This window comes from Pelobates fuscus, chromosome 1, assembly GCF_036172605.1.
Source record: "Pelobates fuscus isolate aPelFus1 chromosome 1, aPelFus1.pri, whole genome shotgun sequence".
In the NCBI taxonomy this organism is placed as follows: domain Eukaryota; kingdom Metazoa; phylum Chordata; class Amphibia; order Anura; family Pelobatidae; genus Pelobates; species Pelobates fuscus.
This window is the reverse complement of record NC_086317.1, coordinates 67,022,328-67,094,416: the sequence shown is the minus strand read 5'-3', so window position 1 is coordinate 67,094,416 and position 72,089 is coordinate 67,022,328. Positions and strand designations below refer to the sequence as shown.

Genomic DNA, 72,089 nt, shown 5'->3' with positions numbered 1-72,089 from the left:
CAGAAGCCTGTGATCTTTATAATTATGAGTAGAGGACAAAATAGAAACACCCAAGGCCTGTCCTCTAGAGAAACTTAGGTGCGAGCGTTTCCCGAGCGATTAGGACAATTCAGGCGTAAGTGACCTCTGACTCCACAATACATGCATAATCCCTCTCTTCTCCTGTACTGTCTCTCTTCTTCTGAGAGGGGAGTATTGCCTATCTGCATAGGTTCAGGAAACAGTGAGGTAGTGGAATCAGGGCTTTGAAATGCGGGAGCTAATTTAAAGGAAGGTCTAAGGTTCCTCTCTCGAGTGTTTTGTCTCTCTCTTAAACGCTCATCAATACGAGAAATGAACGAAATTAAATCCTCCAAATTTTCAGGGAGTTCTCTAGTAGCAACCTCATCAAGGATTACGTCTGATAGCCCGTTCAAAAATACATCTATATAAGCCTGCTCATTCCACTTAACTTCTGACGCCAGAGACCTGAACTCTAGTGCATAATCCACAAGTGTTCGGTTCTCCTGTCTCAGGCGCAACAGTAATCTGGCTGCATTGACCTTTCTACCAGGGGGGTCAAAAGTTCTTCTAAAGGCAGCTACAAAGGCATTATAATTATATACTAACGGGTTATCGTTCTCCCATAGTGGGTTGGCCCATCGCAGAGCTTTCTCAATGAGTAAGGTGATAATAAATCCAACCTTTGCCCTATCTGTAGGATAGGAACGAGGTTGCAACTCAAAGTGGATACTAATCTGGTTTAAAAAACCACGACACTTCTCAGGTGAACCACCATAACGTACTTGTGGGGTAATGCGGGAGGAGGCACCTACAGTGGCTACCTCTAGGCCAGAACTTACAGGGGAGATAGAAGTAGTACGTGTCTCCTCTGGTGGATTATTGGCACGAGATAATAAGGCCTGTAGCGCTAGGGCCATTTGATCCATTCTGTGTTCCATGGCTTCGAACCTAGGATCAGAGAGACCAAGCTGACTGTTTGTACTTGCAGGATCCATTGGCCCTGTCGTAATGTCAGGATCAGGACAGGGATCCAACACGCAGAGTACAAACAGGTACAGGATACGTATACCGGACCTTAGAATGGCCGGACTAACGTACGGAGAATATAGAGAATGGTCAGAGACAAGCCGAGGTCGAGGGAACGAGAAGACAGGTAAGCGAGGAACAGGCCGGGTCAAGGATAACAGAGGTAAACAGAGTAAGTCAAACAAGCCGGGTCGGAACCAAAGGGATAACTGAAAATACCAGAGCACTGTGTGACTAGGCAGGCTAGAACCACGACAGGGCAATGAGCAAATGAGAGAAGCACTGTTAAATACCCTGGCTCAGAAGGGTAGACACGCCTCCGACGAGTCCTGATTAGTCTCCAAACAATTGAGTGACAGGTCGTTCCGGGTTGGCGTCATGACGTCGACTTCCGGACGTCATGCTACAAAAGGAAGTGACTCCCTCGCGGCCGGCGTTTATGTGACCGGGTGGACCGCGAGGAACAGGGGAAACGTCCGGATGGATAGACGTCTAAGTCTCTACCTCTCCCAGAGGTAGAGACTTCAGGTACCCTGACAGGTGGGCAGTGTGTGAATGTGTATGGTGTGTGGGGGCAATGTGTTTATGGGGCTAGAGTTCACTCTCACCACTGCGACCACCAGGAATCCCTGGTGGTCACAGTGTTGAGAGTGAACTCTAGCCCGTAGCTCCAGGGCTAGAGTTTACTTTCGCAAGAGCCGTAACGTTGCCGTGGTAACCGCGGCAACGATCTGTGCTCGTGCAAGAAGGACCCAGAGGAGCTGCAGGCTGAGCTCCCGGGTCCTCTCTTCCTCCCTCCCCTGCCGGCTGCCCGCACGGTGCCTGCGGACAGGGGAGGGGGCAATTGCCTTCCTCTTACTCCCCCCCTCCCCCTCTTCTTACTCCCCCCTCACTCTCTTCTTACCCCCTTCTTACTCCCCCCTCCCCCTCTTCATACTCCCCCCTCCCCCTCTTCTTACTCCCACCTCTTCTTACTCCTCCCTCTTCTTACTCCCCTCCCCCCTCTTCTTACCCCCTCCCCCTCTTCTTACCCCCTTCCTCTCTTCTTACCCCCTCCCTCTCTTCTCCAAACCCGCCTCTCTCTTCTTACGCCCCTCCCTCTCTTTTTCTACCCCCCTCCCTCTCTCTTCTTACCTCCCTCCCTCTCTCTTCTTACCCCCCTCCCTCTCTCTTCTTACCTCCCTCCCTCTCTCTTCTTACCCCCTCCCTCTCTCTTCTTACCCTCCCTCTTTCTTCTTACCCCCTCCCTCTTTCTTCTTACCCACCCCTCCCTATTTCTTCTTACCCACCCCCCTCCCTCTTTCTTCTTACCCCCTCCCCTCCCTCTCTGTTCATTTCCCCCCTCCCTCTCTGTTCATCCCCCTCCCTGTTATTTCTCCCCCTCCCTGTTCATCCCCCTCCCCTCTCTGTTCATTCCCCCCCTCTGTTCATTCCCCCCTCTCTGTTCATTCCCCCCCACCCCCCTCTCTGTTCATCCCCCCTCTCTGTTCAATCCCCTCCCTCTCTGTTCATGCCCCCCACCCCCTCCCTCTCTGTTCATTTCCCCCCCCCACCCCCTCCATTCATTTCCCCACCCCCACCCCCTCCGTTCATTTCCCCGCCCCTCACCCCCTCCGTTCATTTTCCCCCCCACCCCCTCCGTTCATTTCCCCCCCTCTCTGTTCATTCCCCTCCCTCTCTGTTCATGCCCCCCCACCCCCTCCCTCTCTGTTAATTTCCCCCCCCACCCCCTCCGTTCATTTCCCCACCCCCACCCCCTCCGTTCATTTCCCCACCCCTCACCCCCTCCGTTCATTTCCCCCCCCACCCCTCCGTTCATTTCCCCCCCACCCCCTCCCTCTCTGTTCTTACCCACCCCCTCCTCTGTAGCGTGGCCGAGCTGCTGTCCGGTCCGGTGCCCGGCCGGAGTGATAGGAAGGTGCACACTGAGTGTGCACCTTCCTGTCAGTCCGGCCAGGTACAGGAAACAGAAACTCCTGTTCCGCGCGGAACAGGAGTTTCTGTTTCCTGTACCCGGCCGGACTGACAGGAAGGTGCACACTCAGTGTGCACCTTCCTATCACTCCGGCCGGGCACCGCGGACCGGCGAGCGCTACAGAGGAGGGGAGGTGAGAAGCTGCAGCCGCCTGAGGCTCTTAAGAGAGCGCTCAGGCGGCTGCAGCCTTTAAAGGGGCGGGCGGGCCCCCTGATGGCGGGCCCCCCTCCCGGCCGGGCCCTCGGACCATGTCGGAAGTGCCCGACCGGTCAGTCCGCCCCTGGATGTAGTGAGTGTAGAAGAAAGGGAACACGCCACAGTGTTAGAGAGACCAAAGTCAGCATTACCTTAACTAATTTCATTTCAGCTAGTCCACACAAGTTTTGTTTCCCTCTTAAGTTTCCATACTTAAACAAGAGTATGTGAAGAGTAGTTGGGGTTGCCACCTTTCTTGGAAAAAAATACAGGCCTTACTAATTTGCATAACTAATTATGTATGTAAATCACAAGGAATGACATAAGAGAAAATTCTGTAAAATCACCAAAATACTACTGGGATACACCGTTAAGTGGATTATCCCTCCGTGCAACAGAACCGACATTTCACGTTAAAATCTATAACTTCTCCATCATTCACTCTATTTGCACGAATGGACGGTCGGTAGATAGCTGGGGTCTGGGGTTATATTTCGTGAGAATACCGCTCAGATCCCAGCTAAAACTACCGAACGCCACACGAAATAGACTTAGCCATCGAGTCCGGTTTAAACTACCGAACACCGATGGGGAACATTAATGTGATGCGGGCGGAACTCCCGAACGCTCTGGAAGTCCAGCGGTGTTCGTGTCGTCGAGTAGCCGTTTTCAGTTCCAGGCGCTCGACGACCAAACACCGCTGGAGAGACAAAGGATCCAAGATGGCCGACCGCTGCGTGGTCGGTAGTCGAACGACGGCCACCTAGGAGAGCCTTTAATTACCGATTGCAACATTGTTGCAGTCGGTTAATGAGCGCCACACGTCCCTTAATGTGTGGTCTATTAGGGGGGCCCGTATTCGTTTCACGAACAGCCCGTATAGGCGCGGTTCGTGAAACGAACTCCATGAATGCTAGTGGCTTACGGCTGCTAGCATACGAATTCCAATGGCACATAATATACATCCAAGTTACATACACAACACAGCAGAAAATACAGACAACCTTTTGGCATATAAAGTTCAGTGTCCTAGAAGTGGCTAGGTTTGCCACATTGCCCAGTGTCCCCATGTCACCCAGTGTCCCCCAGTGTCTGTGTCCCCATTCCTCTAAGTGTCCTCATGTCACTAGGGGACACTGAGAGACATGGGGAGACTGAGACACTAGGAAACTGGGAGACATGTGGACATTAGGAGAAATGGAAACACTGAGACACTAGGGACACTGGGAGACATGGGGACACTGAGAAATTAAAAAAACAGGGAGATATGGGCACACAGACACTAGGCACACTGGGAGACATGGGAACACAGAGACAATTGGGATACTGAGACACTGGGAGACATAGAGACACTGGGAGACATTGGGACAGTGGGACACCAGGGACACTGGCTGGGAGACATGGGGACACTGAGACACTTGGTGACATTGTGTCCCTAGTGTTTCAGAGTCCCAAGTGTCTCAGTGTCCCCATGTGTGTCTATTTCCCCATGTCTCCCAGTGTCCCCTAGTGTATCAGTGTTCCCAGGTCTCAGTGTCCACATGTCTCAGTGTCCCCATGTGTGTTTGTGTCCCCGTGTCTCCAAGTGTCCCCAAGTGTCTCCCTGTGTCCCCATGTCTCACAGTGTCCACATGTCTCCCTGCAGCTTTCACCCCATCCCTCACTTCCCTGAGCTGTAGGCTGTCTCTGCAGGCTGGGAGCTGCTGTCTGGACTCTCTGCACTGTGTAGCTGCTCCCCCGCGGATCAGTGAGTAGAGAGATGAAGGCATAGACATAGAACACATAGACGCTGCATTGTGTGCTGAGTGGCGAGGAATGCGGCCGCCATCTTGGACCGGTCGCCGCTCTATTGAAGCTATTGAAGAACCCTTATAAAGTCCATCTCACAAAAGGTAAGTGAAGGACTTGGGGAACTTATAGTCATTAATACCCCTACCCCTTAATACCCCTAGTCCTAGTCCTACCCCTTAATACCCCTACCCTGGTCATTAATACCCCTACAGTGTTAATACCCCTACCGCAGGTCATTAACACCCCTACCCCTACAGTGTTAATACCCCTATCCCATTTACTATGTGTATTAACACTGTGTGTGCTGGGTTAGGGGTATTAACACTGTAGGGGTAGGGGTATTAATGACATGGAGTAGGGGTATTAAGGGGTAGGACTAGGGGTAGGGGTATTAAGGACTATAAGTGCCCCAAGTCCTTCACTTACCTTTTGTGAGATGGACTTTCTAAGGGTTCTTCAATAGCTTCAGTAGAGTGGCGACCGGTCCAAGATGGCGGCCACATTCCTCACTGCTCAGCGCATAATTCCATAGACGTGCAACGTCTATGTGTTTTATGTCTATGGATGCAGGTATATGCTGTAACTTCCTATCCCTGCCTCTCTCCACACACACATCGACTCCTACTGACCAGTGCTGGTATAGCAGAGTAATCTTTGTTTATACTGAGAAAAATACCGGCATTTGTATTGCCGGTATTACTGTAATATTGGCACTGGCCAGGCAGCCTCAAATAAATACCGGCCAGGTGGCAACCCTAAGAGTAGTGTGTAAAAGAAAAAAAATATTTTTTTAAATCAATGGACCTATTTCATAGGCATTGGCTTGGAGCTGCAGCTCCACCACCCCTATGTTAATCCGGCTCTGACTCTGACCGATGCTTGCCATTGTTCATGGGGTCCAAATGCACTAATTAGACAGGGATCCCAAACACTTTGGGCCACATATTACCAGTGAGAACAATCGGGTTAAAAATCAGGTGAATGCCACATAGCACCATGAACCAGCAATACATGCCAACATATAACATTGTCTCTTCTGTAATGCTGGAATATTTGGCAGTCATATGAGACCAAGAAACTGCTTTCTAGGTAAATCTCAAAATTCTATCAGTATTATTAACTAAAGTGATTTATCAGGAGTGAATTCAAAATGAATTACCAATGTTAGGCCAAATAGCCCAGTTAGTTTAAAAAACTCTCTGGGGGAAAAAAAAGGAGAGCTGTGTTTGCATTTTTAATAATTCACCCTTTAGTGAACCACCTTGTCTGTGTTATGCAAAACAAAATGACTCAGGCATCAAGAAACAATGTTCCTACAGTAATGTCGGCATCATCATTTTGACATAGCCCTAATTAGCAGACTTGGCATCAACCCGAAACTGAAAGAAGATCGAATGCAAGGGATGCAGCTACGTCTGACTGACAAATACAGCACTTTACCAAACATTCCATCAAACTGACCCAGGGAACCAAAATTCTCCATAATATGCATACTTGAAAATGTTCTACATGAGCCTGTGAATAGATTTTACATTGTTGTTATTGTGCAAAATACATAACTGAACTGAGAAGACAACTCAAATATAATGTTTTAAATTATTAGCATTCACATAACGCCAACATATTCCACAGCGCATTAGGATTATGGAATAGGGATATTCGGCAACATGTCATTGACATAGAAAATATTAACAGGGATAAGTGGTGATGAAAAGCCCCTGCTCAAATGAGCTTACAATCTAGGACGTACATAAAGATCATTGAATGCTTTTTATCTCGAAAACTCTGCACAAGTCCCTCTCTCTTCATTCGCAGCTCGTGCTATTTCAGAACCTCAGAGGGGGTTCATCAAAGTGTCATGTTCTGAAAACTGGTTCGAAAATGCAAAATGGGAGGAGTCACCAATGGAATGTACCTGATGGTTCCATCTATTACCTTGTTGTTTCCACCCTTCCCGTACTTTGCACTATTTTTCAGAACACAAATGTATCCACTTAACCCATTCCAGTCAGAGACTTACTACATAACATTGCGATGCTTTACTAATCCTTCTAGCACAGGAGCGGTTAAAATAAAAACTACAAACGTTTTAGTAAAGGATATTTAATTTGTTTATGTATATATATATATATATATATATATATATCTTTATTACTGAGCAAGTACAGTAACAAGAGCCTATAGTGGTATTAACTGAATTAAATTCTGTCTTGTCCCCAGATATATTCCCTAATGTCACTCAATAATCCAGGAATTTGGCTCCCGGGGCCATTTCCTGATTGCATCTTTTAAACTGTAGTTGCCTTTGTGTTTCTTTTGTCTGCTGCCATTCCCTGTGTTTGTGTAATTGCAGAGTCGTTGTTGCTGTGTGACCAGCCTCCCCCCATTCCCTCACTCCTCCTGTGAAGGCTCCCTCCGGATTAGAATCATGTCTCCATAGCCAGGTGAAACTGTCATCTCACGTGACCGATACTGCAACAGGTGCAGGAGGGGAGCCTGAGTAAACACCAAAAGTTAACCTCTTACTCCTGTCTGCATCAACAACATCTACAAGACAAGTTACAAGTGTTCTAGATACATTGTAAAAACGTAACCAACCTTTGGTACACAGGATATATATAAACAATTTGTAAGAATGACTACGTGGTAATTCCTTGGGCATGACTTAATTTAAATTCACACTCACTCCCTTTATTATTAATGTATCATTTCATAATCCAAGGTGTATTACTTCCTCATATAGACGGTGGAGAGAAAAAGCACAGTGCAAAATGCAGTATTTATAGTACGTGTTGAAATACAGATTTGATTTTTGGCAGGGTCAACGTGGCTTTGTCTCTTTCTGAGGTCAATACAATACATATTATTAATTTACAGTAACAGCATGAAACTGAATATAACAATCCTGGTTGAAAATATTCATTCCTGGTTGAAATTATTAATTTCATTTTTAATTATTATTTTTTAAATTTAATATTTTGCAAGTAATTTGTCAGATCACCACAACACAATGTTTAAAGGATCACTATAGTGTCAGGAAAACAAAGCGGTTTTCTAGACACTATAGTGCCCTGAGGGTGCCCCCACCCTCAGGGTCCCCCTCCAGTGGCGCTGAAGCGGTTAAAACCCCTTCAGCAGCTTACCTTATTCCAGCTCCGGGCTCCCTCGGCGCTGGTGACCTCTCCTTCCCCCGCCGACATCAGCTCCCCCGTCCGACGTCAGCAGAGCCGAATGCGCATGCGAGGCAAGTGCCGCGCGCGCATCCAGAGTGTCCATAGGAAAGCATTCGATGCGCCTCTATGGCTGTCCGGAAGACAGCCACTAGAGGCTGGATTAACCCCAAATGTAAACATGGCAGTTTCTCTGAAACTGCTATGTTTGCATCTGGAGGGTTAAAACCTGAGGGACCTGGCACCCAGACCACTTCATTGAGCTGAAGTGGTCTGGGTGACTATAGTGTCCCTTTAATGTTTAATTGCTTCAAACTGCATCTTGGGAAAATATAAATAATTTTTTTTTGTTTGTTTGTTTATGTTTTGTTTTTTAAATGTGTAGCAGAAATTACAGAATTAAATCTGAATTTGACTGAAAATTGTAATTTGATTATTTACTAAATAGAATATTGCTATACAATCAGAAACTTGCTTCAAATATGTAAATGTCCTTTATTGCAATATGCTACCTGCTAAAAATTAAATTGGAATTGCAAAGAAATATAGTTATTCATAAATGTATTAAAAACGAAATTACGTCACATTTGTGCCAAGTTTGCTAATTATGTCTTAGATTCTGAGAATGCAGTTTCCCTGAAAAATTTTATATTTAAAAAATGTCTCCCATTTTTTTTTGTAATTAATATGTAATTTGTTTTGTTAATTTTTCCTATTGGTATCTTATTATTATCATTATTATATTATTTATATAGCGCCAGCAAATTCCGTAGCTCTGTACAATTACGAAGCCAGAGTGTACAACAGATAATTTGCTTGTTAATTTCAGAACTGGTTTGGGAGTTTTTTCCTAAGATAAGAGTTTTTGAAAAGTGTTTTGCATTAACTTTCACTTACTCATACTTCTCGACATTTCACTTTTAAGTTAGGGGTGTGAGTGGGGGTGTGGTCATGGACAGGCTGTTCTGATAAATTATTGATGACTTAGTAATAACAATTTATGGAACCATTTATGTCATTTATAACAAGAATATATCTTAATAATATTTACACAAACAGATTTCTAAACACTTTTATTGTAGTTTAAAGACACATTACTGTGAGTATTATTGCTGTGGAACTCTGTGATACAATCAGACACACCAACAATATGGAGATCTTAGAGAGGTATGGAGAAAAGAGGGACATTAGGATAGGAAATAGGGACAGGGGGATTTGAATCCAAAATAAGTCCTCTTGGAAGAAATGCTTTCTACATCAGAGAGACCTATATTATTTTACGCAAGAAAGCTCTGATACTACCAAAATGCTGGTTTTCCCAATCATTGAGTAAATTGTCGTTACAAAGGCTAATTATTGTTAAAACAACAATCAATTCATTATTGAAACTAAATGTTATATGGATAAAATATATGAAACATAATGAGTTTGATAATTGTGTTACTAATTTGGTTTACGCCCATCATACTGTCTTGAAACAATATCCTTAGTTACAAGTGTCTCCAAGGTATTTTCTTGTTAGTGAACACAAGAAAGCTCTGTGATGGCCATGTTTATTTTAAATGTATCCAAATAACGCACGTCACTGGATGAAAAATTAACAGAGCCAAATACAACAGGCTGGGCCTGTTCCTTTGAAACACACAGTGCTGTCTGCTCTCAATAGCACAAAGAATCTAAAATAAATGTATAATGATGCAGGTAAATCATGTAACGAGGCCACTCTTTAAATATGACACCAGCAACAGGGTTAGATTCATAGGAACGCAGTGTGTTTTGCATAGGTTCGATCCTTTTAATATTAACCCTTTAATGAGTACATTACTGGGGCCAGATTATGACTAATGTTCAAAATGGTGTTTTTCATGACAGCACATCAGTTGTATTCATTAGCAGTGAATGGCTCCGGGCTTTCTATGTCTTTTGTTTAGAAACCCTCATCATTTGCTTTGCAAGGCATGATGTCACGGGGAAACGTCCAATACCTTTGTGTTTCGGAGAAACTAAAAATTAACCCTGTGCAGGAGGTGAAATGGATTGTTTCCAAATGATTCATCATGTGCTTATTCATAGTCTACATTCCGCTGACTGCGAAGCAACCAGCTGAGGATGTGTCAGATTATGAAACCAGCGTGACAACTTGAAAATCTCTTAATTTATATTTATACCTGGATCTCACGTACATTTATCTTTTAATTGCATTAACCTTTTGACTACAGCAAGCATGTCAAACTCAAAGGCTAGCAAGGGCCCCCCCTCTTCTACTAAACTCCAGCCCCCCCTCATCTACTAAATCCCAGTCCCCCCCCCAGTCTACTAAATCCTAGCCCCCCCTCGTCTTCTATATCCCAGTCCCCCCGTCTACTAAACCGTTGACCCGGTTTTAAAAAATAAAAATAAATAAATAAAAGCCAGCCAACAAGCAGTGTCCGGAGTCCGGCCTCTGGCATACCCCCCAATGGCCCCATCCGCACCTTAAAAAAGTGGATCCTTCCATACTCCTTGAAACCCTCACACACACTCACTGACAGACATACACACACACACACTGACAGACACACATAATCACTCCAACACACATACATACAGACACACACAGCCATGCACACAGACCGCCAGACACGCAGACAGCCATACACATATACACACAGACAGCCACAAACAGCCATACACATATACACACAGACAGCCATACACAGCCATACACCTATACACACACACACAGACTTGGTTGGTTTCTTACCTGGGATCTAGTGGGGCTGTTGGGCAGGCAGGTATGGGGACGGACAGGCAGTGAGGGAGTGTAAGCTCTCCCTGCTCAGCTCCCTCGCACGCCTCAGTGATACAGGGAGCCGGAGTGACATCATATTCCGGCTCCCGACATCACTGCAGGGAGCTGAGCAGGGACAGCTTACACTCAGCGCTCCCCCGCTGCGGCCCACAGGCCGCATAAATATTAGTTGTGGGCCGCGAGTTTGACATGGCTGGACTAGAGTAATCATCTTTGTAACCTCAAGGGGTTCTTCCTTTAAAGAATTCAAATAAAAGTGGCAAAAGAAACAAAATTCAAAATAACAAATTTTAGATAAATATGTTTATTTCAGCGGAAAATGTTATGACACGTCTTTCGAAAGGTTACATAACCCTTTTCCATTCCATTTGTGTAATGAGAACAAAAAAACATTTGCATAGTAATCAACTGTACATTATATCTCAAAATTGTAAAACTTTAAGATTAAAATAATGGGCAATTGTAGAATCTCAGAATGATAAAGTATATAGAGTGTATCATAGAGCCGCACAGCAATAAAATGCACAGTGTTTCTCTCTTTAGAGCAATATATCTGGTGACATTACAATGCAGGGCCACGAGGTCATTTAAGGAAGCAGAAGAATGACTTTTGTCAAACTGGAAGTCGAAGGTGAACCTCTATCTGGACTACAACTCCTGAAGTTAATATAAGTCCCACCAAACTAAGATAATTTATCTAAATACATTTTTCACACCTTACCCCCGAACCTAGTATATGAATAGGAAATACAATTAATCAATGACATTCTAATCAAGGCCCTGGCAGGGTATGGAAGGCCATACTGTGTACAGGGGCCTGGTCAAGCACTGTAGCCTGTATGGTGTCCTTTTTATTGCTAAGTGGTCTGATTGTGGCGATTAAAATATCTGAACCAAGCAGGTCGGCCAACTACTCCCTTGAGCATCAGCCCTGAGTTGGGAGGAAGTCATTTAAATCACTTGCTCCCAGAGCATACAGAAACACACAAACGTGATGGGAGCAAACAAACTGGTAGAGTAAGCTCCCCACTAGATCTCAAGTTAGACAGGAGACAACAGCCTGAAACAGCCCACTTCTACTAGGATCCAGGAAAACCCCTACTCCTTCACACAAAAGGCATACAAAGAGGAGGGTGGCTACAAATATGGACGTGTGTGCTTGTGCCATTGTGTATGAGTGTGTGCATCAGTCTAAATCTGTGCGACAGTGTGCCCTGAAAGTGTGGCAGTGTGTGTTTGTGTATGTATGGCACTGTAAATCTGAGATATTTGTGAATAGCAGTGTATACCTGTTTTTAATTCTTTCTTTCCCTGACTGTCCTTCTACAGAGCACAGGAAAGTTATGAATTCTCACTCTATTTACAAGAGTCCTTCTGTCCAGTGGCGTACACACAACCCATGGGGCCCCGGTGCGAAAACTGATCCGTGGGCCCCCCCCCCCCGCGCGCGCGCTTACTCTGCGCGGGCTGGGGCCGCAACACATGGTGGCGGGCACCTGGTCGCAGGGCTGCGACCCCTGCGACCACGTTATGTACGCCAGTGCATGCATAAACACATACACTTAAAGGACCACTACAGACACCCAGATCACATCAGCTCAATGAAGTGGTCTGGGTGCCAGGTCTCTCTAGTTTTAACCCTGCAGCTGAAAACATAGCAGTTTCAGAGAAACTGCTATGTTTCACTGAGGGTTAATCCAGCCTCTAGAGGCTGTCTCATTGACAGCCGCTAGAGGATTTTCTGCGTTTCTCACTGTGAAAATCACAGTGAGAAGACGCTGAACGTCCATAGGAAAGCATTGAGTAATGCTTTCCTATGGGCGGTTTGAATGCGCGCGTGGCTCTTGCCACGCATGCGCATTCGTAGCTGAGAGGCGGATCGGGGCGGAGAGATCCCCAGCGCCAAGGGAGTCCGGCGCTGGAGAAAGGTAAGTGCTTAAGACACACACGCACACATTAACTGACAGACACACACTCAGTGACAAACATACATACACACTCACTAACAGACACACACTCTAACACTAACACGCACACTCCAACACACACTCTAATACTAACACACACACACACACTCTAACACTAAGACAAACACTCTAACACTTACACACACACACTCTAACACACTCACACACACACACTCACTAACATACACTCACACACTAACACACACTCACTAACATACACTCACACACACACTCACACTAACATACACTCACACTAACATACACTCACACTAACACACACACACACTAACGAACATACACTAACACACTCACACACTAACACACACTCACTAACACACACTCACTAACATACACTCACTAACATACACTCACTAACATACACTCACTAACATACACTCACACTAACATACACTCACACTAACACACACACACACTAACGAACATACACTAACACACTCACACACTAACACACACTCACTAACACACACTCACTAACATACACTCACTAACATACACTCACTAACATACACTCACACTAACATACACTCACACTAACACACACACACACTAACGAACATACACTAACACACTCACACACTAACACACACTCACTAACACACACTCACTAACACACACTCACTAACATACACTCACTAACATACACTCACTAACATACACTCACTAACATACACTCACTAACATACACTCACACTAACATACACTCACACTAACACACACTCACACTAACACACACTCACTAACATACACTCTCACACACACACGTTTTTTTTTGTTTTTTTTTCTATTTAATCCCCCCAGCCTCCTTACCTGTGGGAGAGCTGAGGGGATTCCCTGGGGTCCAGTGGTGTCACCCGGCGGGCAGTCAGGCTGGTGGGCGCGCGAGGGAGCACTCTCCCCTGAGTGCTCCCTCTTCAGCTCCCTCGCGCGCCGCGTACTGATGCCGGAGCCGGAAGATGACGTCATCTTCCGGCTCCGGTTTCAGTGCGGTGCGCGAGGGAGCTGAAGAGGGAGCACTCAGGGGAGAGTGCTCCCTCGCGCGCCCGCCAGCCTGACTGCCCGCCGGGTGTAAGCAGGGCCAGCCTCGGGGGGCCCGGAGGTGGCCGGCTCCTGGGCCCCCCAGGAGAAGAGGCTGGCCCAGTGAGTACATACCTGGGTCGCAGGGCGGCCGGGCCCCCTGGTGGGCCGGGCCCGGTCGCAGTCGCGACCCCTGCGACCCCGGTATGTACGCCACTGCTTCTGTCTCAAACTACAGGACTGCATTTTAGCAGTCAGTGGACGCAAAAGGAGGAAGAGAATACTGATGCGGACACTACATTGCTTTGGGAAGTGGTTTTGATCCACAAACATTAATCATGTTAGATATGAGTACCCCCCAAAAGTGGGGAATTTAGCTATTATTAATCTAATATTGTCACATGAATTACTTCTGCTACAATGCTAATTTTTCAGTCCCTGACTTTCTGCATGATAAGGAATGCTGTGTAAGCAGTAAAAAGTTTTTCCGTACTCCGTAAACAAAGATGAAGCCCTTTGTTTCTAGAACCAGTAATACGTGCTGGTCTCACTCTTAGAATTATCCAATAATGGATTATAAACAGTAGCTCTACATAAAATTGCACAATTATTTTATTGATGTAACTTATTCAAAGTCTTCAGTCAAGAAGATCTTTATGGAGTTTGAATTCAGATTACATCTGTAAACAAGTCATAATGAGCTCACCTTGATGATTGTCACATTTCCACTATTTAGTCATACTTTCACTATTTGTGCCGGAAACATTCACAATGACTAAGAAACCACAAGTTTATTTAAAAAAACAACAAAAAAAATCAAACTTTGAATTTTTTTCTATCGTAAGTTTTGGTGCTTAACATGTGTTGACAAACTGCAAAATTGGTTAAAATATAGAGTCACTATTTGGCATTCAGTTTCTCAAGACATTTGTCAATATGCTGTTTAGTAATTGTATACAGTGAGGGGAAAAGTATTTGATCCACGGATGTCAGGGACAAGATTGTAGACATACACAAGGCTGGAATGGGCTACAAGACCATTGCCAAGCAGCTTGGTGAGAAGGTGACAACAGTTGGTGCGATTATTCGCAAATGGAAGAAACACAAAATAACTATCAGTCTCCTTTAGTCTCACTTCGTGGAGTTCCAATGATCATGAGAACGGTGATCATGAGAACAGTGAGGATCTCAAGGCAGCTGGACCATAGTCACCAAGAAAACAATTGGTAACAGACTACGCTGTGAAGGAAAGAAATCCTCCAGCACCTGCAAGGTCCCCCTGCTCAAGAAAGCACATGTACAGGCCTGTCTGAAGTTTGCCAATGACCATCTGACTGATTCAGAGGAGAACTGGGTGAAAGTGTTGTGGTCAGATGAGACCAAAATCAAGCTCGTTGGCAACAACTCAGCTCACCGTGTTTGGCTGCCTATGACCCCAAGAACACCATCCCCACCATCAAACATGGAGGTGTAAGCATTATGCTTTGGGGTTTTTTTCTGCTAAGGGGACAGGACAACTGCACCACATCAAAGGGACGATGGACGGGGCCATGTACCGTCAAATCTTGGATGAGAACCTCCTTACCTCAGCCAGGGCATTGAAAATGGGTTGTGGATGGGTATTCCAGCATGACAATGACCCAAACCACACAGCCAAAACGACAAAGGAGTGGCTCAAGAAGAAGCACATCCTGGAGTGACCTAGCCAGTCTCCAGACCTTAATCCCATAAAAAAAAATCTGTGGAGGGAGCTAAAGGTTCGAGTTGCCAAACGTCAGCCATGAAACCTTAATGACTTGGAGAGGATCTGCAAAGAGGAATGGGACAAATCCCACCTGAGATGTGTGCAAAACTGGTGGGCAACTATAAGAAATGTCTGACCTCGGTGATTGCCAACAAGGGTTTTGCCACCAGGCCCTAAGTCGATGGAGTCAAATACCTATTTCATTCATTGATATGCAAATCAATTTATAACTGTTTTGACATGCGTTTTTCTGGATATATATTTTTTTATGATTTAGTCTAACACAGTGTAATGGATAAGAAACGCCTTAGTCTAATCAAATTCTGTATATTCATAATATAAGAAATTAGAATAACTTTCAAAATATTTCATCATTACGCCCCCTATGATATTTATTTGGTAAAAGTACACAGGAGGCTGACCCTTTTTTTTTTCTTTTTTTTTTTTATATGCAATATATAGGCAATACAAATTGTGAGAAACCAGTACAAGCTTTGCAGCCCTAGCAGTGAGCTTTGCACAGACCAGGAAATCATTCAGCCAATTGAGTTTCTTGAAATTGCAGATCAAACAAAAGCTTTTTTACTGTACTTTTTTATTTTACTGGGAAGAGGCTAACTCCAGCGAACAAAAACCTCAGCCATGAGATCATATATTATCACTTTTAATAGCATTTATACAGCTTTCGGCAGAGCTTTACAATTATATAGCGGGAATTTAGCAACGAATAATTGACAGACAAAGTAAATGGTGACAAATACAAGAAATATGTTTATATATATAAATCATTTTTTAAAAGTGAAGCTGCCGACAGGGAAGTTACACCTCCAGCAGCAAGGGGGTTTAACTCTGTATGTGCAGCGCTTCATAGCGAAATAGACTCTAGGCACCATGACCACTTCAAAACACTTATTTGGTCATAGTGCTTGGAATAACCCTTTAACTTACACTTTACTTGTAACAAGTGTGGGTGCAGGGAGTGCTCCTTTAATTGAATATGACAAACACCAGTTATGGAATTAAATGGAAGCTGAGTGTAGCTTGCATTTGTGACAAGAGTTCAATATTTTTTCTAGTGAATGGAAAACTGATAGTGGTTCAAAACGGTAACAGGGAGTTAAACATTTTAAGGTATTTTTCACTTAAGTTTGAATTGTCAGGAATTGAAATTTCAAGGCCACTATAATCAACCAGGAAAATGTTCCCGTTATCATTTTGTCTAGATCGGCATTTTTTTTTAAATTTACTTTGAATTCAGTTTACTGGATAACCTATAATCATAACAACAAAACAAATGTAAGAGGATGTGGAGAAATATGAAATCCCTGCATGTGGACTATGTAAAATGAGATGTTACGTATTAAAGACAACAGCACCCCCTTGTGTCCACATCATTACATGGCCAGATTGGCAAAGAAATCGCTATACAGTAAAGCCCAGCATTTGAGGATTAAAGTGATTTTAAAACCACCAAAATAACCTGGCACATTTTTTGCCGCAAGGAGCTTGTGTGTCCCCAGCTCCCTAAATGAAGTTCATTTCAGCTGCTGTAATTTACAAAGAAACTGGTGCAGTTGATATTTTTTGCCTTCAAATGAAGCATTAATAACAGTGCTGTTTCTGGAATGATGCAACAATGTAGTAGCACCGTTCAACATGTTTAGGATTACCGGGCTATCTACATAAGTTAGGGGTACACCTGTATTCAAGGTGCCATGGACAGTAAACTCCATATTATCCATTAACATATTATCTCCATGGGTCATGTTGGGTGGCTTACCAACAAAGGCTGCAGGTACAGCAGTTTTCAAAGGATGACGGGTTGCAGCTAATAGTACCTATTTGTAAACAGTTTTGCAATAATTGAGTGTTACAAGTGTTTTGCCAGTATTTAAAAGAACACTTAAAGCACTATAACCACTAGAGAAGGCATAGGCAACCTTCGGCACTCCAGATGTTTTGGACTACACCTCTCACAATGCTTTGCCAGCATTATGGGTGTAAGAGCACTATGGGGGATGTAGTCCATAACATATGGAGTGCCGAAGGTTGCCGATCCCTGCACTGTAGCATGCTACAGAACACCGATCCTCACCACCACTGCTACAGAGCATAGGAAGCACTTGCTTAGGAGATTCCATTAGCTCTGCTGAGCTAAGCCCTGCGATAGCATGTCTAACCTCCTTAATTATTAAATAGCACCCACCAGCCACCCATTGGTAGGGACAGTGGAATGACCCTGTAATGGCCACCCAGGTTGTTGGAGGGGTGTATGCCGTTGGAGACGTTCTTTTCCCGGCGAGAGGCTGTGCTGCAGAGTATTCCCGATATCCCATCCGCTGGATCAGTGTAGAGAGGGTGAAGTAGAGCTCTCACAAGAGCTACTGATTTAACTAGAAGCAGGTACCCTTCAATAACGAGACAAGGCTACATATTGAGGGTTAAGCAGAACTGTTTTAATGCCCACACAAGCATTTCTTTTATACACATTTTCCCACAATGTTACCACCCACATGGACTTTGTTGGGCATCGAAGACACAAACTTAACAGCCAATCATTTACAGTTACACAGTTAAACACTCCCATTCATTACTGTACATTCCTCCCCTCTGCCTGGGAGATAATAAGAGTTAATTGCTATATCAGCTCAATTATCTCCAAGCGAAAAATATACTTTTTACCTAATTTTTGTAACAACCTAACTACACAGTCAATTTTAATAAAAGTTACATTTTTGGAACAAGCATAATTGGGGACAAACATGCAAAAATCACACGAATCTGTTTAGGGGTTCGGGAGATAGTCGAACGTCCCTTCCTTGCCCGGCCGCACACGAGGCTCCTGCCCAAAATAGTTCCATGTGTTTAGCTGGAGCTGCCGGTCTCCTTTTGTACAATAAAAATACCGAACAGTCATGCTTTTTATGGTTCATGCCTTTGCTGGTCGTGTGCCGCCTTGTTCGTGAAATACTTTTACCGAACGCCGCCTTGTTCGTATGAATCTGGGCGAAGCTAAGTGGTCCTGGAAGTCTCAGCGGTGTTCGGGAGTTTAAGTGTCAGAAAAGAGTTCCAGACACTCGACCACCAAACACCGCTGGACGCGTTCGACAAAACAAGATGCCCGCCGCCACGTGTTCATACATACGAATCGACGGCCACCCATTGTACCACTTAGAATGCTTGCGGTTTTGCGGTCTGGCACAGAGTCAAGGGGGTAATTGGCGGCACACGCCTGGGCTGGAAGGTCTCTCGTTCGGCAGTTTTGTTCGTTCATACCACTTCCCATTATAAATTAATAGACTCCACTCACCTGGGTGTTTGGCAGGGTTTGGATAGTGGATGTCCCCATTATTAATTTATTGCACCAATCCACCAACCGTGGGTGAGGGTAGGGAGAAACTTTAGCATACCCCTCCCACAGATGGTAAAAGTGTATTTTAGCGTATTTTATTATTTGCCTTTTTTTCGGGAGTATTTTAGCGTATTTGTTTTTTGCATTGCTATTATGGTGTGCCGTACAAATATACTAAAAACAATTTTAAAAATAAATTTGGAGCATCTCTGTTAGCATACCATCTCCCAAAACCGGACATTAGCTAGGATGCGTCTACTCGCTAACACCATGAAGGGCCGCAACACATGGCGGTGGCACCTGGTCGCAGGGTTGCGACTGCGGTATGTACGCCAGTGCATGCAGATACACACACACTTACAGGACCACTACATACACCCAGATCACATCAGCTCAATGAAGTGGTCTGGGTGCCAGGTCCCTCTAGTTTTAACCCTGCAGCTGAAAACATAACCGGGCCCGGTCGCAGCCGCGACCCCTGTGACCCTGGTATGTAGGCCACTGTGTACGCCTGTTTTGGTTTTTTTTACACTCATAACGTGAAGTCAGTAGATTTAAAGTTGTGATCCTTATCTAGTTAATCTTTGGGGGGGGGGGGGGTGCAGGGGCAGCCTAAAATTAAACAAGTTAAGGTAAAAGTGTATTTTAATAATGACTTTATAATAAAATACGCTATTTGCTTTGAGTAAAATTGAAAAATAAGAAAATACGCTAAAATACACTTTTACCATGCAGATCTTATTGGACATTGCAGTGCATCCATGCATAAGTGTTACAAATGTTTTGGACCATTTGCGATGTTCCCAAACTATGTATTTGATAAATCTGTATTCTATGTGCCTATTCAAAAACTTTCTATAAAAATTGATACATTGAGAAAAAAAAATTATTTGCTTGCAAAAAGTGACTAATAATGTGCGAATATTGAATTTTGTCCCGATTTAATTTCAAGAGAAAAAGTAATGAACTGGAAGCAAGGGAATACACTGGTATAGGGGGTTAACCCTAGAGGAACTACAGTAGTGGTGAAAAGAAAAAATGAATGCCCTTATATATTAAAACATAACTTTTAATAGTATAGTTAAAAAACGGTCAGTGGGTACCCACAAATGAGTTGATACTCAACAAATTATATGCAAGGCTATTACCTAATAGGTAAGAGTACTGTGTGAACAGATACCTCTAAAATTACACAAAATGTAAAACAACTTGTTACAAATATCCATGTAAAGAAAATGTCAATAAAGGAAACAAAGACTCAAACTAAATCTGTTACTACGATCTAGATCAACATGAGTCACTATCTGATATTTAATACAATACACTAAATATCCTGCCTAGAGGTATACTAAGTTGTGATGGTAAATAAGGAGGTCCTGTTCAAAAGTTTTCAGGGTCCTCCTCCTGATACTGTATGCAAAAAATAAACTATTTTGCAGTGGTAATAACTAGGCATTTATAAATGGTATAAGTATATTGTGGGTTGAATCCCAAACTATTAATGACATGCAAGAGGTATACAACGGTGGTCAGTACCACATATCCAATGCTTAATTTTGATAAATACAAAAGCATAGATTGTGTATATAGAAAGTGCAGACAAGGATATAGCTGCACGATCAGTAGCCATATACACAGTTGTGTGTGAATGATAGGATATTTAGGGATTCTGCTGGTGTACCTAAAATAGAGGATAAGACATAGTGCAAATATTGTTTTATACTCAAAATAATATGCTGGTTTATATGCACTCACAAATTCCAAGATGGTAAAGCGTTTTATGGGTGCCTACCCACGATGTAATTGGGGGGTTGTTGGGTGTCCCTCCTCGAGTGATAGCCGATGGGGTATTTCAATAAAAACAATAATCACATGTACAATAACTAACAAGGCATCCTGAAAACGCTACCAAATAAAGTCTTATATAGGGCTAATCCCTTCAAGTCATTGGTGGAATAGTGGGTGTTTTCTCTTTTCTGAACTTCCATTCGTTACCCAGCATCTTCTTCCAGGTGTAGCTCCTTCATATTTTGCAAGAAATAATAGCTTGTGATGTATATTGCGCTGATTTATGATTTTATTGAATGCAAACTTGGATAGGAAGTTGTTGCATTCAATTTTAATTTTTGATGATTTATTAATTTGGTTAGATGTAGAGGATATATTATTGAAATTATTATTGATATTATTATTAGTCATGGCATTAGACAATACTAACTGAAACTGTATAGTAACTTTTATACAGTTTAGTTGGTCCCCATGCTTCTGTCCAAGCGTAGAAAATAGTTTTATTTACATTTATGTACTCCTACCTGGCGTTTAGTGAACCAGGTACACAACCATATTGTCAATCACCAATTCATTTGAGGTGTTTTGATTAATCAAGATGAGCAGTTACATTGTTGACTTTCATCTATGGTTAAAAAATGTTTTAAATCACACTATACCAATACACCAATGTCATTCTAAGGTACCTATGCAAATATGGTGACTTTCTTATCAACACAGTTTATTTTGGTACTCGTACATGTATAGTAAGTGCTGTACATTTTGTACATTACACTATGTTTAAAACCATAACTGCCACTGGACAAACCAACCAAGGCCACCCATGTAGAGCCAGCACTATCCAAACGTCAGCCCTGCTGTGTGCCATGACGGGCCAATGAGGAAATCAAAGATCTCCCTCACTGGCGAAAGGCTGTGAAATCCAGCAAATAGAGGGGGGAGGAGGAGCCTTGAGAGGGCTAGCACCAGTCTGCAATCCCACTGTGTCCTGAAAGTTCCCCTTGTGAGGTTGGAGAATTGCCATGCTGTCTAGATCTTGAGAGAAAGAACTCTTGCCATAGAAGTTACAAGCTAGAGTTCACTCACCACCAAACCACCCAGGCTTGTAATGAGCAAAGGTAAGAAGGGAAGGGGAATACAACGTTGATTCATTTTTTAAAATTACTTACAACACATTCACACACTGCACCCCACACACACAGCCCAAATAGACAATCTTTGCATCCCCTACACACATAATAGATCCCCTATATACAGACACTGCGCCATGTACACATATGCACTGCATTCCTAACACACATACTCTGGAACCCCTGGAATACACTACATTCCATAAACACATACCCTCTACCGCCCCTACACACACACGACATTACATAAACACACATACACTACAACCCCTATACACACACTTTTTCTCTCTCTACAATCCCTAGCCACACATTTCACACCACGAACATAATATGACTGAAACCAACCTATTTACACAAAACACCACAATAAGCACTCTCTACAACAGGGGTTCCCAAAAGGTAGATCCACAGATGTTTTAAAACTACAGCTTGCACGATGCTTTGCCATTCTAAAGGCATGCAAAGCATCATGGGAGTTTTAGTTCTACAGCAACTGGGGAAACACCTTCACAAATGCAATCCCACAAGCAGCCTCCAATCACATGCAAAATAAGTTTCCTGGCCCTTTAGTATCCCACTTATAGCGTCTGCATGTAGACGCTTAACACTCCCCATAGAGATGCACTCAATGCGTCTCTGCGCAATAGCCTCCCAATGCTTTCCGAAATCAATTTTGATGATCTCAGCCAAGAAGGCAGGGGGTGGGCGAGCTCAGCACTAAAGGATCTGCACGGCACTGTTTAAAAAGGTGAGTTTTTAATTCTTTAAAGGGACGCCAACGTTTAAACTGTGATTTTAGCACTGTAGTGTCAGGAATACAGGTTTGATTCTGGACACTATGGTGTTCCTTTAACATCTGTATGAAAGTGAAACAATTTTGTTTTCATGCAGGCTGTGTCACTCACAGCCAGGGGAGCTATGGCTAACGCTGCATAATCAGAAACAAACGGATTTAACTTCTAAATGGCAGAGAATTGAGCAGTGAGACTGCAGAGGCATGAGCTATACACCAAAACTGCTTCATTAAAATTAAGCTGTAGTTGTTCTGGTGACTATAGTGTCCCTTTAATATGAAAGTGGTAACTTCTAGTTGGACAGACATATAGCTCAAATTCCAGGTTTTAGATTAGTTCAGAACTTGGCTAATTATATCCGTAACAGCTTAACAGGCTGATGGCTCTGAAATAATAGAGCAGCTTACACCGGTGTTCTATCAAAAAGACATACCCCGTAAAAAAGACATACCCCTCGTCACTTCCGGTGACGCGGCCGCACCGGAAGTGACGTTCGGAGGGGGTGTGCGCCGCCGCGCAAGCGCACAACGACTGGGTAGGTGATTTTAGAGCAAGAAGGGGACATTAAGCCCACAGTGCGCACGCGCCTCATAGTACTCCCGTCGGAGGGTCATCGCGCGTGCGCACTGCTGGGCAGAGAGCGCTTCACACACCGCGCGTGCGCAGTTGAGGGGTAGGTAATTTTTATGGCCATTTCGCCTGTGAAATCTCCATACCCCTATACTGCGCGTGCGCGGACCCAATAGACCGCGCGTGCGCAATGTGGGGTAGGGAAATTTCACAGGAGAAATGGCCATAAAATTTACCTACCCCTCAACTGCGCACGCGCGGACTCACATCATCAGCTCCAAACTTATCTGGACACAGGTCAGTCTTTCCCTGCTCCCAACACCCTCAGCCATCCGAGGGGAGGGTACAGTATATTGGGGGGGGGTGTCTGCGCAGTATATTGGGGGGGGGTGTCTGCGCAGTATATTGGGGGGGGTCTGCGCAGTATATTGGGGGGTGTCTGCGCAGTATATTGGGGGGGGTCTGCGCAGTATATTGGGGGGGGGTGTTTGCGCAGTATATTGGGGGGGGGTGTCTGCGCAGTATATTGGGGGGGGGTGTCTGCGCAGTATATGGGGGGGGTGTTTGCGCAGTATATTGGGGGGGGTCTGCGCAGTATATTGGGGGGGTCTGCGCAGTATATTGGGGGGGTCTGCGCAGTATATTGGGGGGGGTCTGCGCAGTATATTGGGGGGGGTCTGCGCAGTATATTGGGGGGGGGTGTTTGCGCAGTATATTGGGGGGGTGTCTGCGCAGTATATTGGGGGGGGTGTCTGCGCAGTATATGGGGGGGGTGTTTGCGCAGTATATTGGGGGGGGTCTGCGCAGTATATGGGGGGGGTGTTTGCGCAGTATATTGGGGGGGGTGTCTGCGCAGTATATTGGGGGGGTCTGCGCAGTATATTGGGGGGGTCTGCGCAGTATATTGGGGGGGTCTGCGCAGTATATTGGGGGGGGTCTGCGCAGTATATGGGGGGGGTGTTTGCGCAGTATATTGGGGGGGTGTCTGCGCAGTATATTGGGGGTGTCTGCGCAGTATATTGGGGGGGTCTGCGCAGTATATTGGGGGGGTCTGCGCAGTATATTGGGGGGGGTGTCTGCGCAGTATATGGGGGGGGTGTTTGCGCAGTATATTGGGGGGGGTGTCTGCGCAGTATATTGGGGCGGCTGCACAGTATATTGGGGTGGCCTGTGTGTTAGATGTGGGGGACAGTGTGTTAGATGGAGGGGCTGTTCGTTACATGTGGGGGGGTAGTGTATTATATTTGTGGGCTGTGCGTTAGATGTGTACAACCCTAGTTTCACAGAAAAATATTTATTTCCTAGGTATCATATGCCATGGCATGCTTTTTGCTACGAAACCGCAGCCATCTAGTCACTCGCCAGAGAAGGATGAGAAACTGCACCCCAGCGAGAGGGACTGCCTCACATCAGCAACCAAATCCGTCGGTCACCGAATTCAGTAATCTCCGTCTCTTTGTCCATTCTGTATGTATGGTACTCCCAATTCTTATATTTAATCCGGTGTGTCTCCCACAATCTGCGTGCACTGTGTCTGTTATGCCAGTCACTCTAACCTGTTTATTTCTTTTTGTGTGTGTCACAGCTCTGACAAGCATGTTCTCCTATGGGACACGAAGTACATGAAGAGGAATGAAGAAGCACATGTTTGATGGTCGTCTCCAGGGTGGAGAATTTAATTTATAAGTAATGAAGTGGCATCTGACACGTGACAAGCTGCTCCTGTTTGCACAGCAACTTCAACATTGTGTACTGTGATCACGGCATAGTTCAGAGGTAGGTAACCTTGGGCAGTCCAGATGCTGTGAATTACATCTCCCATAATGCTGGCAAAGCATTATGGGAGGTGTAGTCCAAAACCTCTGGAATACCGAATGCGTATGAATGAAAAGTATGCTCTGTGTGAATGGTCAGTAACAAGGGTTGAAGCCTTGACGTGGCGTTACTGCTCACATGTGTATCCATGTGCCAATTCAACCAATGTGAGTCACTGTAATACTTATGAGGTAACCATAAATACCGTGACTAGGGAGAATTAAATGCCTGTATCGCCTAAACACTGCTTACACTGTAACCGTATCTCCTATACACTGCTTACACTGTGACCGTATCTCCTATACCCTGCTCATACTGTGACCGTATCTCCTATACACTGCTTACACTGTGACCGGATCTCCTAAACACTGCTCACACTGTGACCGGATCTCCTAAACACTGCTCACACTGTGACCGTATCTCCTATACACTGCTTACACTGTGACCGTATCTCCTATACACTGCTTACACTGTGACCGTATCTCCTAAACACTGCTCACACTGTGACCGTATCTCCTATACACTGCTTACACTGTGACCGTATCTCCTATACACTGCTTACACTGTGACCGTATCTCCTAAACACTGCTCACACTGTGACTGTATCATAAAAACTGCTTATACTTATCAGGATCCATCAAAGGGGAAATCTAGGGTTATATACTCCATGCCACTTTAATCAGGGGGGGTAATAAAGTGTTCCAGATATAGTGCCCCAGTTTGGTCAGGTTTAAATCATTATATATACTGTTTTCTCAATTCCAGATCAAGTTTCTGTTTGATGTGGGAGGCAGCTTAAAGCATTATACACTAAATGCATTTTCTGTATTTTAGATCTGGTGTCCCAGTACGGGATAGAGACCATCGTTCTGTTTAACAAGAGGATAGTTGTGCATCATCTATGACTGGCGGCTCAGCAGGAATTCAACAGGTTCTTGAAATGGAAACCTCTGTTGCATTAGACCCAATTCTGATATTATGACCGAACCCTAAAGCACTTAATATTTTTATGATATTTTATGTATGTATTTTGAATGTTGTGCAAAGACCCCAGATGGTCACTGTTCCACTTGTATTCCAGTGGACATGAAGGGCAGGTGAAGGTATTTTTTATTGGACTTAAAATGTCCTCTGTATGCATCTTCTTTCTCAAGGTCCTCTTCAGCATCTGGAGCGTTAATCTGCAAATATGTAGATTGTAATATGCGTTCTGGTGAGTTTTAACTTAATTTTTTATTTTTACAGCTCCCGAGGGAAGGAGCAAACCGCCTTGAGGAGTCCCTGCATAAGAGACTATTGGATACAGAAGGCTGTACTAAAGGAAGATCTCATCACAGCATCATCTAAGTCCTAGTCAGGAGTTATAATCTTAAGAGTATAGAGCGGCTAACAATATCTGATAATAGTCCACGTGCAATTATTATGTATGTAATTGATGTACAACATATTTTTTCACTATTTTGTTACATTAGAAATTAACAAATATTGTTAGACTTTTTGTTTACTGCTGTTCCCTGCAAAAAAAATAATATTAAAACTCCAAAAAATGTTGAAATGTGCAGTGAAATGTGTATCTGTAATCAACGTTAACCTGCTAATTACTGTGGGACAATGGAGAGCAACCCCAAACTGGTACTCTATCAAACAATCCAGGACTGTTCGGAAATATGGCTTTGTATCAAACTATGATAATTTATGGTGCACATAGGTCCTCTTGTCACTGTGCCTATGGAAAGTTTTGCTTATAACAGTGATGACTTTCAAAAGATAGCAATAAGCAGAGAAAGAAGTTGCTCTTTAAAGGGACACTATAGTCACCAAGACCACTTCATCTCGCTGAAGTGGTTTGGGTGCAGTGCCTATGTCCCCTTAACCCTGCAATGTGAAATATTGCAGTTTCTGAGGAACTGCAATAATTACCTTGAAAGATTCTCATCCTCTATTGGCTGTCTACCAGACAGGCACTAGAGGCGCTTCAGGTCCTTAGCGGAGACCAACTACGTGAAATGACACTGGACATCCTCACGCTTTGCATGAGGACAACCAGTGTCTTTAAAAACGCTATAGAAAAGCCTTGAGTTAATGCTTTCCGATGTGGAAGCCCAAATGTGTGCGCAGGAGGGACCTGATGTTGGCGGAGCCTGACCTAACAATCAGGTAACTGACAAAAAGGCTGAAGAGGGTGTTAGAAATACAGTTTGATATTCCTAGCACCATAGGTTTCCTTTAAAACAAAGAGTCTTTACCCCATTTCTAAATTTATATAGGTTCCCAAAACATCTATAACGCCAAAAAGGCACTCCAATCTGTGTTCAACAATAAAACCTGAAGTCTTTGTTTTTTTGTGTTTTCTCCTCTGAAATCCACCATCTCATCACCCTGCTGTAGAATTGCAGTGATGTCATACATTGGGACACAGCAAGTGCTGTTATTATTTATAGTTAAGTAACACAAGTAGCATATTAAGGTGTCAGCAATATACTTTATTTATTCAAAGTTAATATGCAGTTTACACTTTATATGTATAGTGAAAAAAATATAAAAGTCAATGCGGAAACTGGCTGAAAAAAACAGTGTCGTATCCAACATGGAGAAAGTTCAATCACCTGTACAGAAAGGCTGTATGGCATTAGGAAGGCAGTATCTTTATAATAGAATAGTCTCTCTCTATCTGGGCCGTCCAGGATTATTAATCACTGGAAGATGAAGGTTACTTCATGTCTGCAGCATGCGTTCCGAAGCAGTCATATGGAAGTTTTCTGTAGAAGAAGGTAATCTCTTCTGTTTCAGCAGGTCTAGGTTAATGGTGGTGGGTTTTTCTCTGGCACTGGAACCATCAGTAAAGGAGTGTAAAATTGAGAGGATCACCTTGTTCTTCCCACAAATCTAAGAAAACTCAGAACAGAAGATTGAGGATAGTGGTTAACAATTTAATGAAACTGCAAACACTAAAACTAACTTGAAAAAAATAACATTCACAGTGTAAGCAGTGTTTAGGTGGCACGGTCGCAGTGTATAGGAGATACGGTCACAGTGTGAGCAGTGTTTAGGAGATCCGGTCACAGTGTAAGCAGTGTATAGGAGATACGGTCACAGTATGAGCAGTGTATAGGAGATACGGTCACAGTGTAAGCAGTGTATAGGAGATACGGTTACAGTGTAAGCAGTGTTTAGGCGATACAGGCATTTAATTCTCCCTAGTCACGGTATTTATGGTTACCTCATAAGTATTACAGTGACTCACATTGGTTGAATTGGCACATGGATACACATGTGAGCAGTAACGCCACGTCAAGGCTTCAACCCTTGTTACTGACCATTCACACAGAGCATACTTTTCATTCATACGCATTCGGTATTCCAGAGGTTTTGGACTACACCTCCCATAATGCTTTGCCAGCATTATGGGAGATGTAATTCACAGCATCTGGACTGCCCAAGGTTACCTACCTCTGAACTATGCCGTGATCACAGTACACAATGTTGAAGTTGCTGTGCAAACAGGAGCAGCTTGTCACGTGTCAGATGCCACTTCATTACTTATAAATTAAATTCTCCACCCTGGAGACGACCATCAAACATGTGCTTCTTCATTCCTCTTCATGTACTTCGTGTCCCATAGGAGAACATGCTTGTCAGAGCTGTGACACACACAAAAAGAAATAAACAGGTTAGAGTGACTGGCATAACAGACACAGTGCACGCAGATTGTGGGAGACACACCGGATTAAATATAAGAATTGGGAGTACCATACATACAGAATGGACAAAGAGACGGAGATTACTGAATTCGGTGACCGACGGATTTGGTTGCTGATGTGAGGCAGTCCCTCTCGCTGGGGTGCAGTTTCTCATCCTTCTCTGGCGAGTGACTAGATGGCTGCGGTTTCGTAGCAAAAAGCATGCCATGGCATATGATACCTAGGAAATAAATATTTTTCTGTGAAACTAGGGTTGTACACATCTAACGCACAGCCCACAAATATAATACACTACCCCCCCACATGTAACGAACAGCCCCTCCATCTAACACACTGTCCCCCACATCTAACACACAGGCCACCCCAATATACTGTGCAGCCGCCCCAATATACTGCGCAGACACCCCCCCCAATATACTGCGCAAACACCCCCCCCATATACTGCGCAGACACCCCCCCCAATATACTGCGCAGACCCCCCCAATATACTGCGCAGACCCCCCCAATATACTGCGCAGACACCCCCAATATACTGCGCAGACACCCCCCCAATATACTGCGCAAACACCCCCCCCATATACTGCGCAGACCCCCCCCCAATATACTGCGCAGAACCCCCCCAATATACTGCGCAGACCCCCCCAATATACTGCGCAGACCCCCCCAATATACTGCGCAGACACCCCCCCCAATATACTGCGCAAACACCCCCCCCCATATACTGCGCAGACCCTCCCCCCAATATACTGCGCAGACCCCCCCAATATACTGCGCAGACCCCCCCCAATATACTGCGCAGACCCCCCCCAATATACTGCGCAAACACCCCCCCATATACTGCGCAGACACCCCCCCCAATATACTGCGCAGACCCCCCCCAATATACTGCGCAGACCCCCCCAATATACTGCGCAGACACCCCCCCCAATATACTGCGCAAACACCCCCCCCCATATACTGCGCAGACACCCCCCCCAATATACTGCGCAGACCCCCCCCAATATACTGCGCAGACCCCCCCCAATATACTGCGCAGACCCCCCCAATATACTGCGCAGACCCCCCCAATATACTGCGCAAACACCCCCCCCATATACTGCGCAGACACCCCCCCCAATATACTGCGCAGACCCCCCCCAATATACTGCGCAGACCCCCCCAATATACTGCGCAGACCCCCCCAATATACTGCGCAGACCCCCCCCAATATACTGCGCAGACACCCCCCCCCAATATACTGCGCAGACACCCCCCCCCAATATACTGCGCAGACACCCCCCCCCAATATACTGCGCAGACACCCCCCCAATATACTGCGCAGACCCCCCCCCAATATACTGCGCAGACCCCCCCAATATACTGCGCAGACACCCCCAATATACTGCGCAGACACCCCCCCAATATACTGCGCAAACACCCCCCCCATATACTGCGCAGACACCCCCCCCAATATACTGCGCAGACCCCCCCCAATATACTGCGCAGACCCCCCCCAATATACTGCGCAGACACCCCCCCCAATATACTGCGCAAACACCCCCCCCCATATACTGCGCAAACACCCCCCCCCATATACTGCGCAAACACCCCCCCCATATACTGCGCAGACCCCCCCCAATATACTGCGCAGACCCCCCAATATACTGCGCAGACCCCCCCCAATATACTGCGCAGACCCCCCCCAATATACTGCGCAAACACCCCCCCATATACTGCGCAGACACCCCCCCCAATATACTGCGCAGACCCCCCCCAATATACTGCGCAGACCCCCCCCCAATATACTGCGCAGACACCCCCCCCAATATACTGCGCAAACACCCCCCCCCATATACTGCGCAGACACCCCCCCCAATATACTGCGCAAACACCCCCCCCCATATACTGCGCAGACACCCCCCCCAATATACTGCGCAGACCCCCCCCAATATACTGCGCAGACCCCCCCCAATATAATGCGCAGACACCCCCCCCAATATACTGCGCAAACACCCCCCCCCATATACTGCGCAAACACCCCCCCCATATACTGCGCAAACACCCCCCCCATATACTGCGCAGACCCCCCCCAATATACTGCGCAGACACCCCCCCCAATATACTGCGCAAACACCCCCCCCCATATACTGCGCAGACACCCCCCCCAATATACTGCGCAGACCCCCCCCAATATACTGCGCAGACCCCCCCAATATACTGCGCAGACCCCCCCAATATACTGCGCAGACCCCCCCAATATACTGCGCAAACACCCCCCCCATATACTGCGCAGACACCCCCCCCAATATACTGCGCAGACCCCCCCCAATATACTGCGCAGACCCCCCAATATACTGCGCAGACCCCCCCCAATATACTGCGCAGACCCCCCCCAATATACTGCGCAAACACCCCCCCATATACTGCGCAGACACCCCCCCCAATATACTGCGCAGACCCCCCCCAATATACTGCGCAGACCCCCCCCAATATACTGCGCAGACACCCCCCCCAATATACTGCGCAAACACCCCCCCCCATATACTGCGCAGACACCCCCCCCAATATACTGCGCAGACCCCCCCCAATATACTGCGCAGACCCCCCCAATATACTGCGCAGACCCCCCCAATATACTGCGCAGACCCCCCCAATATACTGCGCAAACACCCCCCCCATATACTGCGCAGACACCCCCCCCAATATACTGCGCAGACCCCCCCCAATATACTGCGCAGACCCCCCCAATATACTGCGCAGACCCCCCCAATATACTGCGCAGACCCCCCCCAATATACTGCGCAGACACCCCCCCCCAATATACTGCGCAGACACCCCCCCCCAATATACTGCGCAGACACCCCCCCCCAATATACTGCGCAGACACCCCCCCAATATACTGCGCAGACCCCCCCCCAATATACTGCGCAGACCCCCCCAATATACTGCGCAGACACCCCCAATATACTGCGCAGACACCCCCCCAATATACTGCGCAAACACCCCCCCCATATACTGCGCAGACACCCCCCCCAATATACTGCGCAGACCCCCCCCAATATACTGCGCAGACCCCCCCCAATATACTGCGCAGACACCCCCCCCAATATACTGCGCAAACACCCCCCCCCATATACTGCGCAAACACCCCCCCCCATATACTGCGCAAACACCCCCCCCATATACTGCGCAGACCCCCCCCAATATACTGCGCAGACCCCCCAATATACTGCGCAGACCCCCCCCAATATACTGCGCAGACCCCCCCCAATATACTGCGCAAACACCCCCCCATATACTGCGCAGACACCCCCCCCAATATACTGCGCAAACACCCCCCCCCATATACTGCGCAAACACCCCCCCCATATACTGCGCAAACACCCCCCCCATATACTGCGCAGACCCCCCCCAATATACTGCGCAGACCCCCCAATATACTGCGCAGACCCCCCCCAATATACTGCGCAGACCCCCCCCAATATACTGCGCAAACACCCCCCCATATACTGCGCAGACACCCCCCCCAATATACTGCGCAGACCCCCCCCAATATACTGCGCAGACCCCCCCCAATATACTGCGCAGACACCCCCCCCAATATACTGCGCAAACACCCCCCCCCATATACTGCGCAGACACCCCCCCCAATATACTGCGCAAACACCCCCCCCCATATACTGCGCAGACCCCCCCCCAATATACTGCGCAGACCCCCCCCAATATACTGCGCAGACACCCCCCCCAATATACTGCGCAAACACCCCCCCCCATATACTGCGCAGACACCCCCCCCAATATACTGCGCAAACACCCCCCCCCATATACTGCGCAGACCCCCCCCCAATATACTGCGCAGACCCCCCCCAATATACTGCGCAGACCCCCCCAATATACTGCGCAGACCCCCCCCAATATACTGCGCAGACACCCCCCCCCAATATACTGCGCAGACACCCCCCCCCAATATACTGCGCAGACACCCCCCCCCAATATACTGCGCAGACACCCCCCCAATATACTGCGCAGACCCCCCCCCAATATACTGCGCAGACCCCCCCAATATACTGCGCAGACACCCCCAATATACTGCGCAGACACCCCCCCAATATACTGCGCAAACACCCCCCCCATATACTGCGCAGACACCCCCCCCAATATACTGCGCAGACCCCCCCCAATATACTGCGCAGACCCCCCCCAATATACTGCGCAGACACCCCCCCCAATATACTGCGCAAACACCCCCCCCCATATACTGCGCAAACACCCCCCCCCATATACTGCGCAAACACCCCCCCCATATACTGCGCAGACCCCCCCCAATATACTGCGCAGACCCCCCAATATACTGCGCAGACCCCCCCCAATATACTGCGCAGACCCCCCCCAATATACTGCGCAAACACCCCCCCATATACTGCGCAGACACCCCCCCCAATATACTGCGCAAACACCCCCCCCCATATACTGCGCAAACACCCCCCCCATATACTGCGCAAACACCCCCCCCATATACTGCGCAGACCCCCCCCAATATACTGCGCAGACCCCCCAATATACTGCGCAGACCCCCCCCAATATACTGCGCAGACCCCCCCCAATATACTGCGCAAACACCCCCCCATATACTGCGCAGACACCCCCCCCAATATACTGCGCAGACCCCCCCCAATATACTGCGCAGACCCCCCCCAATATACTGCGCAGACACCCCCCCCAATATACTGCGCAAACACCCCCCCCCATATACTGCGCAGACACCCCCCCCAATATACTGCGCAAACACCCCCCCCCATATACTGCGCAGACCCCCCCCCAATATACTGCGCAGACCCCCCCCAATATACTGCGCAGACCCCCCCCAATATACTGCGCAGACACCCCCCCCAATATACTGCGCAGACACCCCCCCCCAATATACTGCGCAGACACCCCCCCAATATACTGCGCAGACCCCCCCCAATATACTGCGCAGACACCCCCCAATATACTGCGCAGACCCCCCCCAATATACTGCGCAGACACCCCCCCCCAATATACTGCGCAGACACCCCCCCCCAATATACTGTACCCTCCCCTCGGATGGCTGAGGGTGTTGGGAGCAGGGAAAGACTGACCTGTGTCCAGATAAGTTTGGAGCTGATGATGTGAGTCCGCGCGTGCGCAGTTGAGGGGTAGGTAAATTTTATGGCCATTTCTCCTGTGAAATTTCCCTACCCCACATTGCGCACGCGCGGTCTATTGGGTCCGCGCACGCGCAGTATAGGGGTATGGAGATTTCACAGGCGAAATGGCCATAAAAATTACCTACCCCTCAACTGCGCACGCGCGGTGTGTGAAGCGCTCTCTGCCCAGCAGTGCGCACGCGCGATGACCCTCCGACGGGAGTACTATGAGGCGCGTGCGCACTGTGGGCTTAATGTCCCCTTCTTGCTCTAAAATCACCTACCCAGTCGTTGTGCGCTTGCGCGGCGGCGCACACCCCCTCCGAACGTCACTTCCGGTGCGGCCGCGTCACCGGAAGTGACGAGGGGTATGTCTTTTTTACGGGGTATGTCTTTTTGATAGAACACCGGTTGGAAGACAATTCAGGAGTTCCTGGGAAGCAGCCATTTGCCTGACTATCGAGAATCTACCACAGTTAGAAGCCCTTTATATATCCGCGCAGTAGACACGAGCGATTGGAACTCTATGCCCATAAGGGGAGAGGGCCGCCGCCATCTTTGATATGGGCAGAGACCAATGGCACACAATCTGCACCAGCTTCCCACTAACTCAGCGCATGGCATTGGCCGCCATTACTATACTGACTAAAATCACGACAAGCCCATCTGTGACCAGGAGTAACCGAACGTTCCAGCACAGTTTAACAGCTGCTGGTTGCCAGTAGTCTCGCGCCGTGACGTAACGTCGCCTCTGACGCAATCACGCATCTGACGTACACCAGGAAGCCGGTATTCCATCAACAGAGCCGCTGTGTGAAAATGCCCCCGCTCCCGCTCCCTAGCTGCGCGCGCCATGGCCGGCTCATCTCGCGGCTCCTGCTGTGGCGATGGCAGAGCAGCAAAGCGCCCGGGCCGCAGGTCACGCAGCGAGAAACCCACGGAGGGTAAGTGCGCGATGACGACACCGAGCCGTGACTGACGTGCATAGCCACGCCCCGAGGACATGATCGTGTCACGTGATCATTGCACCACCTGCTGTGACGTCATGGTTCTGTTTCCAGGCTGTATTTTAGTAACTGTCATGACGGCCATGAAATACCTACCAAGTGACCCTATTAACAAGGGACAGTCCCTCCTAGGGATCCAAATCACTGCACCCTCTAATAGTTCAGGCAAATTTATTCTCTAAACTTTGTATTCCCAGCAAAAACAAAGTGTCCCTTTACATTTACCCAGTGCTGGCATACTCCTTTAGGAGATTGCCTGCTACCCTTCTGAGCAGATGTGCACCTTCAAAGGTTGTACAGACCCCCCCTCCTTTTGGGTGGCACGCATAGCCGATTTTGAATTGCAGACAATTTGCACATTGAATAAACCTGAAAATGTTTTGTGTGTGCGTATTTAAATCAGAGAACCCTACAGATATGTCAGTAAGAGAGAGCTGTTTTTTAAACAAAAAACACAAAACAACTAAAGTTATATACTATAAATCCATACCTCTTTACATTGGGAGGTATTGATACCGGAGAAACTGACGGAAGCCAAGCACAGAGAGATGGACACAGGTTTCTTCAGGAAGGAAGAGATTCTTTATTGGATCACCGATCGGGACTCAGAGGGACTAGCGTCACCAAAATACCACAAGTTCTGAGCCCCGGACAATAGTGCAGGCTCCTTATATAGGCATATAACTCCTCCCATATTAAGCTCCACCCGCACATTCTCTTAACCAATCAACACAAATAAGAATTAACTTCCTGTTTGACCGCATGGCTTGTCCAGCACAATGGAGGAGGGGAATACTATATCCTGTATTCTTGCACATGCTCCGTACACTACTGATCGTATCTTGCCTCGTGCAACCAACTGATCGATACGTCAGCATATGCACGTACACATGCCACGTGGTAATCTCGGCCTACTACATTTATTTTTACCGAGATTCCACCACATTCCCCCCTTTGATGCCTCTTGATATTTTACAATTACTTGAGGCATCACATAACCTTAGTTTTGCTTACACCGCAAGTTACCTTGAACCAGACCAGACTTATCTTATGATGTGAATCTTTTAACACTCATCTTCCTGCATTGGTTCTCCCTGATCTAGAGCCTTATACTTATATATCGCCATTATCTGTGCAGCAGCCTTCCTCTCTGCTATACTTCCTATCAGGCTTTGCACAGACCTAACTACTAGGGGTATAAGACACGGTAGGAGTAGACACAACATTAAAATCAGTAGGACTCCACCTACCACTGCCTTAAGCCCTCCAAACCACTCATACCAGCTACCAAACCAACTACTTGGATTGTATCCTTTCCATACCTGAGTAGGCACATGCGCTAGTTTAACCATATGGCTAGTAAGCTCAGCTATTGCTTGCCCTTCGTCGTCTATTTGAAGACAGCAATTGCTTAGGTTAAACTTCCCACATACACCTCCCTCTACTGCCAAAAGGTAATCCAAGGCTAATCTATTTTGGTAGACTGCTGTCCTCATCCTGGTGTTATGCTTCGCTAGAAGATTGAGCGCTTGTGATGTTTCGTTAGTGATAATCTCAACCACCGCCTGTAATCTTATAATGCGGTTGAGCATATAAATAGGGGTTCTATAACCAAAGGTACCATCTTCTGCCCACGTGGCTGGCCCATAATAATCTATGATACGCTGGGGAGGCCATTCATTATCTTCCCAGGTGCCTATCTCTATGGGTCCCCTTTTCTTCCTATGATTCACATCATACACTTTAACACCTAAAGTCTCACCTGTTTCAATCGGTAACAAGAAGAAGGATGGTTTGAGCATACCCAACACACATGCCCCTTCCCAGTCCTGTGGCAGCTCCGAATAGGCTTTCTTACCACAGATCCAGTACAAATTTGCTGGGGCTCTCCAGGTAGATGTGATGGATAAATCAAACCACACGTCCTTTAAATTGGCGTATCTAGCAAACGGGTTAGATGGTTCTGAGACATTTGAAGCCGACCACCAAGTATTCTTTGTATCATCATCATAAGCTTTTTGCCCTAGACAAGTTAATTCTCCTACAGAAGTGTTATACATTATTCCTTTCCTTGCTATGCAAACATAACCTATGATGGAGGTCTTTAATCTCCACTCAGATTTACCTCTAACACTCATATGATAATCGGCTTGTGTAGATATTAGTTGGTCAACTGCCTCAGAACCGGACATTACCTCCTTTGCTTCCCAAGGCCATTGGTCTCCCATGTTAGTACCTCCACACACATAGCAGTTGGTAACATTAAGACTACTGGCAATACTTTCAGCTAGGTCAATGAACAGGTTTTTAGCGTTATGGGGGATCTTATTATCTATGCTCATCTCTTCATAAAAGGAATGGTATACTTGATGAGTCTGGGAGGATACCGTATCAGTCTCTATTCCTATAAACAATAATGTCCCAGGATCTAAACCCGTCCCGTATATCTGAAACCCAAATAAATTTCCATACTTATCTAGGAACTTATCAGGGTTATTTATAAGTATATGGATGGGATTACATTCCATAGACTTACAATATGGGCTAGTCGGCAACTTAGTCACTATCATGTCTTTGTCTACTGTCTGTCCCCAAGTCGCCCACCCCACACAAGACCAATATGGGCAAAAGTTATAGTCTTTATTTGGGCATCTAGGACTCACATATTTATTTTTACTACTGGGACAAATATATTTATCGTTAGATCCATACGTCCTCTCCCATCTAAGATCCCCACATACATTCCACGGCTTTCTACCACTTGATATCGCCTTACATGCATCAAATAGCAGAACACCCGAAGAATGTACGGATTCTAACACCGTCTTATTAATTAGGGTCCCCTGAGGATCTCCATTCCTGAGAGTCAACCAAATTGTACGAGGTTGATACTCTGGACTGAAGCACTTAGGTTCTCCTACTCCTAAATGGCACACACTATAGTCTATATTTAGGTATCTACATCTTGATACCTCTCCTTTACATTCGTATTGTGAATGCCAAATTAGGGTTTGGGAAATATGGTTACCTGTTCTCGTAGTCTTAATGCATACCTCACAGCTAGGAGTGTCGGTACCTCTACCTTCCTGAATATAAAAACACACACAAATAAACACAATCAAAAGCACATCTTTCGCCGTCATCCTCAGTCTTCGTCCGTGCGATGGCACCTCAGCTTCCAGGATGTGAGGGCTGCAGGGAATGGAGTTCTGCTCGTCTTCACAGGAGTCCCTTCGAGACTTTCCCTGGCTTATAAACTATACGTCGGTGGGCAGACAGGCTTTATTATGGCCTTCTCACTCACGCACCAAATCCCAAAAATAATAAAATTTGTAATCCACAATAATTCCTCGTTACTCCGACTGAGTAGTGCGTCTTAACCGGATCTTGCAGGGATTCTCTGGATCTGCTGTAACTTGCCAAGAATCGACTGCTGCTGGTTTAACCCTGGAGTGATGTATCCACGGAGTCACTTCGGCTACTTTTATTGCTGTAGGGGTAGACAAAAGAACAACATAAGGACCTCTCCACTTGGGCCCTAACGGTACATTATTCCACTCTTTAATCCACACTTGATCTCCTGGATGGTAACTATGAACTGGGGGATAAATATTCACAGGTAATCTATCTTGTACCCATTTCTGTACCTCCTCCATAGTCTTACCCAACTCTACAACCTGCTGCCGGGTAATTCCTTCTCCCAACTGACTCAAATCCCCCCTTAAGTTACCAAGTACGGGAGGTGGTCGCCCATACATAATTTCAAAAGGAGAGAGGCCCATCCTTCTGGTAGGGGTACTGCGGATTCGCAATAGAGCTATAGGTAAGAGAACGTTCCACTTAAGTTGGGTTTCCTGACACATTTTAGCCAACTGGTTCTTAATAGTTCTATTCATTCTCTCTACCTTACCAGAACTCTGGGGTCTATATGCAGTATGAAGCCTCCACTTTATACCAAGCATATGAGTCAGTTGTTGTAGGCACTGGTGAACAAAAGCTGGACCATTGTCCGATCCTATAGAACAGGGTAGTCCATATCGGGGTATTATTTCTCGTAGCAGGAATCTCACAACTTCTCCTGCTTTCTCTGTACGAGTAGGACATGCTTCTACCCAGCCTGAATAGGTGCACACAATTACCAGCAGGTAACGATGTCCACCGGATTTAGGCATCACTGTAAAGTCTATTTGTAAATCGGACATGGGGAGTCCCCCCATAAACTGGACTCCTGGTGGCTTTACTGGTCCTTGTCTTGCATTATTCTTAGCACACGTTACACATCTTCGTACAATGGCCTGAGTCAAGTTGGACAATCTTGGTATGTAGAAATGTTTTCTGAGAGATTCTTCAGTACTGTCTCTCCCAGAATGTGTCCCGTTGTGATAATTTTGGACAATTTCTACTGCTAGTGATGCTGGTATGACTATTCTTCCATCTTCTAGCTGATACCACTTGTTCTCCAGATACTTTCCCGGTTCAGTCTTTAACCACTCCTCTTCTTGAGCTGTATAAACTGGAGTCCATTGGGACAGTGGAGTTGGTATAAGAGCAGCTATATGCCCCACATACTCCTGTCTTCCTGATTCAGCAGCACGCTTAGCTGCACTATCTGCCATCCGATTTCCTTTGGTTACATCACCATCTCCTCTCAGATGCGCTCGACAATGTATAATACCGACTTCTTTCGGCTCCCACACTGCTTCCAATAGTTGTAGGATTTCGGCTGCGTATTTGATTTCTTTGCCTTCTGAATTCAGTAGTCCTCTTTCTTTATACAAAGCTCCGTGGGCATGAGTGGTTAAGAACGCATACTTAGAGTCCGTATAGATATTCACTCTTAAACCTTCAGCCAATTGTAACGCTCGTGTTAGTGCTATTAATTCTGCCTTTTGTGCTGATGTTCCTTTTGCCAGTGGCCGAGCTTCTATCACCTTGTCTATTGTTGTTACTGCATATCCTGCATAGCGGATCCCTTCTTTCACATAACTACTGCCGTCAGTGTAATATTGAACATCGGGGTTCTGGATGGGAAAATCACGAAGATCTGGTCTACTTGAAAATACTTCATCCATTACTTCCAAACAATCATGTTGACTTTCAGTAGGTTGTGGCAAAAGGGTAGCTGGATTTAAGGTGTTTACAGTCTCTAAATGCACTCTTGGGTTTTCACACAACATTGCTTGATACTTGGTCATACGGCTATTACTAAACCAATGATTTCCTTTGTAATCCAACAACGTCTGTACTGCATGTGGGACTCGTACATAAAGTTCTTGACCCAGAGTGAGTTTATCGGCTTCAGCTACTAGCAGGGCGGCTGCAGCTACGGCTCTTAGACAAGGTGGAAGTCCGCTGGCCACTGCATCCAGTTGCTTAGACATGTAGGCAACAGGTCTTTGCCATGATCCCAAGTACTGTGTCAATACTCCCACAGCCATTCTTCTTTGCTCGTGTACATATAAGTAGAATGGTCGTGTGTGATCAGGTAGACCTAATGCTGGGGCACTCATCAAAGCCTTCTTCACATCTTCAAATGCCGTTTGCTGTTCTTGGGTCCATAAGAAGGGGTCGTGCTCTGTACCTTTGATGGCTGCGTACAGGGGTTTTGCTAGTATCGCATAGCTGGGAATCCATATCCTACAGAAGCCTGCTGCCCCCAAGAATTCTCGCACTTGTCTTCTATTCTTGGGTATTGGTATTTGGCAGACAGCTTCTTTTCTCTCTGGCCCCATAATTCTTTGACCTTCAGAGATATGGAATCCCAGATACTTGACAGTTGGCAAACACAACTGAGCCTTCTTTCTAGACACCTTGTATCCTGCCTTCCAGAGAATGTGTAGTAGATCGTGCGTTGCTTGCTGACATTTTTCTTTTGTAACTGCTGCTATCAACAAGTCATCTACATATTGTAACAAGACACACTCTCCTGGGATGGACTCGAAATCCAGTAGATCTTGACTTAGGGCTGAACCAAATAGGGTAGGTGAATTTTTAAACCCTTGGGGCAGTCTTGTCCAAGTCATTTGGCGTTTTGAGCCCGTTACAGCGTTCTCCCATTGGAAAGCGAAAATACATTGACTTTCTGCGGCAATTCGGAGGCAAAAGAAGGCATCTTTGAGATCTAAGACTGTGAAGTAAGTAGCCCCGCCCGGAATTAAAGCAAGCAGGTTATATGGATTGGGTACAACTGGATGTATACTAACAACCGCATCATTGACTGCTCTCAAGTCCTGCACAGGTCGATACTCATCTGTACCGGGCTTTTGAACAGGCAGCAATGGGGTGTTCCAGGGGGAAGTACAGAATTTTAGGATACCATACCGTATGAATTTATCCAGATAGGATTGAATGTTCTTCTTGGCCTTCTGCGGAATGTGGTATTGTCTTAGGCTCACTGGATAAACCCCAAGTTTCAGTTCAATTTTTATAGGTGGAATATTGCGGGCCAGTCCTGGTGGGTTGTTCTCTGCCCAAACTCCTGGTATGTTAAATAATGTCTCATCACTCCTAGGGTTTTGGCTAGTCAACACTGTATAAAGTCGCCACTCTTCTTCCTTTGGTACGGATAAAGTCATAATACCTGAAGGTCCATTAAACTTTAAGGATGTTGTTCCATTTGGTAGGAACGTAATCTGCGCTTGTAATTTTGACAGCATATCACGTCCCAGCAATTGGACTGGACATTCAGGCATATAAAGGAATTGATGTTTTATTACGTGGCCTCCCAATGTACAGAGTCGACTTTTAAGAACCGGTTTTTCAGCACTTCTTCCAGTTGCTCCTATCACAGTAATAGTCCTTCCAGATGGAGGAGCAACTAGATTAGTCACCACTGAATGTTCAGCACCAGTGTCGATCATGAACGCACTCCTTTTTCCCCCTATTGATACATCGACCATAGGCTCCGCTCGACCAAGGGGGATGGAGCCCGGTCGGTATCAATAGTCCTCCATGACCGTGTCAGCCAATCCTACAAAGTCCCTACCTTCTCTATCGCGGGACCTTTGCGCTGCTGGAATATACCTGTCTTCCCTAACACTTCCTCTGTTCCCATTACTCCCTCTATTACCATTACTCCCTCCGGGGCCTCCTCTACCTCTCGCTCTGCCTCTAAAGTTTCCGTAACCTGCCCTGGGTTGGTCTCTCTCGTACTGCTCTCTTTGCGGACATTCGTTCCTCCAATGCCCTTCTTCCTTGCAATACGCGCATTGATTCCTACTCAAAGGCTCCCTATTCCATCTACTATCGCCTCTATCCGGGCCCCGTCTATCTACGCCTGCAATCGCTACCGCTAGCATATCAGCCTTTTTACGCATCTTGCGCTCTTCCTCTTTCTTACTTTCTGTTTCCCTATTCATATAAACCTTATTCGCTACCTCCATTAGTTGGGTGATGGACATACCTGCAAACCCTTCTAACTTTTGTAGCTTGCGCTTAATATCTCCGTATGCTTGGCTGACAAAGGCGGAGTTAACCATTCGGGAATTGTCTGCGTCTTCCGGATTAAAGGGGGTATACAAGCGGTATGCCTCCAATAATCGGTCATAAAAGACACTGGGCGCTTCATCGCTTTTCTGGATCACCTCAACTGTCTTCGACATGTTAATGGCTTTCTTTCCTCCTGCTTTCATGCCAGCAATTATAGCGTCTCTATAGGCTCTGAGTTGAACCATGTCAGCACCATTTACGTTCCAATCGGGATCAGTGTTGGGATAATGTGTTGCGGCCCATGCTGCTGGATTAGCTTGGTTCAAAGCACGGGCTCTATCCTCTAGTGCTTTAATGGCTGCTTGATTTATTCTTGTCCTTTCCTCATTGTTAAATAAAGTCATTAGTAACTGCTGGCAATCAGCCCATGTCGGATTATGCGTCTGTACTATTGAGGTGAACAGATCAGTCATGGCTTGTGGTTTCTCAGTATACGAGGAATTATGGGTCTTCCAGTTTAAAAGGTCGGTTGTAGTAAATGGGACATATACGAAGACAGGGTCAGCGTGTGCCATTTGACCTGCGGCATCGATATAAGCTGACCCGGGATTTAGGCGAAGAGGCATCTGATAGTGCTTTAATTGTTGGGCACCAGTCAACTGTCGGGTTTGGATGGGGCTACGTAGAGAGGCGTCAGTCATGGGTTCCGGTCGGGGAGAGATAGGGTATGGGGATGTGGGAGGTTGGTTTTGGGAAAAGGTCGTAAATAAAACACTTCGAGTCGAGCTAGATGAAGCTTGACCGGAAGTCTGAAGTGGCGCCAAATCAGGATATTCGTTTTTAATGGGGGTTGGTTCTGATTCCGGAAGGGGAGATTTAGTACGAGGAGGGGTGGAGTCTGTACTGGAGGAGGAAGCGGAAGTGGATGGGGGTAATGAGGGGAGGGTTGCAGGACTTCCTGCGTTTGCGTCACTTCCTCTTAACGGAAAGTAAGGGGGCGGCAAAGGGATCTCGGACTCAGGGGGCGTGTCCAAAATGGGCCTAACACCAGTCCTAGTGGACAAACAAGTCCTAGCTACCATGAGGCGGCACTGCTCCTCGTGGCATGTCTGGAGCCATTTTGGCGAGTCATTTACGGCCTGTCTCCAACAGTCAATATAAGGAAACTGGCCGTAAAGTTCAGGCCTACCTGATACAGCCACGTGTAAGCGCTGTACCAGAGTTAGATCCAAACTGCCACGTGGCGGCCATGCCGCAACCAAAGTAGGCCACTCCCTAGTGCACAAAGTAACCAAACGTACAGGAGACATCTTAACCCCAAAATCACAAGTTTTGAATCCCTTTTTAAAATTCTTCACCATACAACCTAAGGGATCCGGAATCGTTGACTGCGACGCACCCATACTTAACAATGGAACGTCGTCGACAACGAATACTATACACGCGTACTATTCAACAGTCACACCCGTTTCCTCTGGCAACAGCACCACGTGGTACGGTTACCAAGTGAAACGTACACAATAACAATAAACACTCAGGGAATTCCCGTACACACACAGCTGTTACACCAGTCACTATATAATCAATATTATGCCCTTTGGCGTAACTATACAGTCACCCACGCTATAATTCTCTATATACGAATTACCCGTCTATAACACACCCCAGTAACATCGTCTTTTACAAATAGCGGTTACAGTACGGTTAGCATAGATCAAAGCACAAGTTAAGGTCACAATACAATTATTAGTGGTTATGGTGTTAAAACATGCAATGGACGACAGTGATTAGTACTTATATACAGTGTCAGTAAATATACAGGGTTATGGTACCGTGCACTATAATACAGCAACACACTATTAACACTCTCGCTAGACGGCTGAGCTCGCGCTATCTAACAAGATATACACTTTACTAAAACAATCGTTAACACATTTACAATTCCCAACTAAACTATTGGCCAGTTCCTTGATGGACTACCTAAAACTATATACACCCGTTTTGGTTAGCCACACTGCCCAATCACCACATATATAGCGAGCTAGAGAACCGAATTTACACAGGCGCCTCTTAGTCGCACTATCAAAAGTCTAGTGGGTTCCAAATTTACACGCCTTCCCACTTAGCCCAGATAGGATGAGAACTAGCGAACCGAATTTACACAGGCGCCGCTTAGTCTCCCGGTCCCTCCGACCTAGCGAACGTAATATACACCCTAGAACGCTAGTCTAGACAAGACACCGGTGTCCGGCTAGGGCTATTTACACCAGGACCCCGCCTGACTAACAAAATCAAACGGTCTGACTAAAGAGCGTTCGATCGAGCGGTGCGCCTTCGCTCCTTCCCTCCGACAGAGGGGGCAGATACACAGATTCAAAACCCCTTTGGGCCTACCGCACAATCGGTATACCCCTAGTGGGTCCTGCCGTCTAAAACAGCAGTTGTCTTACCTCCTCGTTCCTGAACCTGAGTTCACACTCATCGACGGGGACACCCCAGCACTTCTCACGTAGAGGCCGATGATCTCCTGGACAACAGACCAGTGGCGCCGAGACGAAGGGAGGTCCACGCAGAAGTTCAGGGGTGCAGCCGTAGAGAACGTGGGCAAAGATAGACCGTCTCACGCCTCTGCCTCTCAGCTACCGTTGAACGATGAGCTTCCCGGCCAATGCACCAAATGATACCGGAGAAACTGACGGAAGCCAAGCACAGAGAGATGGACACAGGTTTCTTCAGGAAGGAAGAGATTCTTTATTGGATCACCGATCGGGACTCAGAGGGACTAGCGTCACCAAAATACCACAAGTTCTGAGCCCCGGACAATAGTGCAGGCTCCTTATATAGGCATATAACTCCTCCCATATTAAGCTCCACCCGCACATTCTCTTAACCAATCAACACAAATAAGAATTAACTTCCTGTTTGACCGCATGGCTTGTCCAGCACAATGGAGGAGGGGAATACTATATCCTGTATTCTTGCACATGCTCCGTACACTACTGATCGTATCTTGCCTCGTGCAACCAACTGATCGATACGTCAGCATATGCACGTACACATGCCACGTGGTAATCTCGGCCTACTAAATTTATTTTTACCGAGATTCCACCACAGTATGAAATAGAACAGGAGTGTTGTGAATTATAGGGATAACTTGCATGGCTGACGCTGCTCAAAATGGGTGATCTTGTTCCAAAAGGGGTCAAGCTGCCCAGCAAAGTTTGTGATGCCATTCTGAGTGACAGCCTTCCTCCCGCTCCACTCAGCAGATACTAAGCAGAGAATGCTGCTGAAGCACTCTACTTGGTCAGAGTCCTTGGCACAGCGCATCTGGTTTCCTCCTGTACAGGAGGATACAGGGCATCAGGGTACAAAATCAAGATGCAAATTGAACCTGAAATTGGTACCGTCTATTAGATTATATATAATCATATATTTGGAAAATATTTAAGTGTGTGATCTAACGCATTTGTACTACCATACAAATGATTATCAATAGGCAACCTGAAATGTCCCCAAAGTCTAGACTTTGAAGACAACTGTCCCAGCAACCGCTTAAAAAAATCCAAAAATATGTTAAACCTTGCTCTGGAGCATGCGTTTACCTGGCCAAAGAACACACAGCTTTACCCAGTTCATATAGCGAACACGTCAGCTGGTGTCACTATGGAAAAGCAGTCAGATTAGCACGTGTTCCGACAGGTCAAGTAAATGGCCGCATGCAGTCTACCAGTGGGAGAAAAGCTGGGGACCTGTCAGTGTTCACAATGTTTTTGCAGAATGTGCATGCATGCTTTGAGCTATGGAGTTCCTGGTGATGTGTAACATTCCTATGTTGCAGATATCCAAAAAGGAGCAGCTAAGATTAGCTGACCACTCCTGCAGTATACCAATTGTATATACTGTTGGGAGGAGTTTTGTGCACAATCCCACAGCACAATCCATTCATAAAATATCATCATGAATAAGACTTGTGTATAGCAGATTAAAGGACCACTATAGGCACCCAGACCACTTCAGCTTAATGAAGTGGTCTGGGTGCCAGGTCCAGCTAGGGTTAACCCTGCCTGCTATAAACATAGCAGTTTCAGAGAAACTTCTATGTTTATAATAGGGATAAAGTATGTTTTCCTGGCACTATAGTGGTCCTTTAAGGTAAAAATTATTTCTATCCACTGTCTCAAGATAGATCCATTTTAAGTAGGCTAGCTGATAGTGTAAAATTACTGTCTGTTAAACAGTAATTTGTCAACATCCAGTTCATTCACTAAGCAGGGAATTGTAATTATCTGAAAACGGAATTGAATAGTTTAGGAAAAATATGCAGATCTGGAAAAAATATTCAACTCAGCTATTATCATAGCTGGGCCATTGCAGCCTAAATTTGCACATTGGTTTTTAGTTCACTAAAATTAGACATGCTTGACTCCTAAAGCAACATGTTTAAATCCTAGTCCTGTGATACATAGTTCCCAACAATGGGTCAGAAGAGGGCAGGGGATGACATTGGGCAACCCACCCATAAATTGGATAGATCCATCATCCACCCACAATGGGGGCATGGCAGTCTGTCTGTTCAACTCCCCTCAATCCATTTAGCTGAAGATCTCTGAGCATGGAATGAGTGCCATAAGGTTACTCTGCTTAGCGTGAGAGTGCAGCTTATGCTTCACTGACTGAGACATTACTTAGTGCTTCTGATGGGGACACAAGGTAATAAACAACAGAAGTTATAGATTGAGCTAGGTATAATTTAATATATAGATTGTGTTGGTATTCTTGCCGTTAGGTAATCAAAACGACCATGTCAAATAATTACTGACCACTTTCTTCTTCAAGTTCTTAGGCAGCCAAGTAGGTGGCTGCTAAAATGTTTGAGTAAAGGCTTGGCCAGTCATTGTTTAACGCACTCTGTTCTGTCGTACAATGCTTGTGGTACATGCATTCTGCTAGAAATTACTGTTGCACTTATTGAGAAATGACACGTCGGCTGAGTTGAATGTGTAAAATAATTAGTTTGATTACACAATATTGATCTATAGATCTAAGTCAGAAGTTGGCAGATCTTAGCTCTTCGCAAATATACATTTATTCAAAGCCTATTTACATCAATTACCTGCTATTATGGGCCAACTAACTCACCCCTATATCCGAATTAAAAAAAAAAAAAGAGTATTGAGACATCCTACTCAAACAATCCTGTTTTCACTATACCAATAACTGCAATAATTCTGTTTTTTGTGATTTATGCACATTTTGAATTCTAAGAGCTCCGTTCTCTTTATCCTGCAGTTAAGAAGAGAGGTCCTACAAATTCAAAATCGTTTTTTTTTTTTTTTCAAAATTAATGAAATGCAGTGTTGCAAGGAGATTGGACATTTGCATCTTGTAGCTGGTTACTCTTTAACAAGCCAAGATATAATAACATTGACTTGAAAAAATATTTTATGTCATATAGGATTAGAAACCAATAAACACTTTTAAGGAAACAAGTTTACAGAGGTTTGATCAATTCACTTAAACTATTTTTCTATGCTAAGTGTATGTACATATTTTTGTGAGTGTTCTGTTTTCTCCCAAACTATACTTTGTGTCTTTCATAAAATCCCATAAGAGTGACTAATAATCATCCTAACTTTTTATTGCCACAAATCCTTTGTTTCGTCAGGGTGGTGACCTTGTCGTATGACTTATTTGAAGGAACTGCATCAGAAGAAACTCCTTTAGTGTTACTGCATGGGCTGTTTGGAAGCAAGTCAAACTTCCAATCTATTGCTCGGGCCTTGGTGCGCAAGACAGGTAGAAAGGTGAGGATCACACTGACTGGCAAATGGGTATTGTTTAAAGGACAATCATATAAAAAGAAAAAAAAAAACGTGTTTCTCATGGGGGAATCATAGTAAGAGATTGTCACGGAAGAGTAATGTTGGTAAAATTTGGAAATCAGAGGTGATTTAGTGAAATGCATCAGTAGAATTGTCCCTAACATTTAAATCATGGCTCATATTATGGCTTGTTGCCATAATTTAACCTCATTAATCACTAAAATAGTTGCCACTATTGTTGGCAAGTAACATCTGTTTACTGGCTACAAATCATTCAACAACTGGCAATCAGCAGCTGGTAAAAGTTTTAAAGTTTTTAATAGAAGTTAGTACGAGATCCTGAACACAAAGTAGCACCTTGTTCCTGTGCAAGACATGACATTTGCCTCATCTAGTGAACTTTTTATAGAGTTGTTATGGCAATTAATTGGAAAATCCGCCTTTTTCTCGATGTGCGTCCAATTTGCAATAATACAAAATGGTGGTCCCTATCAGAGGAGAATGTAAATAGCCTGCTGATATAAAATCACAGGGTTAGAACATGGATGCCTGTTGGTATTTTTTTCACAAACATCTACTGGATTTTGTTATATACAGTGCATAACAGCTACTTTATCAATGACAAGCATGGGAACAAGTCCATAGTTGAGAAAATCCTTACACCTGCCATAACCTGTGTTCGAAACAATAGTCTCCTTTTGCACAGCCATGTGGCATGGACAGAATAGTGGTGTGGCATCACCAAAGGGCTTATTTATTAAAAAGTTAAAAATTCTCCTGCTCAGCCTCAGTGACCACTTGAAATGTAATGTCAATCACAAGTTTGGCAAACAATACAGTAGGAATATCACACATGTTTAAGTTGTGTACTTTGGTATTTTAGTGAGATTTTAATTAAAAAAAAAACAATTCTAATCTCAGTACTGAGCTTTTGTTTTTTGCTTTTTTATTACACAGGTGTTGACGCTTGATGCTCGTAACCATGGTAACAGTCCACATACTAATATTATCACTTACCCTGCGATGAGTGCTGATGTGAAGCACGTCTTGGAACATCTTCATATTCCCTCCTGTGTACTTATTGGACATAGCATGGGGGGTAAGACTGCCATGACCCTGGCACTGCAGGAAGTAAGTAGTACAGACTGTTGAGTGGTACAATTAAAGGAGCTCTCCTGAAGGATGCTGTATCCAAAATATTGTTACGGTACAGTGCTTGTCTTTTAAAAGGATAGTAAACAATGCGTGCAACAAGCTAAAAGATGCTTTTTTTGAGTTTGAAATGTCTAAAAATCAGATTCTAGGCATGCTTTTCACTAAGTATAAAGAAAAGGGTTATACAGCATAGTGACTGAAAATACAAATAGAAGGGACATATTTTTGCAAAAATGCTAAAATTGAGAATAACCAAACACTAGAAAAATGTAATTTAAACTAGAAGCATTAAAGGACCACTATAGGCACCCAGACCACTTCAGCTTAATGAAGTGGTCTGGGTGCCAGGTCCATCTAGGGTTAACCCTGCCTGCTGTAAACATAGCAGTTTCAGAGAAACTGCTATGTTTACACTAGGGTTATTCCAGCCTCCAGTGGTAGTCTCATTGACAGCCGCTAGAGGCGCTTCCGCGCTTCTCACTTTGATTTTCACAGTGAGAAGACGCCAGCGTCCATAGGAAAGCATTGAGAAATGACGTTGAGAAATGAAATTGACTGAATGACGTCGGAAGAGGGAGGAGAGTCTCCAGCGCCGAGGGAGCCCGGCGCTGGAGAAAGGTGAGTGTTTAACCCCTTCTTCCCCCTTCAACCAGGCGGGAGGGGGACCCAGAGGGTGGGGGAGACCGAAAGACCCTGTAGAGCTAGGAAAACAAGTTTGTTTTCCTGGCACTATAGTGGTCCTTTAACTCCGAGTCCCACCTTGCGAGCTCAGAGTTAGAGGATTTTTTTATAGTCAATGGGAAAAATACAAACAATACATGTTTATACTCACCCAATATGAAGATCTACTGAACTAATAGTATAAGCATACTATAAGAATTAAGTGAGCAGATGGTGGCAGATTGAGTTTGGTTGTAAGTCCACTGGGATGCAATACTTGGCATAGAACTGGCTTCCCCAAACTCCGGCCCTCCAGATGTTGCGCCCATGATTCTATGAATGAAATAGATAGGCTGATAATCATGGGAGTTGTAGTTCAGCAACATCTGGAGTGGAGGGCCGGAGTTTGGGGAAGCCTGGCATAGAACTTGGGGTTTGTGTATGGTGGGAATGTCATTGTTTGATTTGGATTGCAGATGTTTTGGGATCCAGAAGTGATGTGTGTTGGTGCTTATTTTAGACATTTTTAAAATCTTTTTTTTTATCAGATACTCAGTCAGGATTATGTTTATGCGAAAACATTAGAGTTAGAACATAGCCTTATTATTATTAATATAATTATTATTTTTGGCGCTAACAGATTCCACAGCGCTTAAAATATTATTAAGGGGACTTTAACAACAATTAAGTCAAGTTATTACTTAACTTTGACAGATACAATTTCGTTTTCATGGAAGCTTTGATTTCCCTTTAAAGTCTTGGTCTCTGAAAACAGCAAAATTGGAAAATAAAAGTTACTTTGCAAAGTGTCCCTCAGTGCACTGCTTAGTAGGTCTGTCAGTAACTACAGTGGGCCTGTGGGCACATCCCTCCCACACCAGGATGAGAAGCTCCATTCAGTAACATCTCAATCTGGTCTGCTGGGACTGACATTACAATCCCCTGTCCATCATAGATTTGTGGGATAAGTAGTTTATCCCAAAAAGCGGTTTTATCCATGACATGGGATGATTAGAACTGTTCTTTAAACTTATATCAGCTAAAGTCATAGATACAGAAGCAAAATTATCATGGTAGTAGAAGAAACAAATATTAAACATTTATGAATGGCTGCTAATAAGTGCTCTGTAATCACCATTTATTATTCTCATTCAACACTGTCCCCATTAATTATCAATAGGATGCTTTAATGTGTGTTTTCTTTATGCCTGTCTCTGAAAGTCAGCGTGGTAAACAACCGTTGTCCAATATGTCCATATGTCTATGACCTGAAAATGTCAGTTCCTTCAATCTTCGCAAGTCCTTCATCTTATCAAATCATACTGTTAAGGGTGGGGTTGTCTTTTTTCCAAAACATAGGGGTTGAATTTGTTTCGCAGTATTTAATATTCTAACAGTAAGGGATTTCTTGTACGTAGCTGTCGGTGTGGTGGTGTGATGTAAGAGGTGAGCAGCTCGAAAGGGAGAGGCGGCTAGTCTTAGAACTTTTTAAACTTTTATGGATTGCTTGCCAAAAAAAAGGTGTAATCTTAGGGCGTTCCTACCAGATGTGTAGAAACCTGTCTGTGCTGCCACCACAGTGCCAACAATCATCATCTAGGAAGGGGTTTATATTCCGCAGTACCACAAAGACAAACAATTATAGGCCATCTCTCGAGTTTTACTGGCTAGTGCACAATGATGGTCCAAATCACAAATCTTGCCCCATTTACAGGGGTGATGGAAGTCTCTTTTGTTGTCTACTTCAGGTTTGATAGACTAAATCCTGCCAGTAAATCCCTGTCCAGTGCTGTTCACTATTCAATCATCAACATGCAGTATTATAATGGGTTTACCATTTTCTTAATTTCTCTCCATCCTACAGCCTCAGCTGGTAGAACGTTTGGTATCTGTGGACATCAGTCCTGTTCCAACTAGCCCACAGTCTGGTTTTCCACAGTACATTGCTGCAATGCAGAGCTTGCAGTTGGTAGAAAAAGTGCCTCGATCTACCGCCAGAAGACTAGCGGATGAGCAGCTTAGTGCCACTGTGAAGGTACATACAATACATTGCAGTTGTCAGCCCTTGGAATCTTCTTAACCTATTAATTATTTTGGAAGCAGTGTTTTTTTTGCCACCTTGGAGTTGCTAACATTTTATTTCATCTGTGTGGCTCTCAGACTTCACTGGTCATGCTGTGAAACTAGTTGATTTGTTCAATTGTCATTTCATTTTATCTTTGTTGATGGTGGAAATTATATATGGTTGTATCACTATCTACAGCGTGAGTGCAAGGATTATTCCATTTTTATATATATTTGTTGTATAGTTGAGCTCATTTGCATACGCCTACCCAGAATCCCTTTGTAACAGTCACCTGGCAACTTATGTAACAGTTTAACAGGAGTTGGAGCCCAGTTGCAGGAGATGGCACAAGGAGGAGGCAAAAAACAGAAGCGCAGTACAGATTAAGGGAATTTCAAAGGCAGGGTCAGATGAGAAGCAGAAGTCAGGGCTGGAAGCGTAGTAACGTAGTCGGTAAAGCAGGCAGAGGTCAGAGTCAATGAAATCAGTTAGCAGAGTATCAAAGATCCAGCAGGAAACACCAAACAGGCAAAATGACCAGATGCTAGGTTTCAGACAGGGCTGGCTTTTACAGCCTGCTAATTAGATGCAGCTGACCCTAATTGGAAAAGGGCTGCAGGTGGATCAGCACTGCTTAATCCAGGTAAGGGGTCAGGAAGCAGAATAATGCAAACAGAAACTGAAGCCCCCTGGTGGACAGCACGGCAGAGAACCTGACTGGGATGCTGGAGCTGTGAGTTCAAACCCAGCCAGGTGCAGCCACGCCTCGCTGTCTGCAGGGCTCGGGCTGTGCCGTGACGTAAAGGGGCAGCCACGCCTCGCTGTCTGCAGGGCTCGGGCTGTGCCGTGACACCCTTGCAATAGTGAGAGCACTGTTAAAGTGACATTTCTGTGGGAAAAGCGAGTCTTATGGCTTGACTGGTGTGTGTATGTGTATGTGTGTTTAGCAATGTGTGTTACCTTGCTAAGTAACACCTTAGAAAAGTTAAATCTAAATAGCCTCTTTCACAGCTGTATCATAGAACTTTCTTATACATTAGTTTGTATAAATATACTGCTTTTGTCTTGGCCTGCATTGATTAATTTCATAATTACACAACTGGCTGGAAAATGGTAATTTTCACCCCAAACCTTCGTGATAAGGCCAATCTCCAGTCCACCATGCCTCCTAAATTACAGTGTCCACTCATGGTTATTTCGCAATATTTATCTTTCATCTATAGGAAGAATCAGTTCGCCAGTTCCTACTCACTAACCTGGTTCAAGAAAATGAACATTTCAAATGGAGAGTGAATCTTGATGCCATTTCTCACCATCTGCATGATCTCCTAGATTTTCCAGAATTCAACAAGCCCTATCCTGGACCTACACTGTTCCTAGGAGGAGCCAAGTCTCCATATATTAGGTGAGTTGGGACAACTTATACCAGTATGCAAGAATCATTGGCTTAAGATTATTGGGAAGAAAAGTGTTCAATACTAATGATGTTCCTACTGAATTGATAATGTTGTTTTTTGATTGTTTTCGGAGTTATGGGCTACAGTCATAAGTGAATAAGGAGAGGATGACATAGCCTGTTGGCAATGCAGATTGTGTGGTCATGCAAGATGTGTAATAAATGAGCCTTTGCATCATTTAAAAGTTGATGGTGTTGTACCTGGGGGTCTGAGGGAGCGTGGCTGTGTGCCCCCAACGAACCTAAAACCACCTTCCCTACTCCGCCACTCTCCCCTTCTCCCTCCCAACCCCCTCCCCCCCCATTATCCAACCTACACCGGAGTTGCTTAACTCCACTAGTTTCTGGGGGGGCGGAGCTTGACTCCAAGCGGACCAGACGTACCTGCCAAGAGCTCCTGCGTCTGGGGCCAAGATTCGGTGTGTACTGCTCGACCACTTGGTGACACTGGCTGCAAACAGCAATCACCCTGACCGGAGGACACCTCTGCACTCGGGGATACCAGACGTACCTGCCAAGAGCTCCTGCGTCTGGGGCCAAGATTCGGTGTGTACTGCTCGACCACTTGGTGACACTGGCTGCAAACAGCAATCACCCTGACCGGAGGACACCTCTGCACTCGGGGATACCTGACTCGAGGTTCCCCGAGCTTGTGCTGTCCAAATCGAGGCTTGCAGCCTAAACCAGTGGGAGCCGCGGAGAGACGGCCGCTTTCCCGGTTCTCTGGCTAGCAGAGGGGCGCTCACACATCGCTAGCCCCCCCCCCTTGGGACCGGGGGGGATATCCCGGTCCTCCACAGAGTACTCGCCTAAACGTTGCTGGGAACCAGGGTGTCGGGGGCATCCGGCAACCAAAACCTCCCAAGCTGTCCGCACGAGGCACACAAGTTAAGATGGCCGCTGACATGACATACATGACATGGGCCCACTTTGAAGAGCGCATTTAAAAAGCCTTTAAAATCCTGTGGTCTCGATTACGTGCTGCCATCAAGAAGCAATCGAAACGAGACTTACCTCCACAGACCGCGGAAAATCAGACATCAGCAACACGGCCAGCACTGGCCAGCACACTCACAGTGCAGCCGGCTCAATGGAGGGGAGGAAGGAGGAAGACGGCGCCTCCACTCTACAGACGCCACTCCAAGATCTGCCGCCACCCACCTAGACCTCAGCCCACACGGGGACATATACCCAGGCACTGCTCACAAATTCAGGTACTCTATGCTCAACGATAATGCCAGCTACAAGCAGGAGGGTCCCAGGATTCCATCCAAACCGCGGGAAGCGAACGGACTGTACTTGACTGTATCAGAGTATGGGGCTGGCGGGGTGGCCTTGTAGAATTCCAGTACTTGATTATACCTTGGGGCAGGCTGTATGGATCAGTGGGCATAGGATGATGATCCTCCTCAACAGGGCCCCACTCCCCACAGGCATCTGGGCCAATATGGAATAGTGCTCCTGTCCCTGCACCCCCACTTTCAGCAACTTGCCGGTCTGAGCAACAAGTTTAGTTTTTCCTTATTTTGTGCTCATAGTTTATTTTAATCTTGCACCAATCTGTGGCATTAATCTAGCTCGTATCACCTAGGTGCTCCGCATGGGCACTGTGCCCTCATTTAACCTTAAAATTTAACCACCGCTTAGGCAGACAAGCGAGATATATCACCTCTTAGCCACTCAGCCGAGCAGGAGCACACTGGTGTAATCTTGTTCGTATAATCTTGTATATAGTCTCTGAATAATGCCAACTACAAGACACACTATGATGCTTCCCATGTTTTAGTGTAACTTAGTTTATCTCCTCATAGTGTTTGAAGCATGCTATTGTAATTCATGTTTGATCACTAGACTAACACTTTCGGTGTTCTCAGCAATATATTAACCTGAAACTGTATAGCTTAAATCTCACGCTGTAATACAATTACCAAAAAAGAGAAAATGTGCATAAAACCATGATTACTCCAATGTTACTATTGTCGACTATGAACGCGAGGAATGCCGTTGGGGTACCTCGCGAATGTTGTTACACTTCTATGCACGACAAAAATAATAATAATAAAAAAAAAAAGCAATTAACACAACTCCACTAGTTTCTACCCCTCGCCACATCTATGCACGACGAGTGGGGATCATCCTTACTCAGGTAGTACCCAAAGAATTGAATTCTCTTCCACTACACCTCACTCCATTCCCAGCAATGTGCAACTCAGCCGCCATGACCCCGAAGGGTCACCAACCCTTACCCTTCAGGGTAAAGAATGAGCACCTAAATACGGGACACTGTGGGTTCGCTAAGTGTCTTAAGTGAAACCCTAGAGCAGATATCACAAGTACCATGTGAATGGAATTCAATATGCCCTAACCTGAGACAGGAGGTCCTGTGCGTGTCATGCAACCACACTTTTGATGACCTTCACTATACCCTACAATAGCATGTTCCCATGCCATGCCAACAACTGTTTAACAATTTAACTCTACCATCTGCTTACTGCTTATGGCAAGATGTACACATAATGCAACTACCCTGTTATATGACTCTACTAATGATATATTTGTTCTGTATTACTCCTGTATTCCCTTTTTTTTTCTGTACCGAACTGTTTTAACGGTGCATTCCCAATGTCTACATGCAATATATGTAATATATGCGAAAATTAAAAAAGTTCCAAAAGTTTCCTACCTGTGGTGAAGCGACAACTCTTCACCAGCTCTGAGAGTGAAATAGCTACATTTTGAAAGAATTGCTGCATTATGTCAGTTTCTACTGCCTTATTTCAATTTTGCCCGTGCTCTGAGTGTAACTTGTGTGTGCCCCATGCACAACTTGACCTGCGTTTACTCTCCTGTCTGGAGAAAGATTGGAGTTGCAGATAGCTCAGCTCTACCAATCACTGCCCTAAATAGTGAACCAGGCTGTGCGTGCACTGCTACCAACCACAACATGGCTTCTGTTAGTTTACAGAACCGTTCCACTAATCCTATGTAATGAGTGGAACAGATCTTTGGTATAAAGTACTTCTTCCATATACCTCTGCTGGACATGGTTGCATAAGAGTAGGTGCTATATAGAAGGAAATCAGGCTGTTTGGATTGTCTCTTCCTGGGATGGATGGGTCTGCCTAGACTCTTTGTCTACAGGATCAATATAAATTTAAGTATCTTTATATTTCTTTTTATTTTCTATTTTAACTTTATTTATAATCCATTAAAATTTAGGTTATTCTTTACCCACCAAGGCAAATTCACCTTAAAATACATCATTTATTTAATTATTTTCCGTAAAGTGCTGTCTCTTAAAATACCTAATTTGTTTAATACTGTCTTTGTGAATTCTCTTTTTATAGCAGTTTACTTTTATGTTCACAGTTCAGAGAACTATCCTGAAATAGAACGACTCTTCCCTTTTTCCAATGTGGAATATATTCAAGGTGCCGGGCACTGGGTACATGCTGAGCAGACACGGGACTTCCTCAGTGCCATCTGTAACTTTCTGCAGGAACCATAATAGAACTTTGGCTAACTTGTGCCACATGGGTTCAGAGATTTAATGATCGGAAGGACAACAAGCCCTTGGATGACAGAGAAGTTGTTATCAGAAGAGAGGCAGTAATTGAGAAGATTTTACTATTTGCAAAAAACATCCTGTGTAGTCAAACTGGTACATGAACTTGACATATTAAGAGAGAGAAATTTGTCAGAATGAGATTTAGATCAACTGTGTGTAACTTTTGTTTTTGTGTTGGTTATGTTGGCTGCATTTATTATCGTTTACATTTCATGCATACCATGAGGTTTTATTTAAAATCCCATAGGAGATAGTTCTCAGTTATTTACCCATCTCAAAACCTGATGTCTTCCAGAATATCCATTACTTAGATCCGCTGCTAGAGCCACACGATTGGAACAGATAGAGCGCAGTGCAAAAAAATAATAATAATAGATATTTGTTTTATGCATTATACCTAATGCATGGTATTTGCAAAGCCTGTTTGCCTATTTGCTTTGCTATATGTTCTGTATGGAAGAGTATACAGTGATACGCACACAAACCTACTCCTATTAAAAAATTTATGAGAGGCACCCTGATGAGAAACGAATACTCTTTCAGCTTCTTCTACCTCCCTGAGTGCTTATTCAGTTTTGTTTGTTTTTAATAAAAAGTTGTGCCAACCAGAATTTGCTGGGATAATATAGTAATTTCCTTGTTTTACCAGGTAACACCATGCTAGAATCATATGTTGAGGATTTATTGCAATTGAGCTGTATTATGTCATGTGTTTATTGTAGTTCTGGGGAAGCTGTATCGATGACAAAGTTGCAAAGTAATAGATTTTAATATATTGTAATAGCGGTTTTTATTGGACTAACAATGTTTTTGAATGGTAAGCTCTCTGGAGTTAGTTATTTTACCTGACATTTATATTTATTTTTAAAACAAATTATCCTTGTTTATATTATTTGTTTCTGTGTAAGCAATGCCTCAAAGCTTTAATGGTTACTAAGAGAACAAGCGCTTTAATTGTACAAACACTTACAACGCAAACATAAGTTAATATTTTTTGCTGTTTGTTTATTTTTAACAAAGCCACCTTATTGAAATGTGACATTTGAGACAATTTTGAGTATACTTGCATAGGTCTGGTGTTTCTTCAGATGCATCTTCTTTTGGCCTTATTAATATCCTGTACTTTGTGCATGCTCAAATCTTTAAAACTTTTGCACACAAAAATAAATGTATTGCAGAATGCTGCGCCATATGCCAGTCTCTTTAACCATGCCCCTCATGACAGAAATACTTCCTTATCAAATGTATCAATACAATCTCAGCCCCAACAACACCGAGTGAGCTGCATTTAATTCATACCCTGGCTGCAGACAGACAGACGGAAACCATAATCAGGTAGTGATATCTTTACTATATGTTTCAGTGGGTTTCCTCTATTTCTAATGCAGGTTGTTTTCTACTTTAGATCATGCAGCGCTGTCTGTTAAAATTGTATTGTTGCTTAGAGTGTCCCTTTAATAAATTATTGTGAGAATAACAATACAATAGGCTTAACTGCAGTATGTCCATTATATGTGAATGTCTACATTTTGCAGTGTATGTTAAAGGGACACTATAGCCATTTCTCAAGGAAGTGGTCTGGGTGGAGTGTCTCTGTCCTCTTAGCCCGGCAATATAAATCATTGCATTTTCAGAGAAACTGCAATGTTTACATTGCAGGGTGTGACGGAGCTCCCTGTACCCCGGCTGGGTACCTCCACCAAGTGTGCTTCCAAGCCGCTTGCAGGGAACCCTGGAACGCTTCTGCCCCAGTCGCGCATCTTGACAGGGATCCTTCTGGAGCTTTTGCACCCGACCAGACAGCAGCTCTCCTTCCAGGCAGGAATCATCCCCTCTGTCTATTCTGCTGCAGCTCTGCTTACAAAGTTTATAGTGATTGCCTTTACAAAGGCAATTGCAGGTCTCAGGCCTAGTTCTCTTGATTTATCCCAGGGCTAGTGGGATCCTGCCACCAGCAAACATGTACAGATACTCTGTCACTAGGATCCCTTAAAATCCATACAGGACACTAGTTCCAAACGGAACTGACATACAAAACTTTATTAAATGTAGATTGCTGTGACAACTTAAATAAAATACAAATAACCAAATCATAGCAGACACCATACAGCAACATATTATAACACAATTACATATTTATATATGGGTGGGGAAGATATTAACACAAAATATCTCTCCTGCCTGCAGAATTAGCAATATGCAAATCTAATATAAAAAAATCTGAGGCGCTTTCCCTTTAAGGAAAATATAAAATGGTTATCCCTTTAAATGATTATTAACCCCTTAAGGACACATGACGTGTGTGACACGTCATGATTCCCTTTTATTCCAGAAGTTTGGTCCTTAAGGGGTTAAAGGAACACTATAGTCACCTAAATTACTTTAGCTAAATAAAGCAGTTTTAGTGTATAGATCATTCCCCTGCAATTTCACTGCTCAATTCACTGTCATTTAGGAGTTAAATCACTTTGTTTCTGTTTATGCAGACCTAGCCACACCTCCCCTGGCTATGATTGACAGAGCCTGCATGAAAAAAAAAACTGGTTTCACTTTCAAACAGATGTAATTTACCTTAAATTATTGTATCTCAATCTCTAAATTGAACTTGAATCACATACAGGAGGCTCTTGCAGGGTCTAGCAAGCTATTAACATAGCAGGGGATAAGAAAATCTTAATTAAACAGAACTTGCAATAAAGAAAGCCTAAATAGGGCTCTCTTTACAGGAAGTGTTTATGGAAGGCTGTGCAAGTCACATGCAGGGAGGTGTGACTAGGGTTCATAAACAAAGGGATTTAACTCCTAAATGGCAGAGGATTGAGCAGTGAGGCTGCAGTGGCATGTTCTATACACCAAAACTGCTTCATTAAGCTAAAGTTGTTCAGGTGACTATAGTGTCCCTTTAACACAACCATGCTACTATCCTCTAATTCTCCCCTATATATCTGAATCAGATATCTAATGTATTAAACCAATGAATTAGCGCACAAAATTGGGAAAATTAAAATTGACAGGACTTATTTGGAATACTATTTTGCAGCACAAGAGATGTATTTATAAGTATTATCCTGAAGCTCTTATGATAATTAATTGTTGATTCAACACTCGTATAGTCCACACCAAATATGTAGCCACCCCTTCCAGACTCATCCAGCACTCCTGAGGGTATGGTTCAAATGGCAATCTGGGGGGATAAAAACTTAAGATGGTGTAATATTATCAGGTGAGAAACCTCCACTATACACATCCTATGTGGAGATCTTACCTTGTAAGAGTGCACTTGCACTGCACCGGTGTCAAATCCCAGTTGTTATCTTGGTTACAGGCCTTGGTAGCTAAGGGTGCCCAGGGAGCACAGCAAGCCATCAAGACAGGTGCATGCATAGCCATTAAATATCCAGAGGGACGAGGTGTTGGTTGATTGACAGCGAAGAGACCAAGTTCCTGAATCAGAGTTTGTCAGCCATGCCTGCTGGAAGCAATGAGCCAAAATGCGCCCTTAGCTACCAGGGCCTATAACCAAGATAACAAATGGGATTTGACACAGGTGTCACAGTTGAGGCTCAATAGTCGCCCAAAAAATAGCACATATAATTATTTATATATATATATAATTCATTCGCCTGCACTCCAGACTGTGTATAGTGTCTGGCCCAGTGCTTATCTGCAAAAATATACAGTAACTTCAAATGATAGCACTCCAGGGACTTCAAGTTGTAGTAGAAGTAAAACGTAACTGTTATTCATTTGCTTGCTTGCAAATAAAAATTTACGTTTCAGGTAACAAAATAACTTTCGTGAGGATCTATATATGCATATATTGCTATTTGATCAGTAAGTCATTTCTAAATAGTTTTTAGGTATGTCAGTCTTTGTTAGTGTGATAAAGACTGTATATTCCTAATAGGTCAGTAGATGGCAATAGAGTAGCACTTTGGCACATAGCTCAGTACACGGATATTTATAGGCCTTTCACTCAAGCCAGGCCAAACCACTGGAGAGGTCATGAGGGTTAATTTGCTAAAGTTTAGTAAAAAGCATAGGTAAAGGTCTGAGCCAGAATATCAAAGGAAAGCTAAAATACTTAATCAAAGGGTTAGAAAAGCATATGTTATATATATTTACATTAAGGATTTTAATATATATAATATTATATATATTAATGATTTTCTCACCCCTCTGATGATTTCTCTGATGAAGTATTTTAGCTTTCCTTTGATATTTTGACTCAGACCTTTACCTATGCTTTTTACTAAACTTTGGCAAATTAACCCTCATGACCTCTCCAGTGTTTCGAGTGAAAGGCCTATAAATATCCCTGTACTGAGCTATGTGCCTATTGTAGCCCTAGTGCTACTCTATTGCCATCTACTGACCTATTCGTAATATACAGTCTTTGTCATACTACCAAAGACTGACATACGGTACCTAAAAAAACGTTAGAAATGACTTACTGGTCAAATAGCAATAGCTCAAGCCAGCAAATAGTAGTTGAGTGGTGTCAAACTCCAGTGTACACTCGTATAATATCTCATAAAGGCTTGTAGAGAATTGTGAATTGTAGACTAAGGTGTTCCTTGGTGTGCAAACTCACTTTAGCTTTGTGTGGCAGTGAGAGCAAAGATCTTACTTCTGCGGGGATTTACTTAATCAGGGTGCATCACTTTGTATTAAGATATGGCCTTGTTAAATTAATAGCCTGGGAAAAAGCTTTATACACAAATAATGTACAAAATCTGCATTTCATGAACATTGCACTGTAACATACAGGCAGTTTAAAGATATCTTATAAAAAAAAAATGTTAAGTACAATCAGTTTCCACCTTTCACATGTGTGCTAGTGTAGGTCTGCCCTGGAACAGTGCTTGCTTATATTAAAGCACCCTTACTTAAAGCTCATTATCTGTCTGCCCTTTAGGCATTTCCTCCTCTGCTGTTACTCTACCTGTATCTGCTGTTTTGATATCTGACCTGGTTTCTTCTACACATTACTTGTTTATTACATCCCTGACTATCTCATCAGCCTGGCTTCACATATTCAATCCTTTTAGGATTTAAAATTGCAGAATTCTCTGTTAACTGAGCATCGTTCCACGTCCCCAAACCTACATTCTGCTTTCTACCACTGAGTTGGAGCCTATTCCAGTTCATGCCTTCTCAGGTAATGGCGATTCACAAGAGTGCTCTCTTCTTTGTGTCTGGGTTCCATCTTAATTTATACTGAACTCCAGGCAAAAGACATTTTGATTTTACTTTAGGATTTTTAACTTAAACATTTATGCCATTGGTCTAGAACAGTGATGGCGAACCTTTTTGTGCCCAAACCGCAATACATGCCAACTTTTTTTCCCTCAAAGGGCCAACATGGCAATTAAACCTGAATACTGAGGTTTACATTTAGAAAAAACTACTCGTACAGTTAACAACTTTCTCGCACAACAGAGAGTTAAATTATACAAATTTTAAATAATGATATAAATTAAGCTTATATTTATTAGTATCTCAAACAAATGCCATACATACACACAGACTGCTGAACACATTCACACACCAACTGCTTAATACATACACACACCGACACACAGACTGCTAAATACACGCACAGTCCGCTAAATACACATACACAAACACGCACACAGTCCGCTGAGTACACGCACACTGCTGAATACACACGCTGCTGAGTACACACACTCAGGGTGCTGTGGGTAGGGGGAGTAGGGGTGCTGTGTGTAGGGGAGTAGGGGTGCTGTGTGTAGGGGGGTAGGGGTGCTGTGGGCGGGGGGCAGCACCTGTGGTAGGGGAGGTAGGGGTGCTATGGGTAGAGGGGGTAGGGGTGCTGTGGGTAGGGGGTAGGGGTGCTGTGGGTAGGGAGGGTAGGGGTGCTGTGGGTAGGGGGGTAGGGGTGCTGTTAATAGGGGTGCTGTGGGTAGGGAGGTTAGGGGTGATGTGGGTAGGGAGGGTAGGGGTGCTGTGGGTAGGGGAGGTAGTAGGGGTAGGGGTGCTGTGTGTAGGGGTGCTGTGGTTAGGGGTGGTAGGGGTGCTGTGGGTAGGGGTGCTGTGGGTAGGGGAGGTAGCGGGGGTAGGGGTAGGGGTGCTGTGGGTAGGGAGGCTGTGTGTAGGGGTGCTGTGGGTAGGGGGGTAGGGGTGCTGTGGATAGGGGGCTTGAAGATGCATTAATTTTGTAATTTTTTTTAACATATTAAATATTTATTAAATCCGTATCCCCCCCCCCCCTTCCCTTCTTCTTACCTTTGGTGAAGGGGAGGGGGGGACACATAGTATCTCAAACAAATGCCATACATACACACAGACTGCTGAACACATTCACACACCAACTGCTTAATACATACACACACCGACACACAGACTGCTAAATACACACACAGTCCGCTAAATACACAAACACGCACACACTGCTGAATACACACGCTGCTGAGTACACACACACTGCTGAGTACACAGTCTGCTGAGTACACACACACACACACTGCTGAGTACACACACACACACACACACACTGCTGAGTACACAGTCTGCTGAGTACACACACACACTGCTGAGTACACAGTCTGCTGAGTACACAAACACTGCTGAGTACACAGTCTGCTGAATACACACACACACTGCTGAATAAATAAAGACTGCTGAACACACACACATATACTGCATTGAGGGGTACAGGGTATGTGTTTGTGTGTAGTGCTGTGTGTGTGTGTGTGTGTGTGTGTGAGGGGTGCTGTGTGTGGGGGGGTGGGGTGCTGTGTGTGTGTTTGGGTAAAGGGGTGCTGTGTATAGGGGGGTAGGGGTGCTGTGTTTAGTGGGGTTAGGGGTGTTGTGTGGGGGGTAGGGGTGCTGTGGGTAGGGGTGCTGTGGGTAGGGGTACTGTGTGTAGGGGGAGTAGGGGTGCTGTGTGTAGGGGAGTAGGGGCAGGGCCGGCGCGTCCATAAGGCGGCACAGGCGGCCGCCTTAGGGCGCACCGGCTCTGGGGGCGCCAAATTCCAGTGACCGGCAGGAGGGAAGTGCTCCCTCCTGCCTGGTCACCTCCTGGATCCCCGGAGCGGCGCGGCGTGCGGCTGAACTGAATTAGGAGGCGGCGAGGGAGCTCTGATCTCTCTGACCGGCTCCCTCGCGCGCCTTTTGCTGATGCCGCGGGAGCCGGAATATGACGTCATATTCCGGCTCCCGCGGCATCAGAAAACAGCCTGCGAGGGAGCCGGTCAGAGAGATCAGAGCTCCCTCGCCGCCTCCTAATTCAGTTCAGCCGCACGCCTCCCAGCAGCCCCACTGGACCACCAATGAGAGACCCACGCCAGCTCTCCAGGTAGGGAGGCTGGGTGGGACATTTACATTTAATTTAGATTATTAATTACTGTGTGTGCATGTGAGTGTGAGTGTGTATGTCAGTGTGTATGTGTGTCTGTGAGTTTGTGTGTGTGTGTGTGTGAGTGTGTGTGTGTCTGTCAGTGTGTGTGTGCATGTGAGTATGTGTGTCTGTCAGTGTGTGTGTAAGTGTGTCTATGAGTTTGTGTGTGAGTGAGTGTGTCTGTCGGTGTGTGTGAGTGTGTATGTCAGTGTGTGTGTGCGCATGTGAGTATGTGTGTCTGTCAGTGTGTGTGTGTTCGAGTATGTGTCTGTGAGTTTGTGTGTGTGTGTGTGAGTATGTATTTTTCTGTATGCCTGTCTGTATGTATGTATCTGTATGACGGTATGCCTCTGTATGTATGTATGTATGTGTCCGTATGCCTGTATGTCTTGTACGTATGTTTCTGTATGTCTCTGTATGCATGTATGTAACTGGATGTATGTTTGTCTCTGAATGTCTGTATATATGTCTCTGTATGCATGTATGTAACTGTATGCCTTTATGTCTCTGTATGTACGTATGTGTGTGTCTGTGTGTCTCTGTATGCCTGTATGTCTTTGTATGCATATTTCTGTATGTATGTATGTGTCTGTATGACGGTATGCCTCTGTATGTATGTATGTGTCTGTATGACGGTATGCCTCTGTATGTATGTATGTGTCTGTATGACGGTATGCCTCTGTATGTATGTATGTGTCTGTATGCCTGTCTATATGTATGTGTCTGTATGACATTATGTCTCTGTATGAATGCATGTATCTGTATGTGTGTATGTCTTTGTATGCCTGTATGTATGTATGTATGTATGTGTCTGCATGCCTGTATGTCTCTGTATGTATGTTTCTTTATGCCTGTATGTCTGTATGTATGTGCCTGAATGTCTTTGTATGTATGTTTCTGTATGCCTGTCTGTATGTATGTGTCTGTATGACGGTATGCCTCTGTATGCATGTATGTCTTTATATGCCTGCATGTCTCTGTATGCATGTATATCTCTGCTTGTATGTCTCTGACTGTATGTTTCTGTATGTCTCTGTATGATTATTGCTGTCTTTGTATGACCGTGTACCTGTATGACTTTGACTGTGTGACTGAAAAATGATGCCTGTGTGCCTGTGGCTTGGGAGGAAAGACACACAGGTGAAGATGCATTTATTTATTTTTTTAATGAGGGTTGGGGGCGCCAAAATGCATCTTCGCCTGTGTAACTAAAAATCCTAGCACCGGCCCTGAGTAGGGGTGCTGTGGGTAGGGAGGGTAGGGGTGCTGTGGGTAGGGGTGCTGTGAATAGGGGTGCTGTGGGTAGGGGGGTTAGGGGTACTGTGGGTAGGGAGGGTAGGGGTGCTGTGGGTAGGGGGGGTAGGGGTGCTGTGGGTAGGGGAGGTAGCGGCGGTAGGGGTAGGGGTGCTGTGGGTAGGGAGTCTGTGTGTAGGGGTGCTGTGGGCAGGGGGGTAGGGGTGCTGTGGGTAGGGGTGGTAGGGGTGCTGTGGGTAGGGGGGGTAGGGGTGCTGTGGGTAGGGGAGGTAGCGGGGGTAGGGGTGCTGTGGATAGGGGGGGTTGAAGATGCATTAATTTTTTAATTTTTTTAACATATTAAATATTTATTAAATCAGTATCCCCCCCTTCCCTTCTTCTTACCTTTGGTGAAGGGGAGGGGGGAACACAGCCATCCCTGGTGGTCCGGTGGTGGTATGCAGGACAGGATGACAGGTCCTGCAGCTCTCCTGTCATCCCGCGCGATGCTGTATGGAGCGTTGCCATGGTAACGCGCGGCAACGCTCCACACAGCTCGAGTGAGGACAGGAGAGCTGCTTCCTCGATCCCTCCCCCTGCTTCCAATCCTCCCGACCCAGAAGCAGAGTAGGCGCCTGCCGTTTCGGGCAGGCAGGTGCCTACTCTGCAGTGATGGCAAATCTATGGCCGCGTGCCCACAGAGAGGGCCCGGCATGCCACCTGTGGCACGCGTGCCATAGGTTCGCCATCACTGGTCTAGAACAATAAGTCACAAATATAATAACATTGTTAAAGGAACACTATGAGCGCCAAAACAACTTTAGGTTAATGAAGTGAATTTAGTGTACAGATCATGCCATTTATGAGTTAAATAACTTTTTTTTATGCCGCCCTAGCCGTACCTCCCCTGCATGTGACTTACACAGCCTTCCTAAACACTTCCAGTAAACAGAGCTCTAATGCATAAATTTCCCTTATTGCACAGTCTGTTTAATTTAGAATTTCATGTCACCTGTTCTGTTAATAACAACTAGAGTCGGCATGAGCCTCAATTGTTTACAATTGAAGTTCAATATCCAGAACAGGAGATAAAAACTAAGTAAACACACTTAACTGGTTGGAAATTAAACCATTTGCTATGGCTTTATAAACAGAAACAAAAGTGACTTAACTCCTAAATGACAGTAAATTGAACAGTGAGACTGCATGGGGCATGATCTGCAGGGCACTAAACTGCTTCATTAAGCTAAAGTTATTTTGGTGACTACAGTGTCTCTGTAAGTATTGCATTGCATCATCAGTGGGAGGGGAGGGCCAAGATTGAACCTGTTTGTTCTAACTTATATGTCTTGTAATATCTTGAGATTTTTTTCTTTGTGTATTATTATTATGTTATTTATATACCGCCATCATGTATGTCTATAATTTGTTGGGTAGAGCTCTGTTAAATAATTGTATTTAGTTTATTGTGCTTATGTCTTTTTATTGTCAGCTGACTTACATATACATGGTTGTCCTCAAAATGTTATACCAGTAATTGGGAGCTTTGCAGTACCTGGATATCCATAGACATTGGGACAATACACAACATATAACTTTTCATTGATAGTAGTTTCTCTGATTGAGTGTTTTGACTTTCCTTTGATATTGTGACTCAGTCCGTTAGCTATGATTTCTACTCACCTTTGGCTTATTTACTCTCCTGACCTCTCAAGTGTTTTGACCTGACTTGTTTGAAAGGACTACGAATACTTCATATTCCTTCAAATGAAAGTCAAATACACAATCAGTGATAATTACAAAGTGCATTACCCGCATCTATTATTCCACAAGTCTTTGTGTTAAATCAGGTTTTATTAAGTGAACATGAACAGTAGAAACAAAACACATAAATGGTCACAATCGATGATCTTGAAAAATCCGGCAGAATAAGGGGAAACCCTTTATGAGATATAAGACGTCATTGTCAAATGTGTATCTGTATTACATGCAGTGGCGTACATACCGCGGTCGCAGCTGCGACCGGGCCCATCACTCCAGGGGGACTGGCCGCCCTGCGGACCCCTGAGACCAGGTACAAGCCGCGATGTTTTGCCAGGGCCGCCGTTCAAGGGGTCCATTGGCTGGCCCATGCTGTTAGGGTCACCCGATGAAGATGGATTTCCAGGGGGCCCGGTCAGCGCTGGGCGCTTGAACAGCGCGACCAGGCCCCCTGTGATGACATCAAACAGAGCTGGGAGGAAGTGACTGCCCGTCCCCTCCCCCCCCCCAGCTATCAGAGAGAGCCCGTGTGGGAGGAAGGAGGGAGTCAGAGTGGGAACTCTGACTCCCATCAGACTGAGCCATCACTGGACCCCAGGGAAAGTCACCCTCCTGCAAAAGGTAGGAAACAGGAAACATTTTGTATATGTGTGTGTGTGTATGTGTGTGTGTGTGTCTCTGTATGTGTTTATGTAGGTGTCTGTGTGTATGTGTCTGTATGTATGTGTCTGTGTGTATGTGTCTCTGTATGTATGTGTGTGTGTGTTTATGTGTCTGTATGTATGTGTCTGTGTGTATGTCTGTCGGGGGTGTGTATGTATGTATGTCTGTGTATATGTGTCTGTGTATATGTGTCTGTGTATGTATGTGTGTATATATGTATGTGTCTGTCAGGGAGTGTATGTGTGTGTGTGTCTGTATGTATCTATCTGTATGTATGTGTGTGTGTGTGTGTTTGTATGGATGTGTGTGTGTGTGTGTATGTGTCGGGGGGCCCCGCGGATCAGGGGGAAGGGAGGGTGGCGCCCATGGATCAGTTTTGCACCGGGGCCCCATGGATTGTGTGTACGCCAATGATCAGATGGTTAATATAAAATTGCTTATTTAATATTTGTGAAAGAGGGATGAAAAGAAAGGAAAGAAGAAAAAAAGTCGTGACTCGGGGAACAAGGACTTCGATGGCAAAGGGAGAGAAGAATTGTAAGAACAAAAGTATAGGATAGAAAAGGTATAAAGAATTGACTGAAGAAGGACCCACCTAAAAGCTCCGATATTACATTCAGGTTGGGATGTTGCAAAGATTTTAAATGTTATCTAGAATGTGTCTGGTTTTAAAACATTAGAGGTTTTTTTCGGTACATGCTGAACCTTGGGGGGCTATGTTTCCATTTTTAATGCATTGTGCTTTAGGCTGTAAATAATATTCTCATACAGAGACAAACCGTTTCTAAATGTTGCTTTTACGGCATCCCTAAAATTATATACATTAATAAGTCCTGCTGATAAGTAAGAACCAAAGTTAATAGGTCTTCCCTACTGTAACACATTGCAGCCATGCAAAGGTGTTATTAATATTACTACAATATAAAATGCTCGGTTTCAGAAAATCAGAAAGTAATCATTCGAAATAATAACACTGTGTCAAACATGTAACAGCACCTACACCCAGTTAGCACAGCACAACCTAGATTTGCAGTAGCACCTGTTATTCCTGTGTTGTGTGACAAATCCTGTTTAGTTAGTGTCACGATTCTGGGAACCAAACACGCTAACACACACACAGAAAAGGTGCTGTACCGGACCTTAGAGTGGCCGAGCTAAGCAGACAAAGAATAGTCAGGAGACAAGCCGAGTAAGGGGAACCAGAAGACAGAATAATGAGAAACAAGCCGAGGTCAAAGGGTAGGAGAAAGTCACAAAGTCAGATAAACAAGCCAGAGAGTACGTAACCAGAAGCAAAAGTTTCAGTAGCAATACTACCAAGCAAAGACCACAACAGGGCAGGGAGAGACAGGAAAGGTAAGTATTTAAACCTATTGATTAATTCTGATTGGATAATTTCCAATCAGAATTAACAATCACACGTAGGAGATATTTATACCTCCCACTGTGATTGAGGCATTGTGCCTTTAACGCCGGGTCAGGTGGCTGACCCCGGCGTTTATAAAACTGGGCGGTCTCCCAGCGAGCAGCATCATGCATGCTGCCGCTGGGGGACGGAGAGGAAGACGCGGGTGGCATCCGTGGCTGGGAGGATGCCGCCCGCCGAGCGCACAGCAAGAAGAGGACCGCGGACGGCTGGAGGGTGAGTGCCGCGAGCGGACTGCAGCCTCCCCTCGCAGCCACCCGCGGGTTCCTGACATTACACCCCCCTCGAAGACCGCCCGGAGGGCGGGAAGCAGAAGGCTTCAAAGGAAACCGGGCATGAAAGGAGCGGACCAAAGAGGGAGCGTGCAAATCAGAGCTCGAAACCCAAGACCGCTCCTCAGGGCCGTAACCCTTCCAATCCACCAGATATTGCAGCCGACCCCTAGAAACACGAGAGTCGAGAAGGGCAGCCACTTCGTACACGTCACTAGGGACAGTGCGAGGGGAAACGGGCCGTCCGAGGGGACGAGAGAACCGGTTACACAGCAAAGGCTTCAAAAGCGAGACGTGAAACGTGTTCGGAATACGCATGAAAGGAGGCAAGTTCAGGGAGTAGGAAACGGGGTTAATCCTACGTAACACCTTGTAGGGACCAAGAAACCTGGGAGCAAACTTCATCGAGGGAACGGAGGTCCCTGGAGGACAACCATACCCTATCACCCGGAGCATAAGAAGGGGCCGCACACCTACGGCGATCAGCAAACTTCTTCTGAGCAGCTGCTGAACGAGACAGCGCAATATGGGCCTGATCCCACATCTTCCGCAAAGAGGCAAGGTGCTGGTCCAAGGTGGGCATTCCCTTGTCGGAGAACGCACCGGGAAGGACAGAAGGCCGAAACCCGTAAGCAACCTCAAAAGGACTTAAGCCAGTAGACGAATGAGACACCGTATTCCTGGCAAATTCAGCCCACGGAAGGAGGCGAGACCAGTCGTCCTGGTGCGCATTAGTGAAGCAGCGCAAATACAATTCCACAGACTGATTAGCACGTTCGGCTGCACCATTAGATTGCGGGTGATAGGAGGAAGTGAACGACAAGGAGACCCCCATCTCAGCACAAAATCCCCTCCAAAACCGAGAGACAAATTGAGGGCTCCTGTCAGATACTATATCCTGAGGTACCCCATGCAAGCGGAACACTTCCTTGGCAAACACCTGAGCAAGCTGAATCGCAGAAGGCAGTTTCTTAAGCGGAATAAAGTGCGCCATTTTAGAGAACCTATCCGTCACAGTCAATATCACTGTCTGACCATCAGAAGGAGGAAGGTCTACAATAAAATCCATGGATAAGTGGGTCCATGGTTCCTTGGGTACAGACCCGACAAGCCTGTGCAAAATCCACTACGTCTTGCTTAAGTGAAGGCCACCAGAACTGTTGAACTTATAAGTCTTGGTAACCCCTTGGATGACCAGCAGTTTTGGCGGTGTGAAATAAAGTTAACAACTTTATTCTGTCATTTACTTTAACGTATAGTTTACCAACAGGCGTCTCAGGGGGTGCTTAGGTTTGGTATGTCTTAATATTATCAAGAAAAGGAGACGAAACAACCAAACGGGTAGCAGCTATTATCTGAGACGCAGGTACAATAGGTTCAGGAGTCGGGTTAACAAATTCTAAAGGTTCATACTGTCGAGAGATAGCGTCAGCTTTGGCATTACGGCAACCAGGTCTATAGGTAATAACGTACTGGAAGCGCGAAAGAAATAGAGACCATCTAGCCTGCCGGGCGGACAACCTTCTAGCATCAGCTATATAGGAGAGGTTCTTATGATCTGTTATAACCATAATTTCGTGTCTAGAACCCTCTAATAAGTACCTCCATTCCTTAAAATCTAACACAATAGCTAATAGTTCCCTGTTCCCAACATCGTAATTCTTTTCTGGATCAGACAACCTTTTTGAAAAGTAACAACAGGGATGGAGGGGTTTGTCATACGACAACCTCTGTGACAGTACTGCTCCCACACCCGATTCAGAAGCGTTTACTTCCATAACAAAGGGAAGAGAAGGGTTAGGGTGGTGTAGCACTGGAGCAGAGGCAAATGCCTTCTTGAGAGTTTTGAAGGCCTTAAGGGCTTCAGGAGTCCAAACCCTAGGGTGTAGACCTTTTTTAGTCAGCTTCGTTATAGGAGAGATAAGTGGTGAAAAGTTTTTTATAAATTTCCTATAATAGTTGGCAAATCCAATAAAACGCTGGATAGCCTTAAGTCCTTGGGGAAGTGGCCAGGACAGTATGGCTTCCAATTTAGCAGGATCCATACTGAAACCTGTTCAGTAATTATATATCCTAGGAATTGCACAGAGGTCTGATCGAACAAACATTTTTCTAACTTACAATAAAGTCCATTCTGTAATAACTTTTTAAGCACCATCCTAACATGATTATGGTGTGACTTCAAATCAGGAGAATACACAAGTATGTCG

At 45.1% G+C, this 72,089-nt stretch overlaps 1 protein-coding gene and 2 long non-coding RNA genes across 5 annotated transcripts; 2 read left to right on the top strand and 1 right to left on the bottom strand.

Moving 5' to 3' along the window:
• Positions 1–24,643: 24,643 nt before the first annotated feature.
• On the top strand, positions 24,644–26,580 carry LOC134587303 (uncharacterized). 3 transcript variants are annotated; one of them, XR_010086624.1, is made up of 4 exons: positions 24,644–24,801; positions 24,920–25,110; positions 25,984–26,080; positions 26,395–26,580. It is a non-coding gene; the product is annotated as an uncharacterized LOC134587303 (long non-coding RNA). The 3 variants fall into 3 exon arrangements; XR_010086626.1 differs by lacking the exon at positions 25,984–26,080; XR_010086625.1 differs by lacking the exon at positions 26,395–26,580 and having other exon boundaries at positions 25,984–26,131.
• A 1,201-nt stretch (positions 26,581–27,781) lies between these two features.
• LOC134587298 (uncharacterized) lies at positions 27,782–29,066 on the bottom strand. The gene is made up of 3 exons (XR_010086623.1): positions 28,909–29,066; positions 28,600–28,790; positions 27,782–28,023 (listed from the first exon to the last, which is right to left on the bottom strand). It is a non-coding gene; the product is annotated as an uncharacterized LOC134587298 (long non-coding RNA).
• A 5,670-nt stretch (positions 29,067–34,736) lies between these two features.
• On the top strand, positions 34,737–58,035 carry ABHD11 (abhydrolase domain containing 11). The gene is made up of 6 exons (XM_063443567.1): positions 34,737–34,941; positions 48,101–48,239; positions 49,215–49,388; positions 51,937–52,107; positions 53,361–53,542; positions 56,963–58,035. Exons 1-6 carry the CDS (start codon positions 34,817–34,819, stop codon positions 57,099–57,101), a joined length of 930 nt encoding a protein of 309 aa, XP_063299637.1. The 5' UTR covers positions 34,737–34,816; the 3' UTR covers positions 57,102–58,035.
• Positions 58,036–72,089: the final 14,054 nt, after the last annotated feature.

What these genes read in the sequence shown, in the direction of transcription:
- ABHD11 (XM_063443567.1), top strand. Translation starts at nt 34,817, where the DNA reads ATGCCCCCGCTCCCGCTCCCTAGCTGCGCGCGCCATGGCCGGCTCATC. An exon ending in TGCGCAAGACAGGTAGAAAG is followed by an intron (nt 48,240 to 49,214) that starts GTGAGGATCACA and finishes TTTATTACACAG; the next exon opens with GTGTTGACGCTTGATGCTCG. An exon ending in GCCAAGTCTCCATATATTAG is followed by an intron (nt 53,543 to 56,962) that starts GTGAGTTGGGAC and finishes TTATGTTCACAG; the next exon opens with TTCAGAGAACTATCCTGAAA.